The following is a 60,948-nucleotide window of genomic DNA, read 5'->3' as shown; positions in this document are numbered from 1 at the left end:
TACCCCTCTGGGGAGTTCGGAGCTGCTCCACTCTTTCATGCCATAAACCCAGCTCGGCAGCATCTGGTGTTTGGGGAGTAGGGAGAGCTGATGTTGAAAAGCTCTGGGGAAAGGGGACGAATGCCCTAGCCTCGGAAGCTGGTGGTCAGGTCCCAGCCAGGCAGTGCGTGAATGCCCGGAACTCGGGACTTTGGGGCGCTGCCTCTCACCTGCATCAAGGGCGGGAAAACCCCCGTAAACCCAGATGTCTCTCTGTGCCAGCGCGGTTGTGCCAGATCGTGGGTGTTTTATGGAGATGCTCTGCCCAGTACGAGGTTGGAGTACCCGCTCACCCTGCGCCTAACAGGGTGGGAATTCCGGTGACCGGAGACTCGCGGAGGTCCTGGCTGCGCTGAGCGGGACCGGGCAAGACTAGGCAAGCGCCCCCGGGAGCGCGCTGCCTGGCTCTCGCTGTCCCAGGCCCCCCTTCTCCCTGAAGAACCCAGGGCGGGAGAGTCGGGGTGTGGGTGGCTCCCGAGGCGTACATTCGTGTGGCGGTGACTCCATCCAGCTCCCCCATCGGGGGCGGGAAGTGGCGGGTGGGAGTCACCCGAGCGTGACTGCCCGAGGCCCCTCCTGTCGCGTCGAGGGAGCTCCATAAAAGCCCGGCTGCGACCGGCTCTCTGCACCCCACCAGCCTGCTCTCACCCCTCGGAGAGGCTCACCCCACCGCAGAGCACTCGCTGCCCCACCACACCTATCCGCCGGCCAAGGTGAGTGCCTGGACCCGACCCGCTTGGGTAAGGGCGGGAGATAAGGGGAAGCAGGTAAATTTGACTGTGGGACCCTCAATCTTTGCGCCCCGTTCCTCTTCTCTGTGCATCTGACGCCCACCGGCTCTTCTTGCCCCCCACCCCCATATCCTCTTTCCACTTCTGCCCCCTCCGATCGTCCATCTATCTGCCCATCTTAAGACCTTCCTGACTGAGCGGCTCCTCTGGGTCACTTTTGGAGGTTATGGAGTGGACGCAGGGACCCCTATTTCGGGAGGCGGGGAGTGGTGGCTATCTCCCCAGATCTTCCCGAGGAAACTCAGAGGTGTGGGGCGCGGGAGGGAGGTTTCCCGTGCGGCGCCCTGGAGTGAGGGATCCTCACACCCCCTCGCCTCCAGCATCTTGAGGATCCCAGGTTACATATGGAATGGTTGGGAGCAATTCCCTGTCCCCCTTCCCCGGGGATTGCAGCCATGCCGACCAAAAGTAACTGCCAAGAAAGTTTTCGACTCCACGAAGAGTTCTGGGACAAGGGGAGAAAATACTGTATTTTTAAAGCCAGGGAGAACTTCTAGTTCGGTTTTTGAACGTACAAATTGGCGGGGCCTCCCACCCTCTGCCTCTCGCGATGGATTTCTTCTTTGGGGCAAGTTGGGACGAAGTTGGGGGGGAAACCCAGGGGGAGCAGAGGAGGCGGGTCAGGGCAGATGATGCCCTAGTCCTCGAAGCGGGGCTCCCCAAACTCTGTTACCCTCTGCGGGACTGGGAGGGGAACAGATTGGGGGTCAGGGTGGTCGGGAGAGGGTGGGCTTCCTCTGAATCTCGAAGCCTCCTCCCTTCTGTGCCCGCAGATGCTAGGGAACAGGAGACTGGGGTTGTCCGCACTGACCATCGCCCTGGCCCTGCTGGTGTGCTTGGGGGCGCTGGCCGCGGCGTACCCCTCCAAGCCAGACAACCCGGGCGAGGACGCACCGGCAGAGGACATGGCCAGATACTACTCGGCGCTGCGACACTACATCAACCTCATCACCAGGCAGAGGTGGGTGGGATCCGCGGGCCCGACACACTGCAGGCGCACCTGCAGATCCTGTGGACTCTCAGGCGGCAGGGACCATTCCTTTTCCTTCCCCGTATCCCAGATCAAGACAGCGTGAAGCATACACTCAAGGCAAAGTGGGCGGATCCCATCCACAAGTCCCAAAGTCCCGACGCCAACCTTCAGGGTTCCCAGGCTGCTTGGCCATCTTCCCATTCCACCCCATCTCCTCTGCTATTTGTGAGAAGTGGGAGGCTAGTCTAGCAACTGGCAAGGGAAAATGCCCAGAGAGTGGAGTATGATGTCGGGAGAAGAAAAGGAATCTGATATCTAGGGAAACAATGCCAGCAAAGAAAACCAAAGAGGGGAACCAACTGGCTTGCCAAAGACATAGCAGATCCAGGGCACAGTGAAGGACAGTACTTAGGGATATGCTAAATAAACCTGTGCATTCTGTTTCCTCAGTATATCACTTTTTGGTAATCTTAGCCCCATCCTTGAAAATCCTCGTCTCAGTAATCAGAGGTTTAGCATGTAAACACTTGGTCTAAAAGGTAGACATCTCCCCGTTTTATGACAGCTGAGTTCAGAATAGAATGTGACCACTTACTAAGAAAAAGCTCACATTTTTCTAGTAACTCTAGGATCAGCTCCAGGATCACATGGAATGTGAATAGTGATAAATTTGTTTACCATTTTATTTGGAGTGACCAGAAAGTCACACAAAATGCCACACTCAACATCCAATCGCAAGCCAAAAGCCCTAATCCACACTTGTATAGAAACAAAGGTATTCAATTTTTTTCTCAAGTGGACTCATTTTAGTTTTAAACACCATATTGTACTTATCAATATCAAATGACTTTAAGAACCCATAAAAATGAGTGATTTTGAATCAGTAATATTATGTCATGTTTTAGCTATCTGTTGTAGAATACTGGGATTTATTTGGGAGGTGTTAAATAATATTTTTACTGTTTTTAAGGAAGAACATGGTTGGAGATAATGCAAATGGGGGATATTTTATACTGCTAAAATGAAGTTCCCTTTCTGTTTTGTTTTTTTTTTAAAGAAGCGTCTGTTTTGTTATGAAGCTTTGCAGAAGCTCCAGAAGTCTCAAGAGAAAGTCTCAATTTATATAGAACTAGGTATTATTGGTTTAGGATATCTGAAGTGTGATCATTTTAACAACAACAAGCCAAGTTTCAAATCCTAGTAGACGTCCTGGAAAGTTAATTGCTTTTAATTTTTGCTTATGCTATCATTCAGCCAGAGAAAAGAACAAATGAGCACATATTGTGTGACTCCCCCACCCTTTGAAAAATGCTTGTTTGTAATTTAGCTATAGAATAAAATATGGTAAAACTCGTTTTTTAACAAAGATGATTCCTACAAAGGGTTTTCAGATTTCAAAATGTTTTCCTAGGCATCTCATTCAGTCTTTACCTCAAAGCTTTGAAGTGAGTGTACTTATCTCCTTCCTACATACCCAGAAACTAAATATTTTTCATGAAAACCTTTCAAAGGTTGTAGAATTGGAGTCCTATATGGAATATTCTTGGATGTGGTCACCATCCACAGTCAATGTGATCCAACCTCTTTAGTGAGGAAAAATAAAGGGCAAGCTTTTCTTAAGTTCATAGGAAGAGATTCAGTTAGATGGGCACGAGCTGGTCCTGAGGTTGTTTCCTGTTTTATCTTCATGTAAATTCCTTCTTAGAAACAATCAGAGGCTCTTTGCTCTTCTCTGTTGTGCCCATGAGGACTTCCTACCAAAGATGTCCACACATGCCTTGAAAATCACTGTGTTGTTTGTGGCTTTTAATTTGGCAAATGTGGATTTCTGGATTTCATTTTCTTCTTTCCTCTATTCAGTCTATGGTGATATGTATGTATGTATGTATGTATGTATGTATGTATGTATGTATTTATGTATGTATTTTTGGTGCTTGTTCTGGGGCTTGAACTCAAGGCCCCAGTGCTGTCGCTGAAGGATTTTGTTCAAGTCTAGCACTCTACCACTTGAACTACAGCTCCACTTCTCGCTCTTTTTAGGAAGTTAATTGGAGATAAGAATTTTATGGACTTTCCTGCCCAGGCTGGCTTTGAACCATAGGCATGAGCTACTGACACCTAGTTCAGTCTATTTTTAGTATTCTGGTTGCTCTAAATGCTCACAGTTCACTGCTTTTGAAGGTTATAGTCCGAGACAGTGTGTGTGTGTGTGTGTGTGTGTGTGTGTGTGTGTGTGTGTGCTGGTATTGGGGCTTGAACTCAGGGCTGGCCACTTTGCCTTATCTTTTTCATTCAAGGCTAGCTCTCTATTACTTGAGCTGGTTAATTGGAGATGAGTGTCCTCATGGACTTCCCTGCCTTGGTCTGGGTTTGGACTGAGATCCTCCCATCTTAGCCTCGGACACCAAGGATGACAGGTTTGAGCCAACAGTGCCCAGCAGTCCATGACATTTTGTTTATAGGACTTCCCTAAATCTGTGGTTCTAGGCTGGTGGTGACTTTATGCTCCCTATGACATGTTTAAATATTTAGAGACATTTTTCTTTGTCACAGTTAGAGCTGGGTACTACTGTTACCAGTAAATAGAGGACAGGGATGTTATGAAACATTGTACAATTCCCAGCCCCTCTCCTACCGCAGAGGATTGCCTAGTTCCACATGCCAGCAGTGCCAAGGTTGAGAAACTCAGCCCTATACTAATGTTTCTCCATTCTTCATTTCCATTACAATCACCTGGGGGAGATTTTAAACTATGCTGAGATTGGCCTCTGCCTCTGCCAATTAAATGAGATACTCTGGGGTGGGCCTGGGCTGTAAAGTGTTTTTAAAGCTCCCTAGGTAATTCTAATGAGGAACCAGATTTGAGACTCAAGCTTTCAAGTTAAAGAATTGTGGAGAAGAATAATCCCGAATTAATTAGACAAGGAAGAGAAAGAAGTGAGCCTTGCTATCCTGGACGTCAATTTATGACTATGCAAATCCTTTGATTCCTGAGGTAGACTCTTTACTGGTAAATTAGAGAAAATAGTTGTCAGTTCTTAACTCAGTAGAGCATAAGTGAATTAAGAGTGTTAAGATGAACAAGTAAGCTGAGGAACAGAATAACTAAGCAGAAGCAGTAGCCTACAATCTGAAATCGCAGCTCCAGAAACAGAGGAAATCTTACAAATGAAGGAGACCTAGTGGGAGATGAAAGTGGGTGTTTTGCTTTGGTTTCCTTTGAGTCTCAGCAAAGGAGCAAAAGTAAGGATTCTTTCCAAAACATCAGGATTGAGTTGCGCTTGATTAAAGTCAGAATATGCCCTCTGCCAACTTTGTTCAGCTGTTGTGCCCATTAGCTAATTCATCTATGCCTGGCTAAGTTTCCATTTGTAAACAAAGTGACTGCTGAGAGCAATACTTTCCCAAGAAAGAGGGCAACAATATAATTTAACAGAGTTGTCAGACACTTAACGGTGTTAAGGAGCCTATCCTGGAAATGAGATGTAAACTTGTATGCATGTCTATTTTCCCTACCACATCCTGCCATAAGAAGAAAGGAAAGATATTAAACACTTCCTTTATGCTCATAGAGCAGGTTGAAACCACAGCCCCAGGGAAGGCTTTAGCTCTTCATGCTTCAAAGAAGTGTGGGAAATATAAGACCCATGGCCTGTGTAGCTGTAGGGACTAGGCTTTCACTGCAGTAACTTTCATTTGTGCACTCCTCTGTTCCCCTTAAAATATTGTGATTCACACTCACAATGGGTTTCCACAAATGCACTGATTTAAGCAAGGGTAATGATTTTGTTTTTATGAATGAGCAAGTGGATTCAAAGACACAGGTGGGTTTTGAATATCATCATGTTGTTGTTGTTTTTTTCCCTCCCTAAGGCTGATTCTGGAATATCATTTGCTCTCCTTGTTAAGGCTGTGTGTTATAGAACTATAGCCAATCAACTAATTATGAAAACATTGTAAATCATACTTCAGTGTTTAAATTTTCTTTCATCTAGTTTTAAATATATATCTATATGTGTATCATTGATAATCTTCTAAAAAGGGCAAGATCTTGGTTAGGAATTTTGGTTATCAATGATCTGCTAAATTATTACATATACAAGCCAATTCAAATACATGTAAAATTTTAAAACACACTAATGATAATGGGTCTGATGGTATATGCTTCCTAAGCCAAAATTACATGTTAGCAGGTAAATACTGGCAAATAGCTTTTATGTTTAACATCTCAAATAAGAAACTTTCTTCTTTTTATCCTAAAGGTTTCCATTGCTATTCCAAACTTTAAAAGACTTTTCTTTTTTTTTTAAATTGTTTTCAGATATGGAAAGCGCTCTAGCCCTGAGACACTGATTTCAGACCTCTTAATGAGAGAAAGCACAGAAAACGTTCCCAGAACTCGGTATGGCAAGGCTAGTGGTGGGATTGTGTTGTAGAACTCAAAGACTCAGCCAGAGGTGGGGGCAGAGACAGGAGTCAGAGAAAACTGGTGGGCTGCTGGTAGGAGGCATTGGGGTGAAGGCATTCACGAGCTGTGGGGAGAATTGACTAGAGCAGGAATGGGAATGGGGAGGAACAGAAGACAAAGCCTTGATGCTCATGTACTTGTGGGTTAATCTCTAAACCTCAATGGTCGAATATTTTCTACCACACATTATTTGGTGCTCCTATGAAAATTTTCATTATATGTGGCTTTTAGCTTGAAAATGATTCTGCAAACAATTTCTCATGTTGTTACATCTGGGGGTAGCATACAGGGAGGCCCCATCTCTAAGTGGAAGTGGCTAAGTTAGCTACTTCGCAGTTTTAATGTGGAGGGTCTGTCCACTGGGTAAATGTCTAGAAGTCCCAGGATACTTCCCTTTTAGGTTTGCTTCCAGCTTTTCTGATGCCATACAAAGCTGTAGATGAATAGATGCTCCTGATTACTTTGCGGACACATTTCCACACACTAATGTAATTTATTACATTCAATGGATGAATGTTGAATGGATCTTAGGAGCTTTTCTGTAGTCTTGAGGGCTTTCTTGAGCACAGCTGTCCTGGAAAGAGATACTCACAAAAGTAAAAATATTCATCACGGGACCAGGATGGTCTTGGAGTCTCTTGGATGAGAAAGGAGTGAGGCAAATTGTTCCTAATGCTTCTCCCTGTTTATATCCACCAACCCCAGCCATTCTGTCCTCACCTCCCCTTTCCCATTGTATAATCACAGTGCACGAGGGCCACTAATGTTCCCCACAAACACCTTGAGTGCCCAAAACTGAGCCTGAGGGCATCAAGAACTAAGTTCCCCAGAAGAGGTCACTAGCACACTTGTTCAGTGAGTGTGACTGGAAGGTTGCTCTTCATGGAGCTTCTTCCTGTGGAGAATCCATGTGTGACAAGGGAAGGCTGATCATCACCTTTCTTCTATTCCCTAATAAATGCCCAGCAGAGTGGAAGGCATAGAGTTAACAGATTTGTTTCCTCAAGGGCGGGGTGGGGGAGGGCGAGGTGAGGGAACAACTATTTGAACTGTACAAAATCTCCAGTGTTCTTGTCCCTGAAGGAAACAGTCCTGATATAAACAGCTAATGCAAGAGAAACAGGTAGCTAATTATAAGGATTGTTTTTGAAACTAAGCAGCAGGTATTTCTTTGCAGTTCATTTATGCACATATGATGTTTGCCACAGGAAGAAGGTTAGGGTTGGCTGTTTCTGCTTAGGAAAAGAATGGTCCAGACCTGCTCAGAACTCTACCTCTGCCTTTATTTTGTGGCCTCCACTAACCCAGTCAGTGCCTGAAATAAAGTTAATTGCACCCCGATTGACAGGATCAATCATGTACACTTAGAAGGAGACAAAAGTTGATAGCCTTGCAGTTGCCTGTGAGTGATGTTTTTGTTTTTGTTTTTAAAGGGGCCCTTTATAGTCTCCCTACATTAAAATTGAAGGAAAAAGACGGAAGCACATTCAGAATTGAGTAACACTAACTTTCTTGTTGCAGTTTCATGTGATTCTTGTCGTTTTGATCTTGAAAAATATAAAGTTCCTGGGTGCCTTTGATATATATGTACCATTCCTTTTAAGTGCTCCCTCAGAGGCACAAGAGACTCCTATTCACAGGAGTGAAAGCCACTAAGCTGGGTCTTTGTGCATCCTGTGCAGTCTCCTGCCCCCATTTTCTACCTGGCCTCTTATTTAGAGTGCCAACAGGAGGTCTCTCACAGTTTCTGACCATCTTGTGGCTCAGAACTGAATGCGCCGCGAGCCTCCCAGGAAGAGGGCCAGCTTCTTACAAGCTTTGCTTTTCATGTTTCACAGGCTTGAAGAACCTTCCATGTGGTGATCAGAAACGAAACTCTCCAGGCTCCACCCATTTTCAACTTACACTTCATCCTGTAAAACTAGAGTCTGCCTGTCCTACCAGTGCATGCAGCCCTTGTGCTGAACTTCCCAACATTTCCCTTTGTCATCATTGTATATACATGTGTGTTTAAATAAACTATCATGCATTCGCAAGTGTATTCTGCTGTCTGGAAAATCTGTGATTGCAACAGAGAGAATCAACTTATGAAATTAGTTTTCCTCGGGTAGCAGATTCAGGATCTGTTACACAAGTATTATTAAATCAATGGTTTTGAAAGACGTAAAATTATAAATATTTATGATGACTAAAACTCTGTAGGTGTGGCTGTATGTAACATACAAAGTTACAAGTATTTAGATATATTGACTAAGGAATTGATATTTGGGGGTTTTGTATGTGTATGCAGGTACTGGGGCTTGAAATCAGGGCTTGAGCACTCTCCCTTAGATGTTTTGCTCAAGGTTGATGCTCTACAACTTGAGCCACACTTCCATTTCCAGCTTCTTGCTGACTAGTTGAAAATAAAGATCTTGTAGCCATTCCTGTCCCAGCTAGTTTTGAACCTTGACCCTTAGCTTCCTGAGTAGCTACAATTATAGGCATGAGCCATTGGCATCTGGTTTAGAAATGTTTTTCAATTCCCTCATTCAGGTAGGATCCTTGTTAATCTTAGGAACAAATGTCCCACAGAATATGAAATATAATCTCTTCGGTTTATTCATCTAATATAGTCTCCACTAGCCACATATGGGTTTTGAGTACTTGATATAGTCATGGAAATGAGACACCAAGTTTTATATTTTACCCATTTTGATGAATTTGAATAATCACCTGTCACTAGTTATTTGCATACACACACCATCCCCAAGGGTCGAATGAGTCACAATTTATTATCATTCTTTTTTTTTTTTTTGGCCAGTCCTGGGCCTTGGACTCAGGGCCTGAGCACTGTCCCTGGCTTCTTCCCGCTCAAGGCTAGCACTCTGCCACTTGAGCCACAGCGCCGCTTCTGGCCGTTTTCTGTATATGTGGTGCTGGGGAATCGAACCTAGAGCCTCATGTATCCGAGGCAGGCACTCTTGCCACTAGGCTATATCCCCAGCCCTTATTATCATTCTTGATTAGCTTACTTTATTTGGAGATATTGTAACCATATTATAAAAAAAAAAGTGAATCCCAAGATCAGTTGGTAACACAGATCTGAGGAATATTTATTACCCTACATGAAAGTTATATGGAATATATGGGATAGAACAAATAGGAATAATATACATGAGCCACTGAAAGATACCTAGGAATTCCATTTAAAAAGTTAGTCTCTTATCCTCACCACACCTAAATGCCTGGGCAATGTTCCATTTCTCTCACACTTAGTCCGGTCTCAAGGTCTCTTCCCCTCACTTACTAGAAAAAGAACTGAACCTTTCCACCTTCCTTATCTGGTGGCCCTCAAGCTCTCTAGCCTTCATATTCACTGAACTTCTGTGTTCTCATTCATGAAATGGAGATAATTCCTGCCTGACTTTCCACATGCTGTATACTAAGATCAATATTTATTAAGATAAGCTAATAAAGTTATCTTTAGCTTATCTTAGGCTAACAAATAATAGAAAGGAGGATAAAGTTGTTGCTGGGTTGAATGATCAATTCCTAGTTAAAAAAAAGAATTAAATCTAAGATATATAATGATAGTAAACTTAAAACCAAATATCAAGGGATTCCTATTATGGCAGTTATCAAGCATTTTCAGCCCATTGTCCATCCTTAGAATGCACTTTAAAGTAGGTAACTAGCCAAGCACTGGTAATCTCAGCCTCCTGAATATAAGATTATAGGCATGAACAATGGGTGCCCAGCTCACTTAACATTTTTTGATGATCTAGTACATTGTATTAAGCTCTGGACATACAAAAATCAATTACATTTTCTTAGAGAATTTATCGTGCAAGAAAGGAGAGACTGCAATGCATTTTGATAGTGTTAAAATAGAAGTGGTAGAAATTTGCAGTATAGGATCATCGTGCTGCCTTTTGTAATTTCCTCACAAGGGGCTGTGCCTAACAGAATCAATTGTCACAGAGGAGACAAAGTGCTTAGTGAGCAAACATCTAGTGAAGTTGGACATTGAGTCAGGGTACCTGGCTGAGGGATGTAACTCCAAGGCTCCCCCTTCCCCATAACAAATTCAGCCTCCTGATGAGGAATAACAGTAGTTAATGGAGAAAACAAGCAGTCAGTGAATTGTGCCCTATACAACTTTCAGATAGCCTGGCAAGCTGAGAAATCGAACCAAAAAAGAACGAGGAAGTACAAAGGACAAAGAATGATGAAGTGATGATGGAACCCTAAATTTTTGGCTGTGAGATCTTATAAGAAACAGAAAGGAAGCAGAAGCTGGTAGGGAATGAAGACCAAAGCCAGCCCAAGGAGAAAAGTCCATATGACTCTTACCTCCAATAATCAACTCAGAAAAGGCCAGAAGTGAAGCTGTGGCTCAAGAAGTAGAGCACTTGCCTTGAGCCTAAAAAGCTCAAGGATAGTGCCAGGCCCTGAGTTCAAGCCCCAGGACCAGCATGAAAGAAAGAAAAAATAAAGGAAGAAAGGAAAGAGAAGGAAAAGGAAAAGGAGGAGAAGGAAAGGAAAAAAGAGATCCACTTATAAGAAAGCCATCTTTATGGTGTCCACATCTCACTATTTAACCCAAGGCCAAGCTCTGTAATGAAGTAGGCTGAAGTGCTGTCTTCTTGTAGCATGTCTATGCCATGTACACTCATTCTTTTCCATATTTCCTCTCTAGTAAACTTTCCTATCACCTTTACTATGTTCTCATCTTGCTTGAAGCTCCTCCTTCCAAGGACTGAGGTCAATGAGCTGCCCTAAATATCCATTACTGTATTTTGTTCATTGGCCAGGAATTTAGGGTTAAGTGTGTGTTTTGCTGAGTGGCTTCATCAAATGCAAACAGCAGGGAGAATAAGTCTCTAGAGCAAACTCCCAAGTAGCCCCACAGACAGGTGTGGTGGCATGCTACCTTTCAGTGAGTGTCCCTGTCTATTAGTACAAGGTGGTGTAACAGGTCAGGATAGCAGAACCCTTCCCCTAAGTAGGTGGGAAAGAGAAGACAACAAAGGACAAGAATCCTCTAATACTTACAAATCTTATAACTCCTTCAGACTCAATGTGCTCAAAATAGATAGTTCCTATTTCAGAGGCAGAGTTAGCTCCTCCCTCCCAAACCAGAAGTGGGCACCTAGCTTTATGGAAGCTGGTAAGGGCATCCACTCTAGCTTGGAGAGAGCACAGGACACATGATGGACTTCCTAGGGCAGCTAAGGCATGAGAGAAAAAAAATATTTTTTGCCCATTCTGGTGCTTGAACTCAGAGTCTAGGTGATATCCCTGAACTTCTTTTACTCAAGGCTAGTAGTGCTCTCCCACTTGGGCCACAGCACCACTTCCAGCTTTTTCTGAGTAATTCATTGGAGATAAGAGTCTTACAGACTCTCCAGCCTGAGCTGGCTTCAAATAGTAATCCTCAGATCTCAGCCTCCTGTGTAACTAAGATTACACGAGTGAGCCACTGGTACCTGGCTGCATGAGCTAAATTTTTTTTGGGGGGGGGGGGCCAGTCCTGGGGCTTGGACTCAGGGTCTGAGCACTGTCCCTGGCTTCTTCTTGTTCAAGGCTAGCACTCTGCCACTTGAGCCACAGCGCCACTTCTGGCCATTTTCTGTATATGTGGTGCTGGGGAATCGAACCTAGGGCCTCATGTATATGAGGCAAGCACTCTTGCCACTAGGCCATATCCCCAGCCCTGCATGAGCTAAATTTTAAAGAACAAATAATACATTCCAGATAGGTGAAATCAGTCATGAAGATGTGGGAAAGCAATATATTTTGATTACCTTTTAATTATTCTTGATTTCCATACTGTGACTTTTATCACCATACTTCTACTCTTTCTACAGGCATTCTCTCACCCCTGTCCCATCCCCACCTGCTCTTCCTCCAGACTTGGCTCCAACACCACAGCTCTCTACCAATAGTTTTCATTCAACTGATATTCTTCATTCAACCAGTTCTTCATTATACTTGTCAGCTTGACAAGTTCAGAGAATAAATGGTAAAAGGTTGGTTCTATTCCCTAATTCAGGAAGGAGAGGAGAGTTTTGCTTCTCTCTCTCTCTCTCTCTCTCTCTCTCTCTCTTTCTCTCTCTCTCTCTCTCTCTCTCTCTCTCTCTCTCTCCTCCCCCTGTGTGTGTGTGTATTGGGGATCAACTCAGGGCCTCTTGCTAGATAGCCATTCTACCATTTAAATCATGTCTCCAGTTTCATTTGCCATTGGCACTGATTGTTTTCAAGGTAGATTCTTTCTCTACATCTTAAGCTGTAATTATTCTATTTGTGTCACTGGAGATGATATAAATATTCTATTTGTGATACAAATCATTCTATTTCCTGTGTCACTAGAGATGAAAAGATTGTGTCACAATGCCTGGCCATTTGCTTCCCCCATAAAGGGGATAACAGGTGTGTGCCACTGATTAAGATAGAGCCTCAAACTTCATACCCCTTCCTCTACCTCTCAATTAGTTAGATTACAGCCTTAAGCCACCATGCCTGGCTTGAGACTCTTTTGCAACATTTTAGCTGTCCTTTATCATTTCCAGCTTCTTTCCCCTTTCTAGGATTAGGAGGAAAGAGCAAAAAGAGAAAGAGAAGTCACTTACTGAGGCTTTTACGCCTTTACCTCCCGGAGAAATGCTCCAGTGAAGTAAAGATGGAGGTGCATCTGCCGCTAACTTCAACCATATGTGTGTGGCTTCTGCATGGACTCCCAGTGACAGAAAAGCAAATGTGATGGCAGCTAATCCTCCCTCTTGCTCTGTATTTCCCTCCCACCCTCACTGCCTCCCTCCCTTGCTCCCTCCCTTTCCCCTGTCTTTCTCCCTCCCCTCTTTTCTTTCTTTCTTGTTTTGCTTTTAGAGACAAGGTCTCCCTGATAGCTCAGGTTGGTCTCCAGTTCACTATGCAACCCAGGCTAGCCTTGAACATGCGAACCTCAGTCTCCCAAGTGTAACATGTAAACTTACTACTTTCATTTGACAGAAAATGATCGTTTTCTCCTCCATGCAAAACATTAGAATCAGTTACAATGTCATTAAGATCAGTACGTTTTCCCATCACCATAAAGGAAAACAGTATTTTGAATGAAGAATTTCAATGGAATATTCCTTTATTGTGGTTCTGGGTAAAAGAGGATTGTGATATTGTCACAACGAAAATTACTGCCTTTTCTTCTGCCTATTAGAACAATTAGCACAGTGTGAAATCACACTGAAACCTTTTCCCTTTTTAAAAATTGAAATGAAGTAACATAATTAATCCTACATGGCATATGGGCTCATTTTTTGGTGTGCTAAGTAATAGTGATCAAGTTAAACTCGTTCTCATGCTGCCAACTGAAATGTGCAATTATGGAATTAGGGTGATGTGTGGGCTGACACTGACTTTGTTGCCCAACACATAGTAGGTATTCAGCAAGGGCTAGTTCCATCTGGAATAGACTTGAGGATGCGGAATGATCTTAGGGAAGCCAGAATATATGGCAGTGTTTGGCAAACAAACTTGCGAAGGTTCTTTGTGAGAGAATAGCATCATTTTTCAATGAATGATGCCCTAGAATATTTATTCTAATATGTACATCTTCCTACTATTGCCAATTATTTTAAAATCAGAGCTATCCACTAAATGAAACATTCTATGGAGTTTAATGAAAGAATAAGAATAATAAGCAATGCTGGCAGCATATATATGGTAGTCATTCTTTCTGAAGGAATGGAATACTGACCAGGTTAAAATGGAACAAGCTGATCTCTGACAGGTTTCTAGAATTTCAAGATATTATCCATTCTGGAAGTGCCCCCTGAATATTTTCTCTATGGCATAAACTCTGCTAAGTTGTATGGGTGATAAAATGTGAGAAAGTTGATGTTTCTGCTCTTCTTATGAGTGGTGATACTGTAAGACAGACCATGAATAATGTGTGAGTAGAAGCATGAAGTAAGAACTGTGGAAAAATAAGGGAGGCTGAAACCATTTACATAAGTGAGTGGAAAGTAAGAAAATTCATGGGAATTTGGAGCTGGTGAATGAAAGCTGCTCTTCACTTTTGTGGATGCCAATCAAGATTGTTATTAATGAAACTAATTTCTGGAAACAAGGCTGAGCAGGTGCCACAGAGAGCTCCAGCTGGGACTGTGAACTCTCTGCTTAGGGAAGTGTGGCTGGCCATCTATCTCAGGGTGAGCATCGATTGTCCATGCTGATGTGTGTGTGAGGTGGGATGAGGAGAAGGACTGTGAAGAGGATAAAACACCTCTTATCTTCTCTTGTCCATACCTCTACTCTGGAAATGAAGGTCTCATTGTGAATGATAACAGGAGGATAATAATTACTCAAAGCTCAAAGTATCATGTTTTTGAAAGAGATAAGTTTGTGGGCATTGACAATGCTCTCCTGAGATGTAAGGGATAAAATGTAGCAGAGGAGATAATTCTCTTCTTTACACAACAGACCTAAGCTGTTTTGCAGGTGGGGGCTAGGTAACTATCATAGCTCAAGTGTTTTTCCCAGCAGTGTAATGAGAAATTCTGCTGCTTGGAAGAGCAGGGTTCTTGTAAATGGCTGCAGTACGTGTGTCTAGATGCAGCAGATAAGTTCTGGGCTGTCTGCCTGTTTCCCTACGTGATTTTAGGCCTAGATTTAAGTCTTACATCCTGGAAGCCCTTCAGCTTCAGGAAAACTGGGATAATTGGCCACTCCACTGAGGAATCACTTGTGATCTTTTTTGTGTTTGTGTCAGTACTGGGGCTTGAACTTAGAGAGTGGGCACTCTCTCTTCACCTTTCCATTCAAGGCTGATACTCTACCACTTGAGTCACAGCTCCACTCCAGATTTTTGCTGGTTAATTGGAAATAAGTTCATAGACTTTCTTGCCTGGTCTGGCTTCCAACCATGATCCTCAGATCTCAGCCTCCTGAGTTGCTAGGATTACAGGTTTGAGCCACCAGCACTGGCTTATGGTCTTATTTTAAGGGGACAATGGCCAAAGTATCAAGTCCTTACAGGTGACCATCTTACCTAGAAGCCAACATCTCCATCAGAATACAAATGTCCAATACATGCTAGTTTCCTAATTGATCTAACAGTACATTCATCTCTTTAGATAATTTTAAAAGGCAATATTAAAATATGACCACAGTGGAGAAACATCAACTGTGAAGACATTAAGAATGTTTTGAATTTCTAGACCAGCCACTTCCATATCCTAACATTCTGAATGCATTGGTTCTGTGAATGCATAAATATTTAATTTCATGGATAATTAACTCTTTATAAGAAAAATGATTTCAACTTGAAATTTCTTTTTATCTTTCAAAATTATAAGAAAGTTTTGCAGTTTTCTTTTTGTGATAAGAAAAAAAATATAAAGAAAGTATTATTTGTTGAGAAACTAGTTTTAACTGGTACTTTATTAAACGTTCTTTTAGTATTTACTTTTAGTGTTTACACAAGGAACAGACATTGTTGACTGCATTTTACAAATGAGAAAACTGAGATAAAAACAGGACAAGTGAGGCAGGACAACCCTGATGGGTGAGTGTTAGAGCTAGAATTTCAAACCAAGCCAGTCTGTCTGCCCTTTCCCTAAAATCTTTGTCTTACACCTTTTTCTTTTCCAACAGGGAATTTTGATCATTGCACGCATCATGTACAATGGTCATGAGTGAGATGAAGTATAGAGAAATGCCAGGATGGAAATCTTTTTTTTTTTTTTTTTTTGCCAGTTCTGGGCCTTGGACTCAGGGCCTGAGCACTGTCCCTGGCCTCTTCTTGCTCAAGGCTAGCACTCTGCCACTTGAGCCACAGCGCCCCCTCTGGCTGTTTTCCATATATGTGGTGCTGGGGAATTGAACCGAGAGCTTCATGTGTAGGAGGCAAGCACTCTTGCCACTAGGCCATACTCCCAGCCCAGGATGGAAACCTTGATGTTAGAAAGATCTAGAACTCTGTCATCGTGAATGGTCCTCTCTCATCCTCCAAAATGCATTTGGCCATAAAACTGTCTAATACTAACACAGCTCTGCTAGCTCTTTAAATTTTTCTATTTGCCTATTTCTTCCATTGGTTTACCTTCAACTTTTAGGAACCATTAAGTTCTAGTTTCATCGCCTAATACAAAATACAGATAATTAGGAAAGGTAAATAAAAAGCACTTTCAGCTAGCAAGTGCAAGCTATATTATGACTACAGGTAGAAATACTCAGATCTACCATCTTATTTTGTTCCTTCTGTTTAGCATGCTTTTTACTTTTTTCTTCTTTATTTTCTTCTATTGAACAAAGTGATTGCCTTCTTCTTCTTCTTCTTCTTCTTCTTCTTCTTCTTCTTCTTCTTCTTCTTCTTCTTCTTCACTCCACTAGTTTGGAAATTGTGTTTTGAACAAAATAAGAACATTAGAATGTGGCTAGCTCTACTGACTTTCCAGACACCTAATCTGATTGTCCTTCCAAGTTAGACATTATCATTTCTTTTTACACACACACACACACACACACACACAGAGTGAATGTTTGAGTTTCTCCATGTTCATTAATCTTTTAATTCACTATTCTTTTTTTTTTAAGTGGCTTCCTTCTCACTGGATTTAAATATCTTCTCTCTAAAGCACATCACCCAGTGTGCTTTTTGACAGAAGTCTGAAATGGTAACCCTTTCTAATATTTTTCTGGAAATGTCTTTATTTTGCCCTGACTCTCTTCATTTTGATATAATCCTTCACATCCACAGTTCTTTTCTCCCAACATTCAGAACCTAGCATTCTATTGACTCTCAGTCACTTCTTTATTTCAAGAAGGTTGGTGTCATTTAAATAGTCTTTTCATCTTTTTTCTTAATCTTTCTACTATAATTGATTATCTATCTTTCTCTCTATGATAGCGTTTAAGAATTTGTCTTTATGGCTCAAATTTCCTGGTGGTATGTTTACATGTAGTATTGCTTTATTTATTCTTGTAGAAATTTATTACTTTTATCTACTAACAGCCATTATCCCTTCATATCTTATCCTATATGGTTTCTCTACTCTTCTGATTTGGAAATTCTGTTAAATAAACATACTCATTATATGTTCCAAATATTTCAACCTCGTCTCTATTTTCCTCTTATTTATTTATCTATGTTGCATCCTTAGTCAAATATCTCTCCTAGTTTCTACCTTTTTCTTCAGCAGGTTGATGGAGGCTCTGTACCCCAGTGTGTTCCATATTCTTATTCTTGCTCATTTTTCGGTTCATATTTTGCCATAGAGGCTTTATGTAGCTTTGTATCTGATTTGTAAGTGGTCCAAAGGAATTGTTAACCTTTTGAATTAATTTCTTGAGTTGGTGGCTCCTGGATTATGAATTTCAGCAGAAATCTAACTCAATCAAACTTATATGATGCACAATTTCAGGTTTTAATGTTTTCTGTGTGGAGGTTCCCCCTCTCCTCCAGTGCCCAGGCAGTCAGCTGAGCCCGTGGGCACACTATCTTCTACTCCATCCTTTTACTACTGGCTGTGTCTGCAATAAGATGTTTGAGGAGCCTGTGTTTATTCTGAGATCTCAGTTGCACCTCCCCATCTCACTTGTATTAAAAGCCTAATATACCACCCCCCTGTAAGCACTGACTCAGTTCCTCAGTTATTTGGAGTAACTCCTAGTACTGTCTTAAAGCCGGTAAAGCATGAGCATAGTTGTATTACCTGCCCCCTTTCACAAGCCAGTCCTGGGGCTTGAACTCATGGCCTGGGCTCTGTCCCTGATCTTTGGTGTTCAAGGCGGTTGGTTGCTCTACCACTGGAGCCACAGCTCTATTTCTGGCTTTTTAGTAGTTAATTGGAGAGAAGAGTCTCATAGACTTTCCTGCCCTGGCTAGCTCTGAAAAGCAATCCTCAGCTTTCAGCTTCCTGAATAGCTAGGATTATAGACATGAGCTACTGGTGACTACTTGTATTTCTCTTTCAAGTTATGGTATTTTAAACTGTTCATCTCTTTGCGTAGGCTCTGCTTTGCATTTTTAATGATGTATTTTGTCTAGAATCTCTGACTTGTATCTGCCATCTTATTCTTGTTTTCCTCTAAAGCTCAGAATTGAACCCAGGGCCTGGTGCATGTTAGAAAGCACTCTAATCCTTGAGCCACACCCCTAGCTCATCATTGCTCTTGATTTTTATGTAATTGGACACTATAGACGCTGATTGCTCATTGACATGCCTTATGCGTGGATAAAATGGCAGTCATAATGCCTCCCACATTTATGCAAAAGTTGTACAAATCTATTCAGATGAATGTATCAGAAAAATACAGTTGTATCTGGCATCAAAGAGTATGGAAGGCTCACACAAATTTATGCTACAAATAATTAAGGAAACCACAAGGCAGTGAGAAAACCAGCTCTTACCAAAAAAAAAAAAAGAAGTTTGGACAAGAGGGGGGGGGGAAAGGTCATTTAGAGTTACATTCTTGCTCTGTTCCTTAGTGCTGGATGACTAGAACAAAACACAGCCTCTTTCTCTCTAGGTTTCATATTCTGAGTAAACAAATAATGGTCCTAACTTTGCACAGCTGTTAGAGTTGAATTAGGGAATGCATAAAACACCTGGCAAAATACCTAACACAAAGTGAGCCCTTAATAAATTGTAGCTCCCTCCTTCCTACTGAGAAAGAAAATATAAACTTGTATGTGCCCAATACTAATAATTAGAGAGCATTTTACAAAAAAGTCATACTAGTTCCTAATTTAAGAACAGAATGAGTCTGGCCTTTAGGAAGATGTAACTCTTAAGAAGCCAACTTGGGGAGAGGGAAGTCCATAAAGATGCAGACCCTGACTTATCCATCATTCATAGCCCCCAAAATATTGATGAGTGTCTGATTATGAGATGTCTCTAACATAGCTGGTTCTCACTGTCTTTAGAAGACCATTAAAACCTGTGGAATTTGATTTTATCACAAAGACATGACTTCTCTATCGAAATCCATGCACAAGTATAGGATGTGTTTTCCCTAGATGCAGTCTGTATTCTCACATCTCAGCTTTAATGGGCAAGGGGAGGTGGTAAGTAGAAAAGACACTTCTCTGACCATTTCTTACAATGACAAAGTCTCTGTCAGTATTCCACAAGGATCAAAGTTAGAAGGAACTTTGTAAAACATTAAGCATGTTGGGAATTGTGACATCTTCTCTCAGCTGAGATGGTTGGTAGTGTCCCATGACAAAATGATGTAATTACATCCAGAAGGAGCCCATAAAGTTGCTCAAGAGGAACTGTTGATATTAGACAATTAAAAATGGTCTCCTATATTATGAACACTGTATTTTCTAGATTTAAATTGGCCAGAATCTCAAAGGCTGGCTGCTTTGCTTGCCTTTAGTGAAGCAATTTATTTGTGGTCTATTTTATGGCTTCCATTCTTTTTCAAAAGAGTAACTTTCCTGTTGCTCTATAGCGACACTAAATTTCCCATTGATGCCAATTTCTAAGCATATGTAATTGTTCCCTTTGACTCTTGCCATGTAGACAACCCATTTAGACTTCCAGCTCCAAATCTGACATGTTTCTCTCTTTCAAAGGTTTCTTTCCTCCTTTCAAGATATCTTATTTCAAGAAGAAGCTTGTATTGGGCTTGGGAGCCCTGACTAAGATACTGCGCTTCTCCAAATGCCCCACCCCCCCTCCTAAGAAGCTGCAATTGATTTTCACTGGTGTCTGGGAAGTTTTAGCCTCTTCTCCTACTCTAGCCACTATTGAAATTCCTGGTTATGGTTACACATGGGCCCTCTGCTTACCAAGTGCCATCTGATGACTATGCTGCTGATGCACTGTGGGTACCGTGCAATGGGCAGTCTGCTCGCTCTGCCTTCCTGCTGCCCTCAGATTGCAGGAAGCTGAGAGAACTGCCTCACTTGTCTGCCCATGTATTCATTGAGAACATTTTGCTTCAACTTCTCAACATTAGGATTTGAGAAAATGGGTCTTCAGAGCATGCAATCTTTCTAGGCAGTCTGGACTAAACAAGGCACTAGATGTATAACCCAAATGTAACTGTTATCCTTGTGATCCATGCTTGATGCCATTTCTCATTTAAACAAACAGTGGTCCAGTCAAGAAGGCGTGATAAATGCAAGACAACTGTCACTGTGATTATCCAGTTGTTCTGAAGTGATAGTGGCATGGGGTGTGATATGAGGGAGGTGGGGGGGGACAGGGAGAGAGAGACGTTTTGCAGATTTTCTGACATTTTTTTCTTTGGTGCTGGTTGTCCTTGAATTTGAACTCAGAGCCTGGAAGCTGTCTCTGAGCTTTTGCACTCAAAGCTAGCACACTACCATTTGAGCCATAGATCTACTTTCAGCTTTTTGATGATCAATTGGAAATAAGAGTCTTTTGGACTTTCCTGCCTGGGCTGGCCTTGAACCTCCATTCTTGGATCTTGGCCTCCTGAATAGCTAGGATTACAAGCATGAGCCACTGTCACCATTTTATCTTCTTTCATTCACAGCCATTTGGACAACAGCATCTCCTCTGCCTTGGCCCTCAGTCACATAGTTCCCTCACAAACAGGGTTCCCACAATTATTTTCTTGGTCTCACCCTAAATAATTCAGTTTAGATATGGTACCCGCACTCAGGTCCTCTCCTTGCACAGTCTATTTTCCTTAGTAGAATCTTATTCCAATGCAATATGGTGAATGCAGGAAAACGTTGGAATGTTCTAGTGGCTTTTTGAGAAAGACCCTGTTCGTGCCTTTCTTTTGTCTTCTCCCATACTGAGCTGACAGTTCCTCCAGATACTGCACTGCTCTCTCTCTTGATACTAGCCTCCTCCATTGGACTCATTCCCATGCAGTCAGAGGCCATAGGTCACCTGGCACCTTGGGGAAGCCTTTTGCCCTCTCCTCTCTCCACAATATCTTTCCTGGCAACTCTGTTGATGCAGGTCACAGGGTGGCCTCCCTGGAGGGCGGGCACAGTGCCTGTCCTGCCCACCGTTGCATCACCAGCCATTAGCACTGCGCCTGGGCCTGAAACACAGCTGTCATGTGTGGTTGCTGGAGGACAAGAGGCTGGAGTAGCCCAGGGCCTGTGTTAAACACAGGAACTCTCACAAGCATCGGCCTTTTCAGCTTCCAATTCTGTCTATGATTCAGATCCAAGGCAAGAAATGATTTTCAAGTGGAAGCACTCTAATTTAGCCTAAAAATATACCCTCTATCTATAGAAAGTGATTTGGGGTAAAATATGCAGCATCCATTGTTTATAATAGCTTGTAACTCCTAAAAAAAAAGATGTTATGACTGCATGTGCTGACCGGGGGGGGGGGGGGGGGGCGGGTATCCATGAAGCAGCACGTGGGTGGGAGCAACTCAGTATGCATATGGGGGTGTGAGCACAGTGTGCCAATCACAGAAAGTGAACTTAAGGCCAAAAGCCCATATGGGAATAGGCATGCTTGTGGGCATGTGAACAAGCATAGGTTGGTGTGAATGGATTCCTGCCACACTAAACTAGGCTTATCTCTGCAGAGTGGGTTGGGAAAGGAGGAAATAGAGGACTTCACCGATGTTGTAGCATTTGATGTATAAACATGAATACGGGCTTCTTGAATCCAGTGATCAGATCCAGTGACAAGTATGTAATGGTCACATCAGAGTCTCAAATGTCAAAATTCTATGTACTTACCTGCCATAAACCATAGTATGTATGCCTAGGAACCACATGGAGATTTATTCAAATTGTCACTAATAGACCCCAGAATTTCACACCTGGCATCTAGGACAGCACCTGCGAATACATTTTGAACAGTTTCAGCTGCTGCTGCTGCTACTGCTGGTGGTGGTTCATGGACCTGGTTTTGTAGCTCAGCTTTATCCATCTTCCCCAAAGAAAGATATCAGAAGATTACTGTGGTTTATGTCTATAATCCTACCTACTTGGAGGAATTGGGATCACCATGGTTCAAGGCAAATCCAGACAAAACTATTGTTAGACCTCCCATCTCAACAAAATAAGCAGAGCCTGATGGTGCATTTCTATAATTCCAGCTACTCGAGAAGCAGAGTTTGGGAGGACTATTATTTGATACTAATCCAAGCTAAAAGAGTGAAACCTGCTCCCCTCCTCCACAACTCAACCAGTACACTGGGTGGGCATTGTTGAGTACATCTGTAATCCCAGCTACTTAGTGGACAGGGATTGGAGGATTGTAGTGCAAGGCTGTCCTGGGCAAAACCCACACAATTTTATCTGAAAAATACCCTATCTGGTAAAAGGGCTTGGAAGTGTTGGCTCAATAGTCTAGTACCTGCCTGGCCAATGTGAAGTCTTCTGTTCAAAGCCCTGTAATACTAAAAGAAGATGAGGCAGACAGACAAACAGACATCAGCTGAACCTTCCCAAGCATCTGGTAAGGACTAAGGCTAAAGCAATATTCACATGTAGTGTTTGAGTGCTGCCAGCAATGGGGAATGCCTTCATCTGTTCAATGGTACTTGGATAAGTGCCATTGGGGATGGGGTATCCTCAGACCTACTATGATTCCCACAGCAAAAGCCTTCTGGCTTATAGCACAAAACATTCTGAGCATAGGGCTGATGCTGGTTATTGTTGTTCCACGCCTTACTGTGTCCCTCACTCCATGATCTCACGTGGACAGCCACTTCCCTGCAAAACTGTTTGGCCTTCATCAGACTCACAGGCAAAAGGTGCCATGAATTGCATGGCCCAAGTGACAGCCATTTCTCTGTGTCAAGCAGCAGCTGTTTACACATGATAGGTGCAGCACGCAGCCAAGGCTAATCAGTTGTGTCTCTTGTAGATGACAAAAATCAGTCCAACTGAAGACCTAGAGTTGGGGAGGGGCTTGTGGAAATTTCAAAAAGGGACTCAAGAGGTCAGCCAGATCCTTAGGGATTTATTGAATACCCCATGCTGAAAACCATGTGAGCATGTGGTTCAGACTGTAGGCGTGACCTTAAACTTGATTTTGAATTCCAGCTCTGCCATTGTCTATGTGTATAATCAAGGTGTGTGATTCATGGCACAATACTTTATAGAAGCCTCAGCCTCCCATATATTAGACATTATGTCAGACGTGTTTATATCTGCCATAGAGGATTGCCACTAGGAATAAAGCAGATGACATCCCATGTAAAGAATGTTGCAGTCATTGTCATTAGCATTATGGCATTTTATTGATTATATGATGTACAATTTTAAAAAGTTAACATTGCTGAAGTCAGAAAGCAGTTTACAATGGGTGTTGACCAGGAAGCTTCTGTGATTTGATTATCATCAAAATTTACAGATGAGTATTAGCAACCAGGAGGGAAATTCTGAGCATAGCAGTAGAGCTCTTACTTTTAAAATGTAGCATCACACAAGGTGCTAGTGACTTCTAGCTACTCAAGAGGCTGAGATTTGAGGATCCCAGTTTGAAGACAGTCTGGGCAAAAAAGTCCATGAGAATTCTTATCTCTAGTCAGAAAAAGTTAGAAGTAGATATGTGGTTTAAGTGGTAGAGTACCAGCCTTAAGGGAAAAGGCCAAGTAAGAGTGCAAGGCTCTGAGTTCAAGTCCAAGTACTGCTACAAAAAAAGAAAAGAGTTCACATGGCATGTTGAGAATAATTACAACAGTGGTATACCTCTTGTTTCCTTAACGTGGAGTTCATTTCACTTGGCATCTTCTTATGTGGTCATATGGGTGTAGCTATTGGGTCATTTTGATCTTCTGCCCTTACTAGCCTATTCATGTACTAGCTATTCCCTATAAGGGACACCATAGGGTTTATTTTTCTTTGGGTTGGGGTCACTTCACTTAGTATGATTTTTTCTAAGTCCTTCTATGTCATTACAAATGGGGCAGTGTCATTCCTTCTGATGGAGGCATAGAATTCCATTGTGTATATGTGCCATATTTTCCTGATCGACTCATCTGCTGAGGGGCATCTCAGTTAGTTCCATGTTTTAGCAATGACGAGTTGTACCGCAATGAACATTGTTGTGCTGATGGCTTTAGTGTGGTCTTGCTTGTATTCTTTTGGGTAGATGCCCAAAAGTGAGGCTGCTGAGTTTTAGGGGAGCTCTATGTTTAGCCTTCTTAGTAACATCCACACTGCTTTCCAGAGGGGTTGAACACGTTTGCATTTCTTTTTTTCTCTTTTTCCTTGTCTGTCTGTTTGACTGATTGTTTAGTTTTGTTTCTCTTGTACTCCCTTCCTGTGGCTGTACCCTCGCTACCACTGTATTACATCCGAGTACCCTGGATACTGTTTATATGGGTATTAGAACTGGGGAAGGGAGAGGGAATTCCAAAATCAAGACACAAAGAACAAAAGACAAGCCATTAAAAAGGCAATACTTACAAAACCATTTCATATAAACCAACTGCACAACTCTTGGGGGAAGAGGGGAAAGGGGGGGAGGGGAGGAAATGAGGGAGGAGGTAACAAGTAGAACAAGAAATGTACTCACTGCCTTTCACATGAATCATGAATCTGTAACCCCTCTGTATCACACTTTGACAATAAAGAAAAAAAGAAGAGGAAAAGGAAGGAAGGAAGGAAGGAAGGAAGGAGGGAAGGAAGGAAGGAAGGAAAAAAGGAAGGCAAGCATCATGGAAGGTAGCATCATGAATTAACTAATATTTATGGTGGCTTAGAGTTGAATATATTACAGTAAAAAACATGGACTTATCCAGGTGCTGGTGGCTCACAACTGTAAACCTAGCTACTCAGAAGCTGAGCTCTGAGGATGGTGGTTTAAAGCCAGCCTGGGCAGATAAATCCATGAGACTCTTATGTCCAGTAAACTACCCAGAAAAAGCCAGAAGTGGTGCTATGGCTCAAATGGTGGAGCACTAGCCTTGAGCACAAAATGTGTCAGGGACAGCACCCAGGCCCTGAGTTCAAGCCCCAGGACCAGCAAAAACAACAACAAAACATGGACTTTGTTCTAGCTACTCAGGAGACTGAGACTTGAGGATTATAATCCAAAGCCAGTCGAGGCAGGAAAGTCTGTGAGACTTTTATCTCCAATCAACCACCCAAAAGCCAGAAGTGAAGCTGTGGCTTAAATGAGTGGTAGAGTGCTAGCCTTGAGCAAAGAAAAAAAAAGTTTAGGGAATAGCGCGAGTGAGTGTGCACGCGCGCACGCGCGCGCGCGCGCGCGCACACACACACACACACACTAAAGTGATAAGAATGAGTTGAAAAGCAGATCACTGTGCCATACAAGCTCTCAGCAGGAACCCCATAGGGACTTAATAGGGATCCACACTGAGAAGGAGAAAGTTGAATACAATGATTATTTGTGATGTTGTGGGGCTTAAGGCAATTAGCAAGGGAGAGCAAAGACTTCTGGGCCAGTACAGCCCAGGGAATAGATCCCTGAAATGATAACTGCCTGGAGGGAGTGGCTGGCTGGCTGTGCTCTCTGCTAGAGGAGAGGGCCCTGGGAAGGACAGTGATAGGGGAGTAGTGCCCACTGTCACAGGCCTTCTGCATGCTGATTGCCATCTATCGCTCCCCATGGTTGAAACAAGCAGAATCCAAAGGGCAGGCAGCATCCTTCTTAGGGAGCACAGGGTCAGGCAGTAGAGATTCACACAATAGCCTATTTATTGCTTCCATTTTACATTTCATGGTTGCATGAGCCTAGCATATGATTTAAAATATTTCTAAATGCATCTAAAATAAATTTCAGTAAGTATAAGGTAAATATTCTAAGTGACAGAAGGCCAACTTTTACTTTGGCACTTCTAAATCCTAATAAAGCTGACCAATTCCTCTCTGATATCACCCTCTCAAATCAATTCTGAGGAGCTCACAGATCTAAACGTGAAAGAGTAATATGGATGATAACAAATCAACACTGGAAAATATTTTCTGAATTGTAGGTAAGCAGGGATTTAACAGGACACAAAAAGCAATAACAAAGGGAAATCCTGATAAAACAAATTACACGAAAATTGGGTTTAATCTAGAAGGACTATAAAGATAGCGAAATGTGTACAGCACAGTGAGAGACTACATGCAGCACACACACGCACACCCTACATCCTCTCTCTCTCTCTCTCTCTCTCTCTCTCTCTCTCTATATATATATATATATATATATATATATATATATATATATATATATATATATAACTTAAACCAGGAACATAAGGAATTCTACAGAGCAACAGAATTGGCACACAGCCCAATGGAAAAATAGCAAGACTTCAACAGGAGACAGAGTAGATGATGTTCATTAATAAGTGATATCCTTAGAAACCCACCAGAATAGCTACAATTCAAAAGAAAAGCATGGCTATAAAAAACTACGGATATATTGCCAGAATCACTTTCGAAAACCATCATCACATAGTAATGTTACATACTACATTTTTAGATCCCACAATTCCATTTTAGACAAATATATGTACTGCAGTCAAAAGATAGGAACAGAGGTAGGGACCTGTGGCTCACACCTATAATCCTAGCTACTCAGGAGGCTGGGATCTGAAGATCATGGTTCAAAGCCAGCCTGGGGAAAGGAAGGTCTGTGAGATGCTTATCTCCAATTAACCACCAAAAAGCCAGAAATGGAGCTGTGTCTCAAGTGGCAGAGTACAAGCCTTGAGTGAAAAAGCCACACTAAAAAATGACATTAACAGAATTGTTCTTACCAAAAGGATTCAGAATATTCTAAATCAGAACTCACCTAAGGCCCAGCCAATGAGGACTACTAGTCAGCAATCAAATCAATGACCTACCACCACACACAGCTCTGTGAATTACAGCTTTGTCTAACAAATCCAAGTGTCCAAGTCAGGGTAGTGTGTATCTTGAGGAGAAGACAGTGGGATTCATGTGGTACTTGTCATTGGCCTTGTCATTGGTCTGGATGGTTCTTACATCTGTGTGCTTGCTTTGGGTTAATTAATGAAAGTATTTTCCTATTATTTGATTTTATGAGTTAGTTGAAACAGCTTTTAAAATGAGAGCTGTAAAGCAGCCTGAAAGAAGAAGAGGTAGGGTAGAAACTGACTTGATGTGTGTGGCAGCTTCTATTTTAGCTCCCTGAGCATTGACTATAATGGATTACCATGATTTGCTTTCCAATCCAAATCTGGAAATCATGTCCTAAAAAGAAATCGTTAAGGACTTTAAATTTTACCCTATGATCCTCGTTCCTTTCCATCGAGACTGAAATTAAGGCTCTATTAAAAAGTGAATTTATTTAATACAACTTAAATTGACTGGCTTATCTGTTGGAGCCAGCACTGCATTTCACGGCCCTCCACAGACCAGTAAGAGCATGTGTCACACTTTGTTCTTTGCTCTTTCTCAGGTCTAAACTGCTTACACAGGAACAAAACAGATCCATTGTACAAATTATGGTTATGGCTAATATAAAATCAGTAGACCAAAATTATGTACTTTAACCATTTTTAAATAATGTTTTATACCTAATAGCATAGTTTAAGGAACTCAAGAAAGCAACAAAAATCTATTAACTGTCCTATGAAACAAATGTGGCTGCACTTCTTCAGGAGACCACTCAGGAGAACGTAACAATGGCCACAGTGGGATGGGAAAAGATTCCAAAATTATGGCTACAGCAAGAAAAATTCTGCTACAATCAGAGTTATGTTAATTGCCATTGCAGACAGAGAATCATGTCTGTGTGTGTGTGTGTATGCATGCATGCACGCACACACATGTGTGTGTTACCAGGCTAGAACTCAGGGCCTTGCCCTTGCTAGGCAAGTGCTCTACCACTTATACAAGGCCCTTGGCCTTTTTTGCTTTAGTTATTTTTCAGGTAGGGTCTCAAACTTTTTCCTTCAGGCCAACCTAGGCCATGATCCTGCTACTTGCTATTTCCTGAGTACTTGGGATCTCCAGGCATGACCAACCAAAGCCTAGTTTATTGATTGAGATGGAGCCTCACTAACTTTTTGACCTGGGCTGATCTTGAAGTGAAAATATTTACCTTCAAAGTAGCTGGGATTGCAGGTATGAACTACTACCCTTGGTATCTCAGAGCTTTATGTCTTGATCAGATTTCTTTTTCTTTCAATCAGCAGTAAAATGAATGAAAATTCTGTACTACTTGGTTCCAATCACATACATGGTCACTGGGGAATGGCCTTGGAGTTTTTGGTCCCTGAGAATTACAGACCAATCTCTGGGTCAATAGCTACCTCCCAGTGCCATGTGATTGTCAGTTACTTGTGAATGTCAGCAGGCTAGATTTGGGGACTTCAGGGCCTAGCTGGAGAGGGGAGGGGCATCTAGCTGACCATGAGCTCTGCCTGAGCTGGCCTAGGCTGGCCTGGCTGCATGACCATACATACAGTGACTCAATTTTATTTTTCAATTTTTATTATGATAATGATATACAGAGGAGTTATAGTTTACACAAGCCAGGCAATGAGTACAGTTCTTTTGGGCCAATGTCACCCCTTCCCTTTCTCTCTCCTAGTTTTTACCTTCCAACCCCCCCTCAAGTTGTATAGTTTTTTTTAGCATTGTGTCTATTAAGTACCACTGCTGCATTTGTTCATCCATTGTCCCTTCATTTCTATGTGCCCCCATTTACCCTCCCAAATTAAAAAAAATATTTTTACAAAGCAAATATGTGGATCAATAATGTGGAAGAGATAGTGCAGGTACAACCACAGAAAGGGGATACAAGAGGATCATCAACAATAGAAGCTACAGTTTCACATCACATGTTGAAAGTAATTACAACAGTGATATAACAGTCCTTTCCATAACATGGCTCTGTATCTTATCTGAGTACATTGGAAACCGTGTATACAGGTATTAGAACTAGGAAACTGAAAGGGAATACCAAAATCGAGAGACACAGGGTAAAAAAGACAAACGATTACAAAAGCAATACTTGCAAAACTGTTTAGTGTAAATCTACTGAACAACTCATGAGGGGAAAGGGTAAGGGGGAGGGGGGAGGAGGAATGAGGGAGGAGGCAACAAACAGTACAAGAAATGTATCCAAAGCCTAACGTATGAAACTGTAACCGCTCTGTATATCAGTTTGACAATAAAAAAAAGAATGTAGAAGAAAAAAATTACATGCTCTTTTTTGTATCATTACTAGTAAAGATGTATTCACACACCCCTACCCTTTGTCCATTTTTTTTCAGTAAAACTGTAGGATTAATGAAATCTCAGAGCAAGGCCTTAAAAATGAAAGCCTCCATAATGAACAAAAGAAGCTTCAAGAAGAAACAGAAGAGATTCTGGCTTCATTTTATTTTTCTCCATAGAACTAGTATCAATAATCTAATTTGATAATGTACAAAATTGAGAACAGTCACAACATCAATCTTGTTTTTATGTATTCAAAGACTGTTACCAATGTCTTTTCTTCCTTTATCAAAAATCTATCCATGAAAAATAATGAGGACAAAAGAGTCTTGTAAGAGAAATAATGGTATGCTCTAGCCTTTCTTAATCCACTCTTCCCCCAAGATCTATTCTCTTCCCAAGCCCAGCTTTATTCTCTTCTGTTCTGCTCTGTTTACCTCAAGAGGCCAAGTACCATGGAATGCATGACCCAGCCAGCATTGTACATGGACCTACTGGTTCTGGCCAGTGGTAAGCCTAGGATTTGATAGAAGCAAGCAAACCACCCATAGCAAAAGATGGAGAGGACTTCACTCTTCTTTGAGAACCCACACTGCTGCACCTGAGAATGAATTCTCACTCATTCACTCACTCAGTCAGCAGGTACTCACTCCTGTGCCCTCCTCCCTTTGTTTATATTGGGATCAACCCCAGGGCCACATGCATGCTACTTCTGTACTCTGCCACTAACTCTGCTAGCATCTCAACATTCTTAACTAGTTAAAAAAATCATTGAAATATTACTCCGTAAAAATCACAAAAAGAATGGAAAGAACTTGAAATCCATGCATTTCAACTCAATTTTTTGCTTTAATTTTAGAAATTAAAGAGTTCTGCCCCATTTATATAAAGACATGAGAGTGAAAAAACAGTGTAAGTTGAAAAGTGTGGATGAAGGAAGGATTTCGGAAATGAGTGCATTAGACTCTGCATAAACCTGCATATATTAGACCAGGCACAAAACAGGAAAATTTGCATACAGAAAACTTGCATGTTTTAGAGAATCTGTGGCTCTTTCTTGATTCTCCAGAGTTCTTGCTTCTCTATCTCTATGCTAAAGGGTCAGAGAGCCATTGTGACCCCATAAATGTAAGTGCTTGTCTTTAGTGAATGCCATGCAAAGTAAACTTGGGTAGACATACTACATTGCTGCACGAAAACTAGAAATTACAACTGTTCCTTTTTTTTTTTTTTGTCATTATGGAGCTTGAACTCAGCGCCTGGGCACCGTCCCTGAGCTTCTTTTGCTCAAGGCTAGCACTCTCTCACTTGAGCCACAGTGCCACTTTCAGCTTTTTCTGTTTATGTGGTGCTGAGGAATGGAACCCAAGGCTTTATGCATGCTGAGAAAGCACTGTACCCCGAAGCCACATTCCCAGCCCAGCAATTCCCTTTTTCTGGACACAACTTCCCTTACCCCTTGAGAATTACACCCCCCCCCCAACAATTGCATTGCCCTTGGGGGACCTCTTTGAAAAGTCAACACTCAGTCTGTCCCATTTTGCAAAGGTACAGATCTTGTTTGCATGACTGGGGGAGAGGAGCCATGAAGAAGCCACTCTCTGGTCTTGGAGTTGACACCTCTGCCTGTATCCTGTTCTGCCAGGCTTTGCCAACCACAGGCCTTGCTGGAGCTCAGAGTCACCCTTGGCCTGCTGAGCTGTTGGGCTGCTAAGTGGGATGAGGAAGCCTCAGAAGCCAGCCTCTCCTTCCCCCCCCCACCCCCCCACCCTGCTCTGTCCTGTATGAGTGGCAACACACTGTAATGGCAATTTTCCACTGAGAAGTTTTGTCAGCTGCTGAGACAATGATGTCTTGATTTACACATGTTCTGAACTGGACTAGCTGTTGAAATGAAAATCTTAATTAGCATTAAAGCTGCTCTTTAATTTGCATATTCTGTTAATTAACTTTCTCTTCAAGAGTGACCAGATTTAGAAAATGGAAGTGAGACAACTGTGGAACCCCAGGGAGGAAAAATATTTTAAAGGCATATTTCCAGTTTCCTTTCTAATACTGAATTTCCTCCGCCTGAGGGGCAAGGAGTCTGGCTTCTATCCACCCACTCTAGTGCCTGATTTCATTGGGGAAGGACAGAGCGTGTGTACCCATCATTTGTGGGTATGATTGCTAGGGACTTTACATCTTTTACTTTATCTCCCAAGTTACCTTAGGAAGTGAGTATTACTTTCTCTACTATATAACTCTTGAAATTAAGGTTCAGAGAGTTTGAGAATTTTTTTTAAGAATAAGTATGCCATTTCCAATCACATTTTGTAATGTTCACAAATTCAAAATATCTTCATAAAGAATGTTGTTTCAAGATCTGACCTCGATCTTCTCAGATGTTATTTTACATACCAAAATAAATTATTCCTACCTAAGGGGAAAAATAAAGAGTAAGCATGCCAACTTTCAGATTCAGCTCTAACATGTAAGAGCTTGGAAGTCATTTCCCTTTCTCCTCGTTCTCTTCTTCTTCCTCCTCTTTTCCTCCCCCTCCTCCTCGTCTTCCTCTCCTCCTGTTCCACCTCCTCGTCCTTCTTGTTCCTCTCTCTCTCTCTCTCTCTCTCTCTCTCTCTCTCTCTGTCTCTCTGTCTTCTTTTCTTTCTTGGAAGTACAGGGGTTGAACTCAGAGACTTAGTGCTTTCTGGACAAGTGCCTACCACTTTATCAGGTAATCAAAGTCACAGTTCACCGTCCCCGCCTCCCAATTTGAACAGATGGGTGAATACAAAGAATACAACAGAAACCCATTTGCTCCAATCAGAGGCCATTAGAGCCATAAGCTGACAAGAAAACCTAAATGGAAAATTTGACAAATTGCTGGAAGCTGAGGGCAGGTGGACAAGCTAGTTGGAGAATAAAAAACTTTGAGGTCACAGTCTTAGCTCAGGACTCCTTCTTCAATGAGCTTTACATCTAGGAAACCATCAGGTTCTCAAGGTGGAGATGAGAGAAGGATTCCAGGTAGATCTATATGTAGGAGAAAATCATTGTGAAGTATACCCAGAACGTCCTCCAGAACTCTCCAGGTCAGTGCCTGGATCTTCCTCCAGGAAGGGGGAGGCTGCTCCTTTTCCTCCAGCTCCTTCTGGTTTCTGTGTTGCCTAAGAGAGTGAAGGACAGTGACCACATTCAGCAGAGACCAGAACATCAAGACAGACTGGGAACATTGCAGCCAAGGAAGGTACAGGCTTCAGGTAGCCTGGTGTGGATTCAGCTTGTTCATTCTAACGATTGTCAATGACTCCAAGGTGTGATGAAGCAGCGTGAATCCTGAAATTCATTTGGAAGGATTTCTCACCATAATAAGCTTTTTGTCACTACAAAATACTGCTATAAATACCTTATACAGATCTCATTTAACAGGCAGATGTAACTTCTGTTTCCCTGCCAAATCCCATGGAAAGCATGATGAATGGATTCTTTCAAAGGCATAAATCCACAAGGTGAATGGGAAAGGTGAACAAATAGCACCTTCCTTGGCAGACTTGAGAACTTTAAAAGAAAACTAATATGCCCCTGGTCCATATGAAAGGCCAGCAGAGCTTCAAGCATGTGGTGAAGTTAAAAGAGTAGAACGGGTTTATTCTCTATAGAAGAAAGAGTAGAATTGGCTTATTTTCTACAGAAGAAAGAGTAGAACTGGTTTAGTTTCTGTTGGACAAGCCATGAGATTCCCAGATACCGCCCCAATTTCAACCTAAAGTCTCCTACCAATTAAATATGAGTATAAATTACATTTTTATTTCTCAAATCAAATGTCCAGAAGTTCCTTGTATTTCAGAAAGATGCTGGAGTGCTTGGTGTTTTAAATAAAGGACAAATTGTTCCTAAAAGGATGGAAGACATTCTGGACCTCCTCCTTCTCCCCCCCTTCCCATTGCCTCACCACTACCTTTGGTGCAGCAAGTGAGTGCTATTTCATTTCTACAACTTCAGATTGCCCTGGATTTTGATCTCTGAACATCTGAATCTCCTCAACAATAATCCACCAGGCTACATGCATACTAGGTACCTGCAGAAGCATACCAGAACTCCTGGATTTTTTTCTTGAATTGACACATAAACACACACATATGTACAGAAAACAGTGTGATTATTTGATGTACATTTTCAATGCATAATGATCAATTTGCTGATCAAAACATGGAAATCTGCATTTCCATCTCATTTGTCATTTCTTTTTCTCTTGTTCCTTTTGTTCTAGTAGTGGGGTTTGAATTCAAGACTTGTGTAATCCCTTAGCTTTTTAGATGAAAGCTGGCACTCTACCACTTGAGCCATATCTCTACTTTGGACTTCTTGTTGGTTAATTGAAGATAAAATTCTCTAGGGCTTTCCTGCCTGGCTGACTTCAAACTGTGATTTTCAGATATCAGCCTCCAGAGTAGGTTGGATTATTGGTGTGGCCCATGGAAGCCTGGCTTCATTTGTCATTTGTTTGTATTGGGAAACTTCGAACTCCTCTTGTAGTTTAGGTAGATAGATAGCTAGATTGATAGATACAGATATATAGTTTATATAGATAGAGATAGAGACAGAAATAGGTAAATACTGATAGATAAAATTGTTACAAACTGTAATCTTCATAATGTGCTACCGAACAGCAGATTTATTTCTCCTATGAACTATATTTTAGTACCTGTTATCACCCCTTCCTCTGTCTCATCTTTATACTTTCTGCTTCTAGTGACCAGTGGTCTATGTTCTACTTCTAAGAAATCAGTTCTGTTTCTACCAATGAGTAGGAATATCTATTATTTGTCTTTCTGCACCTGACTTTTTTTTACTTGACACAATGTCTTCTAATTCTTTCATATTATCACAACGGATTTTATGATTCTTTTTTACAGCTAAATAATATTCCAGTAGACCACACTTTCTTTAGGTACTCCATGTACATCTTGGGTGACTCTGTGTCTTCACTATGGTGAACAGTGCCATCATAAATATGGCAGCTATCTCTTTGATATATTGATTTCATTTCTTTTGGATATATACCCAGTAGCAGGACAGGTGGATAATCTAACTGTGAGATCTTCTACCTATTGCTGTTAAAAATCCATCTTGTTAAATTTGTCCCATAGCTCTGGCCTGTCACAATGTCTTTGAGTCCTAATTGTATCAGTCACTGTCTTTGCTATCCTTTCCAGACTCCTGTCATCCACTAATTAAATCAATGTGCCCTCTAAACTTTCATCTAAGGCATGCATATAAATGCTAAACTAGCCAGTGCTGTGCCCACTCAAGACTTCATCAATCAATGCCACCAACTCTTCTGTAAGCTATGCCTTTCCCTACCTTTCATGGGAAATGCTCCTGGAGATAAAATCAGATCTGTGAACAAATACATATAGTATTATTAATACAGGGTATCTGGCTCCTCTGCAACTCATGAACAATATGCAATTTTCAGCCCAAATGAAGAAATAAAATGTTTGAATACAGCAAGCAAGGGATGCATTCTCTTAGCTTCAGTTCATGGAGATAGTTCTATTCTACAGACAAAATTAAGTGAACAGTACTTCTAGTCATTATAACTTTAAATATCATTTAGAGTCTTTGGGTCTGTAGGTCATCAGCACTCTTAACCAGCATTGAAGAGCACTGCTCTCTTCTACTGAGTATCAGTAAAGTAGGTGGTTCAATTTTAGTGGCTGTTCTAAGAGAAAAATCTGCATCTGTCTGTGTGTGCCAGTACTAGGCCTTGAACTTAGGACTTCACACACTTGCTTGGCTTTTCTGCTGAAGGCTAGTGCTGTATCATTTGAGCCACAGCTCCACTTTGGGTCTTTTGCTAGCTAATTGTAGATAAGAATCCCATAGATTTTCCTGCTTGGGCTGCTCAGATCTCAGCCTCCTGATAGCTATGATTACAGACGTGAACCACCAGGCTGAGCATTGTATGTATCTTTTAATATCAGAATCAAACAGTGTGGCTGGATGCACCCACTCTAGGGAAGAAAGTAAACCAATTAAGTTAAAGCAGTCTTTTATCTCCTAACTCCAGGTGCACATATGATGGAATAGAAAGAGCTAGAAACAAGTATCACAGTCTCCTCTCCTCTCCTCTCCTCTCCTCTCCTCTCCTCTCCTCTCCTCTCCTCTCCTCTCCTCTCCTCTCCTCTCTTCTCCTCTCTTCTCCTCTCCTCTCCTCTCCTCTCTCCTCTCCTTTACTTTTCTCCTCTCCACTCTGTAGAATAGAATTTACCTAACTTAAATATGAATATTCTTAGTAGAATCATTTTTTAAAAGTGTTAAATGTATAAATATCAGACAGGTATGGTAGCAGATGCCAGTAATCCCAGCACTCATAAGGCTGATGCATGAGGATTTGGAGATCATGCCAACTTGGACTACATAGCACAGCCTTATCTCAAAAAAGAAAAAAAAATGCAGACTTGAAGGTTTCTGAAAACTGAGGTCGGTAAGGTATTTAGCAAGGCATAATCCCTTTGCAATGTGTTAGCTTGGGGATCCCAAGCTGACCATTTCAGCCTCAAGCTAAGTGCCCATCATAATCCAGACTAGCTACAGTTCAGTTGCATGTCCTTCTCGGGGAAGTCCTTAATGTCTGGTCTGTGCCTTGCACCTGATGTGCCCCACTGTCCTGGTTAAGAAGGTAGGGGGTCAACAGGAAGCAGGGTTTTCAGAGTCTCTTACAATTAAAAATGCCAAGGAGAGCTGGGTTCTGGTGGTTCATGTGTTGTAGAGCTGACTCCATCTTGATTAGGGAAACTTGGTAGGAAATGTTGGGGGAAGTAGAGCTGATTCCATCTTGATTATTAGGTCAACCTGCCCCCAAAATTCTGCTTCTGTAAATGGCTTGCTTGTTTGTTGCTTGCTCCACCCTCTGTGTAAACCTCCTACATTTGTGCCACGCTTGCTCGTTTGTTGTTTACTCTACCCCTGCGTCAAGCCCCTACATCTGTGCTACGCTTTTACCTTTATAAACCCTGCTAACTGAAGGGTCGAGGCTCTAAACCCAGACCCACTGCGTCGGTGACATTTGTGAGTCCAAGCTCGAGCTTGCAATAAAGACTCTCGTGCGTTTGCATCGTTTGCATCGAAATCGGCTCCTTGGTGGTTTTTGGGGACCCCCAAATCTGGGCATAACACATGCCCATAATCCCAGCTACTCTGGAAGCTGAGGTCTGAGGATCGAAGTTTAAAGCCAACCTGTGCAGAAAAAGTCTATGACACTCTTCTCTCTAGTTAACACTCAAAATAGCCAGAAGTAAAACTATGGCTCGAAGGGTAGATGCTAACCTTGAGCAAAAAAGCTCAGGGACAGTGTTTAAGCCCTGAGTTCAAGCCTGTGGACTGGCACACACACAAAAAAGTCAAAGCAGGAAATGTAGTACTGAAAATACTAAAAGTTATTCCATTGCTTCTACTGGCCCCAGGAAGAAAACTAGGCAGGAAGAAAACTCGCTTTAAGTAAGGAGGGCTAGGAGGGCTTGTCTTCATAGTGGGAATGGCAAAAGGAAAGGAAAACAAACAACCAAAAACACAAGTGTGACCAGAATGAGGCCCTCAATGCCACATTTGTGTGCTTGCTAAAACTTTTAAGAAGTATGAGGAAAATTAGGCCTCTGTGAGCACTTATTACCCAGCTCCTTAACTAGCCTTGACCCCGGAGAGAGGTAGAATTGGTTGGTCTTTCATTGTACTCATCAACATGGAAGAGAATAGCTGTAGTCCTTTTGAGTCAGGGCCTGAGTCAGACACAGGCAAAATAGTAACCCAGACCCCAGCCCCTTGTATAATCAAGGTAGCTGAGAGAGACTCAGGATAGGGACAAAGCAATGCCTATTCCTAGGTGAAAACTTGGACCACATGGTCTTTGGCTGAACAATGAAATCACTTAAGTTTAGTCATTTAAGGGATTAAATGTATGCTCATATTTAAGAGCTTTTAGTAGGAATAATACAATTAAATGATCAATGGCTCAGCAAAGCATTTTAAAACTTTCCTCTTAAATTTAACAATTTGGCCTTTTTAGAAAAATGGTTTCACAGATTAGTTTTTCCTAAAACCACACAAAAGAATTAAAATGAAGCCACACTTGTGAGTCTTCACTTTGCTAATATTAACACATATACATCTTAGATCCTAGCAGGAGACTGTACTGAATAAAAATCCACATATTATAAGTATATACATGTATGTATACATATATCTACCCACATATATATGAATATTTATATATATTCAAATATGCATATATACTCATATATATCTGAGTATATATCAGTATATATATATGTATACATATAAATACTCATATAATTGAGGCCCATTACTATGTATTTTACTGGTTTCTAGCCTTTATTGATCTCATAAGATCAAAACAAGTACTTTTTTTCTTTATTTTTGCCTCAAGGGACTTAATCTTGCATTGGAGGAGATCAGTTACCAGAACTGACTGTGGAGAGCTTTTGGGCAGAAGTAAAATTATACCAAGTAAACACTTGTGTCATTCATATTTGTTAGAGAGTGGTCACCATCTGACTTTTTCTGCTTGTGCTTTAGGGACCTGAAGTTATCAGGTAATTTTTCTAGTGGAAGACTCTAATCAAATTGTCATCTCCTGTCTCAGCCATCTTGTTGAAACACAGCCTTGCTTTCCTGGGAGCATCATGGGAATTTGAAAGAAAGCATTACATTTGCTTTACTGGGGTTGCTTATTGGCTGACCAAAGAGAAAAATTAACTTGGTATATATGCACAGATTGAAGTATTAAAAATTTAAAGGCTCGCTGTCCCCAGGTCCAGGAGAGCCAAGATGTAAATGAGTCAAATCTCTCAAAGCAATTATGCATCAACTTCACCTTTCAACCAATGGCCTGCAGCCAAATGACTCACCCACGCCAGACATCCAGGCCTCACAACCCACCCATGAACTCCATGCAATGATAAATTTCGAGTCAAGATCATAGGTTGTTGAAAAATTTACTGAGACAAGAGCATAGGGAGAAGTGCGGTTTATTAGGACACTGGTACGAGAGCTATGCGGACAGAGAGGTGAGGAGCAGCGAGCTTTTGGTGCTGTTACTGCTGGTTCTCAGCAACTGCTGTACCAATGTGGGGTTGGATAAAGGTTTTTGTGGGGTTAGTGGGGATTTTGTTGGTGGATTGGCTTTTTGTGACCCTCTTGATTGGCTGTATCTTTTTCAAACCCTGGTTTTTGAAGGTTTGGGAACAGCTTGAGCACATTCTCTCGCTCTCGCTCTTTCCTTCTTTCTTCTTTCTTTTTTGATATTAGGGTTTGCAATCAAAACTTGAGTGCTGTCCTTTAGCTTTTTTGTTCAAGGCTTGAGCCACAGCTCCACTTTTAGGTGTTTAGTGGTTAACTGGCAAAAGAGGACTCCTGGAATTTCCTGCCAAGACTTGTTTCAAAGCATGATTTCCAAATCTCAGCCTTCTGAGTAGCTATGATTACAAGTATGAGCCACTGGTGCCTCAGTTTGTTGTTGTTGTTTGCTTATTTTTGTTTTGTTTCTACCAGGATCCCATGCATTCCATCTGGATCTTGGTTTTTCCAGAAGCCCTCTCCCCTTAAATGGAGGCCTGTCCCCTGGGCAATAGCTTTCAGGACTGTCTCTCATGTTGCCCAGAAGGAAACAGATATAGAGTGCATGAATAACATCCCCAAGGATGTGAGGACAGAGCCAGGTTGGCTCCCTGCCTCTCTCATTCAAGCACTGGTGTGCTGCCATATTTCTTTTGGAGCAATCCACCTTTGACCAGTGACTATGCAATCCAGAGAGTGAGCTGGATGAAAGGTGGGCTGTTTTCAACTCTGGTTGGGCCACTGTCTTGTCATACACTGAACTTTACTTTCAGTGGGTTTTACCTTCACTTCAACTCAGCAAACCAGTCAGGAGTTATTTAGAAGAAATGTCTTCTATGGCAGCCACATGTGGGAAATTAAAAATGAAGCACTTAATGTAAAAAGGCATTTAGTTCACCTTCTGTGCTTTTAACATCTTTCTAAAACAGACCTGGATTCTTTTATTCGCAGTGACTGTGGCTATAAATCACCTTTTGATCATTTCAGCTTCAGTCATCAGAGGGTTGTGAGGCCATTTTGTTCAGCTTTTCTCTCTCCTCTTTCCTCCTAAAAAGAACATGATGAGGCTCTTTTTCCCCTCTCTATTCTGTAAAATGTAAACTTTCTCAACAAGCTATGCACAACGTGTGCTCTTGATGCTCTGCAATAGGATTCGCCTGGTTGGTGTAACAAGTTATTTGCTTTATGTTACACTGGTCAGGCAGTTTGCTCATGAAGTCACTGGACATTATGACCAGAAAGCAGCTGACCATGGGTGCAGTACAGTACTTGTGAGCCAGCTGATGTGATGATGACCTCAATGAATCACATGCAAAATTCATCCTCGGGCTTCCAACTTAGTAAAAACAATCTTAATATGTTGTTGCAAAGGCATAGTTGATATTTTGAGTTTCCCAATCTGATCAAACTTGCAAGTTGAGAGCTGGAAGGGACCATTTTATTCAAGAGACTATTTTCCACCTTCTGTCTTTTACTCTAATTTTCCAAGTGTAGAAGGCATTCCATGGGATATCTTGTACAACCCTGGAATTGTATCAAGGAGAGAAAGACTTCCAAGTCAGAACCTTTCATCATTTCCAGACCTGTTCACGGTGGGTGACTGATCAAAGAGCACTGTTTGAATTGAATGCACTTGCCGGATCCATTAAATCAACAAATGGCATCTACCTGGCCAGGTACTGCCTAGCTCTAGGAATGCTAAAGAATAAGTAAAACTTGCTTCCTGTCTCTGAGGAATGGGGTAGCCCGGTAACAGAAGTAGATAGACTGTGACCAGCATGCAAAGTCTCATGAGAACACAGTCATACTTGTTGTTTCATTTGTGATTCTGGCTGCTTTGAAATGCGGTGGCAAAACTGTCCTGTTTTTATAGAGACTAGATGGCCTGAAAAACTCAAAATATTTATTACTGAGACCTTAGCAAAAAAATTATCTTGAAGCCTGGCTTAGTCCTTCATCCTTTTGCTAAGAGCAATGGCTAGAAACTACTGGTTGGTGGATGGGTTAGCTCAGCACCACGGGTTACAAAAGAGAATCAGTGTCACAAGGAGAGGCTCGGAGCTCTCCAAATGCTGCACTTCACATTCAGGAAAGCTCCATGGCTCTGAAGGCATTTGAGATTGAAGTCTTGGTCTGGAGTGAAGCCACATGAGATGAAGAGAAGAAGGAGTGGCTCACCCCTGCCCGGGCTCAGTGGTGACCCATGAATTAGATATTTCCTCTTCACCAATAGTGATGCTCCTACTTCAAACATCAAGTTACTGAGCAAGTTATAGAAGAAAGTAGTAGAGAGTCCACATGAATCTTTCTGACCGGGAATTATTACCCTTTATACAGCCAGAGCTGACATGGGACATATTGTCTATATAACTGCTGAGTGGTTCCTAGTAGAGAAGAAGAACAGAACTGAGGAAATAATGGATGCTGGTTTTGTTTTGTTGTGTTGTGCTGGTACTGGGGCTTGAACTTAGGACCTGGGCACTGACCCATAGTTTTCTTGCTCCAGGCTTCACAGCTCCACTTTTAGCATTGTGGTGGTTAATTGGAAATGAGTCTTGGACTCATCTTGGACTTGTACTTCTCTGTCTAGGTTGGCTTTGAACTGTGGTCCTCAGATCTCAAACTCCTGAGTAGGTAGGATGACAGAGAAGAACCACTAGCATTGGGAGGATGATGTTTTTTAATTTTGTCAATGAACATGTTGAACTTGCTACATTATGGATCTTGGCATTCTGCTTCTAATGATGTAGAAACCATTTTTCTGATTAAGAGTTTTCCCAAGCCAATGAAGTCCTAGTGGTTTGAACAATTTTTGTAACTGGTGTTTTCAACATGGCTGTCTTGACAGTTGCTAAAGAGAAAGCCTTGAAATTGAATAGATGTCAACTCTGTCTGGATCTTTCATAAGGCTACTCAATCAACTTCTAACTAGCTTGACATAATGTTTATCACTTGGCTGGTCTATGAGTTCCTGCTTATATAAAGGCCTTGATGGCTAGATGGCACCATCATTTTTATTCTTTAGGCCATAGATACCAACTTTCAATTTCAACTTATAAAAAAATATAAGTTCATCTCACAAATAATGGAACCTCTAAGGGCTGTGACTTCTCTGTTGTTCGACATCACAGCTATGGCAAACAAAATAACTTCACTCTATTTAAAATATTACCTTTTGTTAATGGGCTTAACACCATCAGCACTTCACATTGATTGAATGCCTATTCTAGAGCAGCAAATGGCTAATTGTTCTACATGCAGCATTTAATCATCATTACTACAGCATACAGGGTGGTTGATTAGTATTTTTGTCTTACATATTTAAAGCAAGCTCAAAGGAGTTAACTAATTTACCTGAGGTCATACATTTATTTATCAGCCAAGGCAATACAATTTAACTCCAAAGCCACTTAGCCACTCAGCTGCCAGTACAATAATCTACCTCAACAGGGTAGGTTACAAGGGTTTATTATCTTCTCAGAAGACATACTGCCTGGGCCACATGTTACAATCGGATTATTCAAATAAATTCTTAAGCTAGCAGGTAGGGACTTCTGAAGTTTTGAATTCTTCAAGCCAAACATTGAATTCTTCCAAACACAGACATTTTATGCAAAGGGGTATGTGAGTGGGGTGTGTGTGTGTGTGTGTGTGTCTGTGTTTTCAGGAAGAGTTATCATCAAAGTCTATTTCACAATAAAATGCTAAGAATAACTTATAATTCATTCAATTGCTGGTTTCCTTGCTAAAATAAAAATGTTTAAACTATAAAATATTAAGATATAAAATATTAAACTATTTTATTAGAATGATAACTTAAACATTCATTTATGTACTTGATCAGACTATGCAGGGGAGATACTGAGATGTGGGGCTGTATTATAGCATAGGCCCTTTCTCATATTGACATATATTTTGTTACTCTAACACAAGGGTTTTCTTTATTAGGGATCTAGACTCTATACTATGCATTAATTACTAACTTAGAATTCAATAAAAATTAATAATGCTAAATATATGGGCCAACTTAGTTACAAAAATCAGAGACTTCATCCCCTACCAAGCATTAAAAAAAGACCTAAGTGACATCTTATGCCTGCCTCAATGTTTTCAAAGGCCTCAATCTTTGGAATTTGTTTTTAAGTTTTTAGCAGTAGAAATGAGATTTATTTTTATACCAGAAACTCAGGACTCAAAAGTTCCTCGAGATTCTTTAAACTTCAAGCAACAGGAACCCAATCTTAAATAGTAACAGAAATGGATTCACACAGCTGACAGACTCAGGGCAAAATTTTGATTCAGTCCAAGGATAAAACAATACTGCCAGGGATCCTGTTCAATGGGCCTTGCTGCAGAGTATGAAATGACCATAAGTTATATCATGCTGAGTCAGCAGTACCAATGGAAAAAGAATCTTCTCTGTCTCTCATAAGAGAAGTTGTTTGGATTGACCTGAGTTAGATATGCTTAGTTCTAAACTGGTAACTCCAGTATCTATAAACAAGAAGACAGAACACGCAAGAGCAGAATCATGTACCTGCTCTTGGACCTATTTGGAGTAAACCAACTGTTCCAATCACATAACATTTTCTCTTCTAGTACAGAAGGATCTTGTTATAATTAGAGAGGTGAATGGACTCCTGATGGACCAGAACCACAGATGCCTATCATATAATGTATGTACTCCCAGGAAATGGCCTATTAGGTTGATAACTTATTTATTTATTTATTGTTCAGTTACTCAATGATACTCCCTATGTGCTAGACATTTTCCTAGGCATTGGATACAAGTAAACAAAACAGATAAGGATCCTGTCTTCATGGAGCTTACAATGGGGAGTCAATAAGCAAACCAAACAAATAAGGTATACAAAATCAGAAGGTAAGAAGTAATATTGAGGGGGTAAAATTGATCAAGATACATTGTATTCAAAAACTGCTTTGTTAAATGGCAACTCCTTTATACACCTACTTAAAGATAATTTAAGAAAAGTAATATATAGAAATATAAGACAAGATACGGAGAATCGTATGTCAGAGGGAAATGTGAGCTATATGTCACAAAACGACATTGGGTAACTGGAAAAATAACTTGAAATAAGTAAGAGAGGTGATGCTATAGCTATCCAGAAGATGAGAGGCTGTCATATAGAAACATGTACAGGCCATGATGACAACTTGATGACACCAAGCATGGGTTTGTTTGGAGGATCAGAGGAGCTGAAATTGAGCTCTCAATGGAGCAAAGAGTAGATGATGTCAGAGAAACAATGATAGTCTTTATTGGTACTTAGCATTCCTTTGAGTGAAAAGCAAAGCCACTGGAACATTTTTAAGCACTGAAAATTGAGATACATATCCTACTTCTACAAATAAATAACTGTGTTGCTTCAGGAAAATCCCTTAAGTTGTCTGATGGTTTCCCATCAATCAAATAAAGACAGCTAGAGGCCCAGCATAGGACAGGCAATGAAGATTGGGTTTCTTTCATTCATGAAACAGAATGCCTCCCCATCCCCAAGTTTTCCCCTTATAAAACAAAACAAAAAAGCATACAGAACCCAATGGAATCATAATACGTTCTTCCAACCTCATTAAATCCTTTGTAGAGTTTGGGAGAGCACGTTAAGCTGAGCCCTGAGGCATTTCCGTAACTAGATGTTCGTAGAGGAAATCAAGATGGACCCACTTTATATTAGATTTCACTGGATAACAAAGAGCTTTTAGTGTGTTCTGGTGTATTTAATATGTAATATAATAAAAAGGACTTATGTGTCATGTCAAGTAGTAGAACATAAATGATTATGACAAGGGAAATGGAAGATCAGATGGTATAACCTCAGCTGACAGCAGAATCAGCATGATTAATGCTCTTGGCTAAAATAGCCAGCTCTCAAAAGTATCCTTCCAGGCTTTCCAGGGAGTTGGGAACATGAACTGTTTCATAATGAGAAATGACCAACTTAGTTTCCTGAGTGTCTCAAAAAATAAGGGACATTCTTAAATTTTCAGGAAGATTTTAGAAGAAAGCTACTTGACCAAGGTCAAGGAAGACCTTCAGCAAACATCACACACACACACACACACACACACACACACACACAGACACACATGGAGACACATACCAACACACACACAACACATACACATACACACACACACACCAACACACACACAATACATCGTGTTTCAAAAGATCAGCATTATAGCACTCACTCCTGATCAACAGTTCTAGAAACTTATGTTGCATGGTCTGTCCTTAGCATCTTAGGCCAGCAAATTCCTGTGCCTGACTTGTGGTTTTAAGGAGCAGATAATCAGAACTGCAACCTTGCAGATTGTATTCTGACTTTATGGCCCCTTTAATAGTAATAATAATAATAATAATAGATGGCTAGGCCCTGGTGGCTCACACCAGTACTCATAACTACTTACAAGACTGAGATCTAAGGATCAAGATTACAAGTCTGCTCAAGCAGAGATTCTTATCTTGAATTATCCAGCAAAAAGCCAGAAGTATGGCGGTGGCTCACCTGGTAGAGTCTAGCCTTGAGGGAAAAAGCCAAGAGAAAGGGAAAGGGCACCAAGTTCAAGCCCCAATACTTGTACAAAACAAACAAATGAATACACGGTATCTAATGGCTCTATTGGTTTAAAGAGAAATACAATCCAAGCTAGATGATATTTCTTTTTGTCTTCTAGCTTTTAACAGATATTAAAACATTTCTGAGTTCCCTTAAAAATATCACAGACACTGGGAACTGTGTGTATTGTGCCAGTGGATAGAGGGGCTCTCAACAAACTTCTGCAGAGACAAAGGCAAAGTACCACAGCCACCAGAACCAGCAAGCACTTCTTGTGAGACTGAACAGAGTCCACTCTTCGGCATTCTCCAAGGCTGCTTCAGCCGCCCAGGGTATCATTAGTTGACAGTGGAAACTACACTTACTGCCATGACATACAATTGGTCTAACCCAAAAACTGTTATTCAGAAAAATGACATAGAGGAGAGTACTGGGTGAGCATTGCCTCCCGGGAACTGGGCATGCTGACAGGTTGAAGCAAAACAATAAGGAATATAACCCCCAAATTGCACCCCAAATACCACTGGAAGACACTCCCTTAATGGCTCAGCAGAAAAAGGTGATCATTTTTGTGTATGTGTCAGTACTAGGACTTGAATTTGGGGCCTGAGCACTGTCTTTTAGTGTGTTTGCTTAAGTTTAGTGCTCTACCACTTGAGCCACAGCTCCACTTCCAACTTTTGGATGATTATTTGGACATGAAGAGTCTCAAGGCCTTCCCTGCTCTGACTTGCTTTGAACCAACCTAGACTCTCCAAATCTCAGCCTCCTGAGTAGCTAGGATTATAGGCATGAACCACCAGTGTCAGATAGGGAAGTGACAGTTAGAAGGTGACTGAGATGCCCAGGCTGGGTTGTGTTTTCTAGTAGGTGTCCCCTTGTCAGAAAGCATGAGTCAAAGCTTGATTGCTGAGAGGGAAGAAGATGAGGACAATGGGCGTACACAGTCGCTTATCGCCACTGTTCCAGTCTATTAAGAGTGAAGTGAGGAGTCAGCTTCATTGGCAGCACTTCAGAAAATGGCAAAAGGGCAATTTTCTTGTAGTAGTTAGGATGTCAAGAATTATCCTCAGATATCGCCCCAGCTCTAACTGGGGAAGTAAGGCCAGACCCACCACGTGCACACTGCCACTGTTCTGTCTATTTGGCCATTGAAGTCAAAGGAAGGAATAACAACTGCTTCCTTAAGATGTAGCCTTTTTCTGCATCATACTTCAAGGGGTGTGTGTGGGGGGGGGGGTGTGTGGGTGTGTGTGTGCGCGCGCGCAGGCGTGCACAATGGAGAAGGGATACCCACACACACACACATTTGATGGGTGTGTTTTCCTTAGGAGAAGAACTTATAGTGAAATGCTAAGAATAAATTAGGAAAATAGATTCGTTTTAAGTTACATACAATGTCAAAAATATTAACCTGTCACAGTTCCGATTTCTTTGTCAGCAACAGATATCCAAAAGGAGAGTTATTATAAAGAGATAAATGGATAATATTCCTTTAGATTATCTTATAGACACACACAAGCAGGGAGCAGGGCGAGGGTGGAGAAGAGGAACCATGTATTAGACCTAACAAAAGAAGCACGACACAATTCAGTTTTTTTTCACAGATTAATTTGTGATGCCACTGTTGAAAGGAACTGTGTTTGGATAAGGGCTTCTCCTTCTCAGGATCTGGAGTGAAGGCACAAACTTCTACCTGGGTGATTATTGTCGGTTGCCATGGAAATAAAGAGGAAGCACCTCATCCAGCTTTATGACTTTACTGTGGATCACAGGCAGCTGGATGAAGAGGCCATCACTTTGAAATAAGAGACTTGCTAATTAATGGAGTGCCAGGGGACAGCTTAAAGGGAAAATCACCCAGTAGAGAAATCCAGCTTTATAAGACTCTCAGAAGAAATAGTCACAGTACCCAGAGGGTTATGTGCACCTGAGGCTTCTGGGGGCTTTAATCCGATCTGCCCGCAGCCTCCGGAATCAGGTGTAAATGGAGCCAGATCAGCGGATGAATCCTCCCAGGCAGCCCAGTTTCAGACATGAAATAGCACCAAGTTCCTGAGCAAGTATTGGCCATGAATTCAGGGAGGGCCTGGGCCCTGTACCTTAGCTTTTGTTTTGCTCAAGGTTGGCACTCTGCCACTTGAGCCACACCTCCACTTCTGACTTTTTGCTGAATAATTGGAGATAAGAGTCTCATGGACTTTCCTGCCTGGCTGGCTTTGAACCTTGGTCCTCAGATCTCAGCCACCCAAGTAGCTAGCAGCACAGGCATGAGTAACTAGCTGGGGTCCAGATTCCTGAAGAAGCTGTATTTAGGAACTTGAGCTCTACCCCTTTGTTGGGCTTTTTTCCTCCCTCCCCACCCCTCAAAGCACAAATGCACTGCTGGCCATGGTCTTTTGTTCCCCCTCTTGCCTCTGGGCCCATTGGCTAGTTGACCACAAGACTGGAGCACCTGGCACAGTGGGGTGCATCCGCATAAAACAGGAAAACACCATTCCACCCTCTCAGCTACTGCTTGAAGAAGGAAAAAAAAATCTTTTTTTTTTTTTTTCTCACTGGTAACCCATTTGAAAACACTTCACAGCAAATGAAAGATTGATTGGGTCACTTAAAACATATCAGATTTCATTCCCCAAATGCTTTCTGAGTGCCACTCATGAACTGGGTGCTGTGGCGGTGACTTGGCTATGTGTGACAGATTCCTCCAGCCAATTAGACCCCCCCCCCCTGCCCCGACACCACTGGAATGGAAGAAATAATCCTGTGATGCCTGGAGAGACAGAAGAAGCCTAAAGAGCTCGCCAACCTTCTTTTCTCAGTGGAGGCCTGAAGTCATCCCAAGTCAAAGTTCAACCTTTGCAGCTTCGTACCTCTGAGCTGAACACATGGAGGTGAACTTGAATCATAACAGTGGGGAGCACTACTCCAAAAGCATCCACCAAACTGACCAGAATGAGTGTCTTACAAGGATTCCCCATGAGAACCACCAAGGTCAGAGTGGTAATGAGGTCAAGCAGGATGCAGGATGCAGGATGCAGAAGCGGAGATAACTTCCTGAACAAAACAAATCCTTACCCTCAATTGTGAATAACTTGGAGGGGAAGGGAGGTCTCTAAAGTACAACAATGAACCTTCTGCTAATATCAGTATGATTGCTTAAGTAATTAATTCCACATGTAAATGAAGCCAAATGCTTTAGGATCTCTCTCACACTTCCCTCTCCTTTACTCCGTTTTTAACTACCCTACTTAGTACCAGACAAGCTGACTGACCTCTTCTGTCTCTTCACTTCTTCCCAAGCATGCTTTCACCTCAGAGACATTGTTTCAAATTCAAGTCTTTTCTTGAACTCAGGGCCTAGGTACTATCTTTTAGCTTTTTCACTCAAGTCTACCTCTTGAACCACAGTTCCACTTCCAGCTTTTGGCTGGTTAATCAGAGATAAGAGTCTCACAGGGGCTCAGAATATGGCCTAGTGGCAAGAGTGCTTGCCTCCTTCCCCACACCACATATATAGAAAACGGCCAGAAGTGTCGCTGTGGCTCAAGTGGCAGAGTGCTAGCCTTGAGCAAAAAGAAGCCAGGGACAGTGCTCAGACCCTGAGTCCAAGGCCCAGAACTGGCAAAAAAAAAAAAAAAAAGTCTCACAGACTTTTCTGCCTGGGCTGACTTTTAAGCATGTTCATCTGATCTTAGACTCTTGAGCAGCTAAGATTATAGGCATGAGCCATCAGGGCCCAGATAACTTCAGTCAGTGCCTTTGAACCTGCTGTTCCCTAAACCTGAGATGTTCTTCCTTGAGAGCACTTACCTATAAGAGCTCTACTCAAATACTACCTCATAGATAAGGCCATCCTTCTAGAACATAGCACTCCCCACCCAGCAGCCTGTCTTTCTCTACTTTTATTTGTAGAACTACCTCCTCATATTATATATTTATATAAATTTACAGCCTCTTACCCTTGTCCAAATGTAAGTTCCAAAAGATCAAGAACTATGTTTCGTTTCCTCCTATTTAGCCAGCACACAAAATTCTACTTGGCCCACGTGCTTAATAGGATTTAATGAACATTTGTTGTTGAAGGAGATGTGGATCTATTTGTGTCCCAAGTTTGAGGAGTGCATTAATTCATATAACAAATAAACACCAATGTAAGTATGAAGTGCTAAACCCTTGAGTGAGCTAGATGAATGCTCTCAGAGGCTGAGATTATGGTGGTGCACCCTTCTAATCCCTGAGGCTGAGCTAGGATGACTGTGAGTTCAAGCCAGCATGGGTTCTGTAGCAAGACCCTGCCTTAAAATACATACCCACACATATGTATATATGTAATAAAATGCTCTCAGATTCTAGAGAAAGGAGGGACTGAAGGAAAGATTGATGGAGAAGGGACCATCTGATTTCTAATATCTAGGTTTGATATAGACGTTTGGTGATGGAAAAGAAGTGTAGGTGAGGGATATAAGGTGAGCAGAGGTGAAGAGGTAGAGCAGCAACTTTTAGAAAAGAGTGAGGGAGAGGGAAAAGGGGGAAGATTGGGCACCCAGGGCACAGTGGCCAGTGGGGCAACTCCTCCTCCTCCTCCTCCTCCCCCTCCTCCTCCTCCTCCTCCTCCTCCTCCTCCTCCTCCTCCTCCTCCTCCTCCTCCTCCTCCTCCTCCTCCTCCTCCTCTTCTCTTGGAAGCAAGACAAGATCTCATATGACATAAGATAGCCCTCCCAGCCCAAAGTCCTGGTTGGGGATTTACACCAACCCACCAGTAGCTAAGAGACTTGCCTCAGTTTCCCTGGCATCTTACTCTTACTTTCAAATAAACTTTGCCTCAGCACCTATTTCTCCTGCCTCATAATTCTTTATTTGGTGAAGGGAAGAATGTAAGACCCTGAGAGAGTATCAGGAGCAATGAGGAAGATGGCCCGAGATGTAATTAAACTTGGGGTTCGAAGGGCCTAGCTCTCTAGGAGCTCTGCACTATAAAAATAATAAATTTTCAGAAAATGAGGGAAGAAGTGGCACTGTTCAAAAAGAAATGTACTCATTACCTGATTTATGTAACTGTAACCCTTCTGTACATAACCTCTACAATAACAGTAAATTAAAAATAACAATAATGAATTCTCATGCTATAAAACCTGAACTGAAACACCAGAGGCTGAGATGTGAACAGGTGCAAATGCAGAGCCAGCTGGGTGTTCAGATGAGGCACAGGCGCCAGCCGCATGCCCACAGCATTGCTGGGAGCCCAGGGCACTGCTCTGCAGACTGAACGCTGCGGTTCTATAAATAGGGGCTATTAGAGGTGCTGAGGCTGGGCTGAGGCTGGATTAGAGCTACGTTTCAAAAAGATTAAGCTGGCAACTGAAAGACAAAGTAGAGAGAGGAGACTAAAAACAAGTACACCAAGTATAAGACTCTTGCCACAACCTAGATGAGAGGTAAAGAAAGCTGAAACTTAGGTAGGCCTGACCATAAATCGTGAACTCAAGAATGAGGACTCTGGTAACATGGAGCAGGAACTCTGAGGGGGAAAATCAGGATTTGCAGAAATAGACTCATATCCATCCAAATGGGTACCATGAACTCAGATTCATCACACACCTATGACAACATCCCTGCAGTGGAAAGAGAAGAGTATCTGGTAATGTTAAGGCTACATGCATATTCTCCTGTTGTTTATGTTGTTGTTGTTGTTGTTGTTTTTCCTAGTCTGTCAGTCATTGAAGGATCCAAGTCAGCCTTTTCTAATGCAGATTTTGATGTTGAGCCTAAAGACTCAGTCCTTTCTCAGTTTGGCTTTTGTAGTTGGGTTGCAGAGCACTGGTGAACATCACACAACTTGGTGTACAGGTGCCACTAACATGAGAGGGTCTTTCCTTTGTTTGAGTCCATGAGTGAACCTCACCTACTCATCTACCCTTACCCATTGCTCTGCCCTTACCCATCGATCTGATCATTCTCTGGATGAACTATCATGACTGTGTATGAGCCTCTTTTCTGTCACCTTTCTTCTCAGTTTTAGTGGATAGTCATGATGGGGCTAATATATTCCAGCCCAATATTTTAAATACCATCTTGACAGTGAAGATTCTAGCATCTACAGCTCTTGCCTTGGCTTCTTCTCTGTATCCCAGACTACTTTATCTATCCATGAAATAGCTCCTAGACTACTCACGCATGGTATGGCCTAAGCAGACTTGATTTCTGTCCTGGAGTCTGTCTATCTGTCCTCATCCTTTCTTCCACTGTAGTCGGTGGTAATAACTTTCATGTAGACCTACCAGCTTGATACTAGAAGCCATTCTTGCTTTCAAATCTTTCCCACTGTATACATACCATCCATCCTTTTCTCCCCCTGGCCACAGACACCTCATACTACAAGGCAACCATACCCACAGCTCCTGTCAGCTCTCTGCCCCATTCTGCTATTCCCCACATTTCCTTTGCATTCATCTTAATTGCTAGTCACCTCATAGCAGTATCGAATATTATTAACCAATTTCTCTTTTTAAATTCTTTCACCTTGGCTTCCAACACTTATTAGCCTCCTCATTTCCCTCTAAGAGTAAGTGTTGCTTCTTGCCATTCTGCTTTTCAGGTTCATCCTCATTCTCCAACCATTAAATTCTTTAGAAATGCTCAGAATTGTATCCTAGGTCTCTGCTCCTCTTACTCTGGATCTTCATGATCTCATTAGTGTCCATCACATCAATGCTGTTAACTAACATTGATATCCCTAGCCGGGGAAAGTCCTTTGAATGCAGATGCATGATTTCAGCCACCTCCTTGACATTTTTCAGACGTCTTATGAGTATTTTAAACTCATCATGTTCAAAGTTCGAAACGTAACTAAAATTAAATCATTTCTCCAGACATGATCCTCTTCCAAGGCTCTTTGGCCTAATGCATGACCCTAAATAGGTGAGTTTGTATAAACTAAGACCCCAGAGTCACCCCAACACTTACCTCTTACTCATCCTCACCTTTTTGACCCTATATCCAATTCAATGGTAGAAGATAAAACTACTTTTTGAACAAAGCAATAGACTTAAGATCAATGGGTATGTATATTTCTTCAGCTTTGAATTTGGTCTTACAATAGAGCCTACCTCATATGTCTACTGTGGACTAGTAAGAGATTCAAAGCTTGTCAACTCTCTCAAGTGAAATTTGAATCCATTCATCTGTCTCCAATCTCCACCTTCACCATTCTAGCCCAAGCCATTACCACCACTGCCCAGGATCCCACACTATCCTATCCTCTTAATGGCCCCACCCTGCCTTTTTGCCCTAACACAGCCACAAAACATCCCTTCCACACCCAAAGCACATGGAGCTTCAAGTCTCATCACTCTTCCTGCCTCCTCCTCTGCCCCCTCATATCTTTTCCTTATCAACGACTTCCTGCTAGTGTTAGGACAAATGGAAATCTCCTTCCATGGCTCTGCACACTTTAGGGCTGGTCCATCCTGAGGCTTCTCTCTCTACTCCTAACAACTAACCTCCTGGGCTCTGAGCTACAAAGATCATTCACTGTGTCCTAAAACCATTCCCCTTTCTTATGACCAAGGCACTAAACAATGGTGCACATCTCTGCTAGGCACTGTGTCTTTAGGGAGACTCCTTACCACCCCATGCTGAGAGGGCTTCATTGCCTGGGCCTCTGGGCCATCATACTTGCCACAGCTGCTGCTATCTGATTCCTGATAGGAGGATTGAATGAGATCTGTTTTCTAAACTGTATCCCAGGACAAGGCACATTCAGCTTCTACTTGCCCTGCATCCCCCACAAGGAGGCATCCACAAGCTACAGATTGGTCTGTGGTCATCATAAACCTTGCAAACAAACCTGGGATAGATGAGGATATGTCACAATGGCCATCTGTGACAGCCACCTGGTACTTCCTGCCAGCATCAAACACCTGCCTTTGTCAAGCCAGGTGGGTAGGGGGTTGATGAGGAGCTCGGTGTGTTTGTGCCTAGGGCCCCAGAATCTGGATGAGGAGACTCAAGCAGGGCCTCCTCCTTCATGGGTGAGGGGAGAAGCTAGAGACTAGCAAGGCAGGACCCCCAAAGTCAGAATGGAAAGAAGTGGTTTCTGGAAATAGCTGGACATGCAGCAGTTGCTGTGGCACATGTCCCAGGCTAGGGGAGATTGCCTGGGCTGCCAGGTCCCCCAGCTGTCCCTCTAGGGAGGCAGAACCTTTCTCTCTATTGCATACTTATCTTTAGAATATAGGTATGAAGCCTTGGATCACATAAGACTATTTTTTTCTTTTCAATTTTAAAGAATGTCAAACTCCAAGCCTTTACATGCATAAATTTACATATTTGGGAACTAGCTGTTTTCTAATGCCTCTACAATCATTAGCAGCTCGATATCAGAAATTTGTTTTCTTATAGTCTGAAAGTACAAGGTCAAGGAGTCAGCAACATTGTGTATTTTTACACTGTCCTCTTGAGCTGTGTAGATCTGTGCCCTAATTGCTTCCTATCAAGACATTGGTCATATTGAGCAAATACTAAGCCATAACCTTAAAGTATAAATTCGGAGGTACTTGGAGTTAGGACACAATGGAATCTTGGGGTGGGAGGAGTGGACACAAGCCAAACCCTAATATTTGCTTTCCTCATTTATATTGTCTATGAGAGCTATCTATATTACCACACATGCTACATTTATTTTTCATTGGTGTGTAATATTTTGTTGCATGATTGCAACAAATGTATTGATTGATTTACTAGTTTACACAGGAATTGTTTCCAGCCGTTTGTGAATGTTCTTGTATATAATCCTGGAAAATGTGCTAAACTACAAATGTAACAGAATGCCTTTGTGTAAGGGTAACTGTATCTTCATTTTCACTAAATAATGCCAGTGAAACCAAAATTATGATAGATATCATGGGTAATGTTATATAAACTTCCCTCTGTCCTATTTATTGAGGTTTTATTAGATCATGAATTGTTTTAAATTTTTATGGAATGCTTTTCCTGTGTCTACTAATTTTATCAAATGCCTAGCAGTATGAGGAGCAGCAATACTCATTTGTTGAAATAATAAGACTGTTTTTCTTGATTCTATTAATATTGTGAAAAACACTAATAAGCTTTTTGTTGTAAAATTAACCTTACAAGCTAGAATAAACTAGTTGTAATAGATCGGTGCCTAACTATATTCAATAGTTCTTCATACATTGCTAGGTTTGGTTTGCTAATATTTTATAAAAGACCATTTCATTGACTTTAAATTTAGGAGGGTATTTGATCTGCACGTTCTCCTTCTGACTTAGGAACTTCATCTAGTTTTAAGTCTCAGTATTCTCTTAGACCTCTTAGAATGAGTCTGGTTGGGGAAGTTCCTCTCTTTTATGTGGAAGGTTCTCTATCAGGGTGAGAACAATTTGCTTATACACATTTTGGCAGGAAGTTTCAGTATCTTAAAAAAAAGATATTTAGGGCTGGGAATATGGCCTAGTGGCAAGAGTGCTTGCCTCATATACATGAAGCCCTGGGTTCGATTCCCCAGCACCACATATATAGAAAACGGCCAGAAGTGGCGCTGTGGCTCAAGTGGTAGAGTGCTAGCCTTGAGCAAAAAGAAGTCAGGGACAGTGCTCAGGCCCTGAGTCCAAGGCCCAGAACTGGCAAAAAAAAAAAAAAAAAGAAAAAGAAAAAGAAAAAAAAAAAAAAACATATTTAGACCTGTTACTTTTTTGGCCATTTGTGCTTATGTGGCTTTTATTTATTTAATGTATGTCTTTAAGCATTTTTGCTTGTATCTTTAAACAGATTGTGTTTATAGGGGAAGTTTAATGTTCCTTTTTGCTTTGGAGTTACATTTGAGAACTAGGTGAACATTTTCAGCATTTCCAGAAGCTTCCTACTCTGTGTCTGATTCCATTATTGACTGCTTCTTCTGTCTTGGCACAGAGTCTTGTGTTTTTGTGTTTCTACTGTGTTTTCATCAGAACCCAATCTAGGGAGTTCTTTAAGTACTTGCAGAGGGTACATTTCTCCTGAAAGCACTTTGGGTTGTTTCTGTCACACTCCCGGGGGATTCCAATCTGCCTGAAGTTCTTACTGTGTAGATTTTATAATGGTACCTGTCGTGTAATTTCCGAGCTAGACACTTTGGACAGCCTCTAGTCCCAATTTTCAAAAGACCTTTTTCTTCTTCCTTCATTCACAGCCAAAATGAGGGCAGAATTTTTCTCTCTTCTTTGCCTTTGTGCAGTGGAATTTTCCTAATTCACCCAATTGGCTAGGCTTGTGGACCTCTGTGACCAAGGTAATGAGGGCATTAGCTCGCACCTCCTACTAAAATGGTTTCATACTCAGCGTTTCAGGATTTAGGAAGTATTCATTATAGCCATTGAGGGAGATTTACTTGGATGCAGCTAGATCACACTGACAGGCATTTAAAATATTTTTATTTTGGGCCAGCCATCAGTGGCTAACACCTGTAATCCTAGATACTCAGGAGGTTGAGGTCTGAGTATTATGGTTCAAACCCAGCCTGAACAGGAAAGTCTGTGAGACTCTTATCTCCAATTAACTATTAAAAAGCTAGAAATGGTGTGCTGGCTCAAAGTTGTAGAGCACTAGCCTTGAACACAAAAGCTCAGAAACAGTGGGACCAGCACCAAGAAATAAATACATAATAATAAATAAGTAAATTTTCTCCAATACCCAAAAGAACTTCTGAAAAAGCCAAGTTCATTCTTCCTCAGACTTTTGGCCTATTAGTCCTTATTCATTGACATTTCTTTCCAGATACCTGACTTCTTATCTTCCAGTGCTCAGCCTAAAATTCATCATCTAGAGATGCAAATCTTATTCACCTCATTTAAAGAAACACCCTATCCTTAAAGCCTGGTGCTGGTGGCTCATGCCTATAACCCTGGCTACTTAGGAGACTGAAATCTGAGAATCAGCATTCAAAGCCATCCCTGGCAGGAAAGTTTCTGAGACTCTCATTTCCAATACAGCACTAAAAAAGGTGGAAGTAGATCTGTGGCTCAAGTGGTAGTGGTAGAGTACTACTAGTCTTGAGCAAAAAATTCTCAGGGACAGACACTGGGCCTTGAGTTCAAACCCCAGGACTAGCACATACAACAAAAGCACCCCATCCCATTCTCTATCAACACTGGGTATTTTCTTGATAGTGATTTCATAACTGGAGATTTTTTTCTTAATTGTAACTTAAATGCTGACAGTTTCCCCTTTGAGAATATAAGCATGCCAAAGGCAAAGGATCATGTGTGGGAGACTGATCCTTAGGTGGTGGAGCCAGTCATTGGGATGTGATCAGATCATACGGGCTCTGACCCATCATAATTTGATAGCATTATTGGGAGGTGATAGAAACATTGGGGGGTGGGGCTAGTTGGAGGGAACAGTGGAGGCATATCCTTGGGGCCATATCTTGCTCTTGAATGCTCTGTCTCTCTCTGCTCCTTGGCTGCCATCAGGTGAGCAACCCTGCCCCACACATCCTCTCCACCGTGTGCTATCACTCATCCCAGTTACAGAAACAATGGAACCGATCTGCCATGTTCTAAATCATGGGCCATAATAAATATTTCTTCTCTTAATTGCTCATCTTGGGTATTTGTCACAATAACAAAAATCTTAGTTAATTAGCAATGAGTGATCCATTTCCTACTTTACAGACAAAATAGAATCCATCAAACAAAACACCATTAACTCTGAGTTTCTCATCAACAAACACTAATTCTCTCACCAAACACTGGTGGCTCATGATGCTTATAATCCTAGCAACTTGGGAGGTTGAGATCTGAGGAACTTGGTTCTGAGCCCAGGAAGACAACTTCAGAAGACTCTTATCTCCAACCTAACCGGCAAACAAACAAACAAAAAAACAGAATTGGAAGCATGAATGAAAAACCTATGAGTAAAAAAGCTGAATGAAAGTGAGAGAGTATAGTTCAAACCCCAGTGCCAACAAAAAACAATAACAAAAAACCCCTAATACATTTATATATATATACATTTATATATATATATATATATATATATATATATATATATATATTATGTCTCCCCGCACTAATTTTTCTTTTTTGAATGGGAACTTCATTGCCTCCTGAGCTGCGGACCCCATGCTTTGCCTCTTTCTTGAGAACTTCATCCCATCGATTATTACCCTCACTCTAGTTCTTCAACTCTTCCCATCCTTCCTCTTGCATGCATGCACACATACTCCAGTTCTTCCCAGTCCCCGGAGAAGAGGGGGATGAAGGGGTGAAATCTCTTTACTTCTTCCTGATAAAACGTCTTTTGGTGGGAAGATCCACGTCATCGCAAGCAAGGTAACTGCATATACAGTTAGAAACTTACTGAAGCCACGGATCACCAGAAACAAGGAGCTCCTAAAAGCGGTGGGGTGGGGTGGGATGGGAGAGAAACCATTAGACTGCTCACTTCAGAGCAATACTGTAGTCAAGTACATTAGAGTCATTGGTGAGAGAAAATCAGCACCAGCTTAGAACTACAAGCCCAGGGAAAACAACTCCAAATAATTGGGGTAAAATAAAGGCATGTTTAGACAAAAAAGTGACCTTTGTTTTCTATCAGCAGAAATTCTGAGGAATCTTCTTGAGGTACAAAGATGAAGGCAAATGATGGTTCTGAGATTCAAGGGAAATAAAGAACATAAAATTATGATTAATATACAAACATGATACCAGTGAAAATCAGCCCAAAGATGACTTTTTCAATATATGGATTTAGGAAAATTAGATTATGAGGGGAAAATAAATTAAATGGACCTCAGCTGAATAACACAGCACTGCATACAAAATGTCCTTGAAGTAGAAAAACATCCTAATGTTGAAAGGCAAAACTATGAAGATTTTAGACTTTAGACTATATTAAAGAAACGTGGCCTTGTGACTTCAGGGTTGAAAAGTATTTTTTAAAGTTTATTGTAAAGGTGATGCACAGAGGGATACAGTTACATAAGTCCATTAATGAGTACATTTCTTTTTGAAAAGTGTTACCCCACTTCCCTCATTTTCTCCCAGTCCCCCCTCCAAGAAAAGTATTTTTATGGAAGACATGCAAAAGAAAATGGTTAGATTTTACTCCCCTAAAATAATTTCTAAAAAATGTTTTTGATTATTCATAGAACCCATACAAAGAGAGAAAAGACAGCACAGCTTGGTAAGTCCTTACTATGCAGGTAACAAATAATGGCTAATGTTTAAAAAACATAAAGAACACCTCCAAATAAAAATTAAAGGCAGATAACTCATTGTAAAAGGAAGCAAGTGAATTCTGTAGACAATTCACAAAGACATATTGGTCAAATTTTATGGAAGAAATACTATCTCCTAATGAATTCTCAGAGGTTGAAACTTCCATATACTTACTCACCATCTGATGCTGAAAAGCCTGCGACATGTCAGGTTGTCACACTAGGAGTCAGCCAGGTGTTTTCACTGGGAAAACAGGAGAGAGCACATGTTTGGATGACTGATTCAAAATAGGGTAAAGTAGACTAAGATTATAGATTCCTGGCTAGGTAAGGTCAACGCCCCTCAGTCAGCCTGAAGAAGCTACAGAAGATGATCTTCACCCATCAGCCCCACTTTAAAACCAAGGGACCAGAGTTGTTTTTGGTTATTACTTTGGGCCCTGTTGGCCCATACCTTACTTCTATATCATCCCCTAGACATGCAAGCTATTGAAATGGACAGAATAGAGCCATGATTGGCTCCCAAGGTACCAAAGAGAAACAGGGGAAATGAAGAGCCAGACTTTGCAGTCAGGCCCCACTTTACCACGCAAACCCCACGTTTACCACATGAACCTGAGATAAGCAGGCCCTGTGAGCAAACCCAGGACAAGCTTATTAGGGCCCAGCCGGTCGAGAACTCTAACCACTGGGAATGCTTACCTCTAACTGCCCCCAGAATGCCTCGATCCCTGAGCCAATCAGATTTGTACCTGTGTCCTAATCTTGCTTGCTTGAACACCTGATTGCTGTAACTTTGTTTTTTGCCTTTATAAGCCCTGTGCAATAGCAGCTCGGGGCTTCCTCCTAACCTCGGCTGTGTCAGTGGGTAGGACGAGGCCCGAGTTACAGCCCGCCTGAATAAAGCCTTGCTTTTGCATTTCAGAAAAAAAAAAAAAATAGGGACTAGAGTCAAGATAAGAGGCTATCAGGCTATCTTACAAGACTGTACTCAGTCTTGTATGAAATTTCTCAGTAATGTGTTTTTTTTTCACTTAGTGAAAGTATGAGGTAATTTTACTTTTAATAACATTTGGGAAGTGACAAACACAAGAACTCAAATCAATACTAAACATTTCCTTTAACGAAATTGTACGTGTTTGTTAGTTGCCACTGGCTCATACCTGTAATCCTAGTAAATCAGGAGGTAAAATCTGAAAATCTAGGTTTAAAGCCAGGCTGGCAGGAAAGTCCATGAAACACTTATCTCCAATTAACCATCAAAAAACTAGAAGTGGAGCTGTGGCTCAAGTGGTAGAGTACTATCTAGCCTTAAACAAAAAGCTAAGGAACATATATGAGCCCTGAGTTCTGCCTTGTACAGGCAGAGAAAAAAGAAACAACTACATATTGTTTTTACTTAACTTTCTGATGAAACCACTGTTGCCCTCCTTCTCCGCCCCCACTTATCTTTCTTCCTCTCCTCATATTTGTCTAAACTTCCCCACCCTTAGTCTCTACATCCCTACACTTTACAACATTACATGAGATTTTCTGATGTCTTGATTACATGAAGATCATTACTTGAAGAAAAAGAAACACAAAAAATAAAATTGACAATAGCTAAAGACATGCATGGTAGAATTTGTTGCAACAATAAAATTGTTGAAAACCCATTTTTTTATCAACATTCACATTTGTAAATGTTAAGCCAAGTGAATTGGACTTGATACAAACAACAGCTGGGAAATGTATGGCAATAATTCAAAAAAGGGAGAGAGAGATGGAGAGAGAGAGAAGTAGGGAGGGAGAGAGAGAGGAAGAGAGAGAGAAAGAAAGGGAGAGAGCCAGAGAAAGAGAGGGGGGGCACTCTACCATTTTGAGCCACAGCTCCACTTCCAGCTTCTTGCTGGAAATATGGACTTTCCTGCCCTGATTGGCTTCGAATGTAATCCTCAGCAATCAGCCTCCTAAGTAGTGAGTATTACAGGCATGAGGCACTGGTGCCTGGTTACCTAAAGTATAATATTGAATTGGAAAACAAGTTCAACCACATCTGTGCTAAAATCCTTCTCTTTAAAAAAGAAATCAATTGTATTGAAAATAGTTTTGGAAAAAATATAAAGAAGGATAATACAGTGTATCTTTTATGCAGAAAACTGATACTGTAATTAAATTAGTTCCATGACATTGCCTTTGAAATATACTATGTCATTCTGATTAAAACATTTTTACCCAATTATCCTAGAGGGTAAGAAATTTACTGGTATGTTTCCAATGGAATCCTGTAATTCATTTACACATAAAAATAATGTGTAAGTTTACCCCTCAGTATTTCGTAAATTAGAAAATGACGAATGCTTAGCAATTACCTGGTATCAATCACTAATAATGATTACTCCCACATATTTTTGCAACTACTGTTTTTGAACTGTCAGCTGAATTCTCTCTGTGTGACACTGGAGATACAGAGACAGGTAAGACAGCAAGGGAGGCCATGAAAGGAATTTGTATAACCACTACATTGCAAACATAAACCTGTGATGAGTTCATCCTGTTCTATCTTATTTGAACCCATTTATAAATCTGTACATTCAAAAGGTACATGGTTGAGCATGCTACTTATATATCTTTTATTCACCTCAGAGCTCTAATGTCATCTTTTCAACAGTATCTTCTG

General features: G+C 41.5%; 1 protein-coding gene across 1 annotated transcript; it reads left to right on the top strand.

The window, feature by feature from the left end:
• The first annotated feature begins 681 nt into the window (after window positions 1-681).
• Npy (neuropeptide Y) lies at window positions 682-8,241 on the top strand. The gene is made up of 4 exons (XM_048337819.1): window positions 682-752; window positions 1,604-1,791; window positions 6,125-6,205; window positions 8,110-8,241. The coding sequence occupies exons 2-4, from the start codon at window positions 1,604-1,606 to the stop codon at window positions 8,132-8,134; spliced, it is 294 nt and encodes a 97-aa protein (XP_048193776.1). The 5' UTR covers window positions 682-752; the 3' UTR covers window positions 8,135-8,241.
• Window positions 8,242-60,948: the final 52,707 nt, after the last annotated feature.

Source organism: Perognathus longimembris, chromosome 2, assembly GCF_023159225.1.
Source record: "Perognathus longimembris pacificus isolate PPM17 chromosome 2, ASM2315922v1, whole genome shotgun sequence".
Classification (NCBI taxonomy): Eukaryota; Metazoa; Chordata; class Mammalia; order Rodentia; family Heteromyidae; genus Perognathus; species Perognathus longimembris.
The sequence above is the reverse complement of the archived record's forward strand: the minus strand, read 5'-3'. Positions and strand labels throughout refer to the sequence as shown.

Coding starts and splice junctions, on each gene's coding strand:
- Npy (XM_048337819.1), top strand. CDS start 1,604: ATGCTAGGGAACAGGAGACTGGGGTTGTCCGCACTGACCATCGCCCTG. Junction 1,792..6,124: donor AACCTCATCACCAGGCAGAG/GTGGGTGGGATC, acceptor AATTGTTTTCAG/ATATGGAAAGCGCTCTAGCC. Junction 6,206..8,109: donor GAAAACGTTCCCAGAACTCG/GTATGGCAAGGC, acceptor CATGTTTCACAG/GCTTGAAGAACCTTCCATGT.